The sequence below is a fragment of the Oryza glaberrima genome, chromosome 1 (genome assembly GCF_000147395.1).
Source record: "Oryza glaberrima chromosome 1, OglaRS2, whole genome shotgun sequence".
Lineage (NCBI taxonomy): Eukaryota > Viridiplantae > Streptophyta > Magnoliopsida > Poales > Poaceae > Oryza > Oryza glaberrima.
Window position 1 is genome coordinate 23,397,077 of NC_068326.1, and position 63,932 is coordinate 23,461,008.

General features: G+C 44.5%; 5 protein-coding genes across 5 annotated transcripts; 3 read left to right on the forward strand and 2 right to left on the reverse strand.

The window, feature by feature from the left end:
* Positions 1-5,513: 5,513 nt before the first annotated feature.
* On the forward strand, positions 5,514-7,357 carry LOC127768891 (scopoletin glucosyltransferase-like). The gene has a single exon (XM_052294561.1). The coding sequence runs from the start codon at positions 5,599-5,601 to the stop codon at positions 7,087-7,089; it is 1,491 nt and encodes a 496-aa protein (XP_052150521.1). The 5' UTR covers positions 5,514-5,598; the 3' UTR covers positions 7,090-7,357.
* Positions 7,358-8,998: 1,641 nt separating this feature from the next.
* On the reverse strand, positions 8,999-10,753 carry LOC127782081 (early nodulin-like protein 2). The gene is made up of 2 exons (XM_052309183.1): positions 10,591-10,753; positions 8,999-9,489 (listed from the first exon to the last, which is right to left on the reverse strand). The coding sequence occupies exons 1-2, from the start codon at positions 10,751-10,753 to the stop codon at positions 8,999-9,001; spliced, it is 654 nt and encodes a 217-aa protein (XP_052165143.1).
* A 24,942-nt stretch (positions 10,754-35,695) lies between these two features.
* On the forward strand, positions 35,696-36,316 carry LOC127761808 (uncharacterized). The gene has a single exon (XM_052286142.1). It carries the CDS (start codon positions 35,696-35,698, stop codon positions 36,314-36,316), a length of 621 nt encoding a protein of 206 aa, XP_052142102.1.
* A 1,334-nt stretch (positions 36,317-37,650) lies between these two features.
* LOC127777680 (eukaryotic initiation factor 4A-III homolog A) lies at positions 37,651-41,170 on the forward strand. The gene is made up of 8 exons (XM_052304292.1): positions 37,651-38,014; positions 38,299-38,539; positions 38,620-38,700; positions 39,100-39,207; positions 39,320-39,439; positions 39,797-39,964; positions 40,055-40,141; positions 40,794-41,170. The coding sequence occupies exons 1-8, from the start codon at positions 37,719-37,721 to the stop codon at positions 40,905-40,907; spliced, it is 1,215 nt and encodes a 404-aa protein (XP_052160252.1). The 5' UTR covers positions 37,651-37,718; the 3' UTR covers positions 40,908-41,170.
* A 180-nt stretch (positions 41,171-41,350) lies between these two features.
* LOC127777688 (cinnamoyl-CoA reductase-like SNL6) lies at positions 41,351-48,611 on the reverse strand. The gene is made up of 5 exons (XM_052304303.1): positions 47,997-48,611; positions 45,556-45,731; positions 42,387-42,587; positions 42,071-42,224; positions 41,351-41,966 (listed from the first exon to the last, which is right to left on the reverse strand). Exons 1-5 carry the CDS (start codon positions 48,274-48,276, stop codon positions 41,635-41,637), a joined length of 1,143 nt encoding a protein of 380 aa, XP_052160263.1. The 5' UTR covers positions 48,277-48,611; the 3' UTR covers positions 41,351-41,634.
* Between the last annotated feature and the right edge of the window lie 15,321 nt (positions 48,612-63,932).

Below are 63,932 nucleotides of genomic sequence, written 5' to 3' on the forward strand. Positions count from 1 at the left end.
TCGAATCAAAGTGTTCAGCTGTCAAGATCGAGTGAAGTTTGGAACCTATCTTAGCACCTATGCCACCAAAGTGACTTTGAAGAATAGTTAGTAGGGTAGAACGCCGTTGTTTGCTTTGTGCGTAGGTATTGTTGCATTCCCGTCATTGATGTAGTTCAGTGATGAGCGTGTAACTATACTAGGTTGTTTGCATAATCAACTAAAACAATATAATGAACTACACACACCAGATCAGTGGTAACAAGGTTAAGGTCTTAACTTTAGTGTAACCCCTCTCCTTCTATCTTTTCTAATCTGCAACAGATGGTGAACACTCGCGCCAGTGGAAGTGGAAACAATAACAATGAAGAGAACCCAACCCTTGCTCAAGTGCTGGCTCAACAGACCCAATTGATCAACATGTTAGTGCAACAAGTACAGAACCAGCAAGGGAACAACAATGTCAATCCTCCGCCGCCCCAGAACAAGTTAGCTTATTTTCTTCGTGTGAAGCCACCTACCTTCTCTAGCACTACCAACCCCGTGGAAGCAGGTGATTGGCTGCACACTGTTGAGAAGAAGTTGGAATTGCTCCAGTGCACGGATCAGGAGAAAGTTGTTTTCGCTTCACATCAGTTGCAAGGATCTGCTTTAGAATGGTGGGATCACTTCCGGATGAACAGAGCAGAAGGACAACCAATCACTTGGGCGGAGTTCACTGAAGGATTCAGGAAGACACACATACCTGCAGGGGTGGTTGCTTTGAAGAAGCGTGAGTTCCGAGCACTTAAGCAAAAGGATTGTACCGTGACAGAATATCTTCATGAGTTCAATCGTCTAGCTCGCTATGCTCCAGAAGATGTACGTACTGACGAGGAAAGGCAGGAGAAGTTTTTGGAAGGCTTAAAGGATGAGCTGTCAGTTATGTTGATCTCTCATGACTATGAGGATTTTCAGGAGTTAGTTGACAAAGCAATTCGACTAGAAGACAAGAAGAACAGGATGGACAATTGTAAGAGAGGAAGGATAGTTTTCCAGGAGGCACAGGGTAGTAGCCAGAGGCAGCGTATCAAGCCACTCCAAATTGGTGAATCTTCTTCTGCAGGTCAAGGACAGTCGCAACAGTCGAACATCGGTGGTGAGATCAATTCAGAGACTAATGCAAGCAATGAAGTTAACATCGAGCAAGCTACTCAATCAGTACCAGTTCAGCAGAACCAGTCTTAAGACGTTAACAGTAATTGAAGGGAGCAGCAGGTGTGTTTCAACTGTTATGAGCCAGGTCACTTTGTAAAAGAGTGTCCGAAGCCGAAGCGTTAACAGCCACAAGGTCAAGTCAATAACATCATCCTCACAGGAGCAAATGCAGTGCCGGTTACGTCTTCAAGGGATACAGCTCAGCCACCAGTTTCAAAGCAGCAGTAGTTTTCTTTAAAGCCTTAGAATAATTATCGGAGTGATGGAATAAGATAGACTGCAGTTTACCTATGCCCTATTCTTTCTAGCCGTTCCGAATCTCGGGACGAGATTCTTTGTAAGGGGGGTAGATTTGTCACATCCTGATTTTTGTTTTAGGATTTATAAATTATTTAATAAATTATTATTAGAATTTATATTAAATGTTTATTAATTTACAAGTGAAGTTAAATGTGGGAAATAAAATTTCCTAAATATAAAGCATGGATGGATTTAATTTTTATTAAATTCTCCATGGTTAATTATACTCTCTGGAATTTTCTTGGATTTTTCGGAGCTCAATTCCTAATTTTAATCATACAAAGAACATTTCAGTACTTACCCACATATTAAATTAATCATTAAATGGTCTAATTATAATTTTTTAAGTACTTTGAGTGTCCAAGTATTTTCAAGATTTTTCTTGAAATTATTTGAGCATTGGAAGTATTTTTAACAATTCAAAGATCATTTAAGTGATTATTTTAATTGGAAAAGTAATAAAGTTCTCCTCCCTTGTCTTAGGATGAATCGGCCCATTCCTTTCCTTCCTCTCTCTTCTGCCGGCCCAACCCGAGCCTGCATCCTCTCTTCTTCTCTCAGCCAAAGTCCGGTTTTGCTCCCTCTTCTAATCAGGCTGAGAAAAGAAAAGCCCAGCAAGAAGTCTACTTTACCTCCCTATCACTACATTGCGTCTTCAAGCTCCAGCCGCCAGCCGAGCCGAGTCGGCTGCCATGCCGAGCCGCCTTGCCGTGCCGAATCCGTCCCAATCTCTCCCCTTTTCTTCCGTTTTTTTTGAGGGGTTTTTATCCTCTTATCTTCCTCTATCTTTACCCCCAAAAATCGGAGCTAATCGTTTTTGATTTCCCGGATCGATTTCTTGCGGGAGGAGTCCGATCTCTTCAATCCAAGGCTATAAATAGGACCCCCTAGTCCTCCTCTTTCGTTTGCCCCCTCTCCCGTGATCTCCCATGCCTCGTAGCGCCGCCGCCACGTGCTCCACCCCGCCATCGTCGCCGGCCGAGCTCCATCCGTGTCGCGCCGCCGCCTCCGCCGTTGCCGCCGGTCGCCATCACCGCCGTAAGGTGCGCCGAGGTGTGGGCAAGCTCGGCCGCTCCCTCCCCGCTGTCGCCGGTCACCGGAGCCTCGTCGCCGCCGTCGATCGAAGTCGCGCCGCCGCTAGACCCAGTCGCCGGCCGTCGTCGTTCGTCGTTTGGTTCGAGGGTGAGTGCCGTTGGGTTCGTCTCGTCGTCCTCTACGTGTACATGTCCTCCACAGTCGCAGCCAACCATCCAATCTCCGGCGAGGTTGCCATCTGGGTCCGGCCATTGATGAGGTCATCATGACGTCATCATCGTTTTTCTTTTTCCTGTTTTTCTAATAGATTAAATCTTCGGAAATTCATAACTAAATCATCGTAACTCGGATTCGACTGGTTCAAGTTGCTAAATTCATCTAAAATCGAGATCTACATGTACTGTTCATGCTTGTTTTTGTACTGTTTATTTGGTTTTTATTAGTCTTTTTCTTCATTTTGCGTGTTAGCTTGTCGTTTCCGTCATTGCGAAGGTTCGTGCGTGCGTCGGAAGTGTTCAAGAAGATTAATTGAAGACCGATTATTGCAAGGCAAGTCACACAGATCCCAAACATAGTTCCTTTGAGCGTGTTGATCCTATATTTAAATTCTCTATTTATTTCAACTGTGCATTTATTTTCGAATGTCACCGGGTGGTGTGAACCTGTTCATTTGTTATGGCCTGTTTGCATTAATTACTCTATTCCTTGATACCTTGGGTAATAAATTGATTAGTTTGAACCTTATGTATTGGTTTGGTTTAGCTAAATGTTATATATATAATTGCTTAGCCATGCTTAGAAACATTAGCTCACTAATGGGATGAATCATATATACTACATTATTATTTATGGTTATATTTAATGGTAGCTCACGATGGTTAATCGTGTTATGATAATTAATTGGTAATTAAAATATGATTAATGGTGGGTTGTGAGCACATGGTTTTGAAGGTCGTGCTCATGGCAATTAAGGACCGGTTCACGAGCTACTGTTGTGAAACATTTACCGTGCCAACCACAAGCCAGCGTGGGCAACGGCTTTACCTTTTGTATAGCATGGTTCATTACGGGGTGCCAGACTGAGAAGCGGCGAGAAGTCCGTGGGGGTCGCTGGGGAGTCCATGCCTCTGGTTATATTTATAGAGGGGTGATTATGATCCAGGAATGGTGCACTGTGGTGAGTTGTGTTGTGCAGAGGGTATTGTTACAGCCTCTATTAGGGTACTTTCCAGTATCGCGACGCATGGTAGACATGATGTTGAGGCTGTGTCTTGTGGGTACAGTGGTACACCTCTGGCCAGAGTAAAACTATTCGAATAGCCGTGCCCGCGGTCATGGGCGGGTTGAGCAATGTTTTTCGTGATTAGTCTCACACCTCTCACAATAATTATTGATGCTATAACTGGTAATAATTTGCTTAGCTCCTGGTTTGGAGTTAGATCTGTACATCCGGGTATGGTTGTTCAGGATGGTATGGCCTGTGCAGCATGGGTGTGCTGTTCAGTGTTGATTAAATTTCTGATTAATTACTCCACTGTTTTACTTCTCTTAAATGTTTTGCTAAATGCTGCTTTTGCAAATGAGCCTATAGTATGCCATCCTTTGGTATCCTTGTGCACTTGCATGTTTGCTGTGTGGCTTGTTGAGTATGTCATATGCTCACCTTGCAATAATCAATCAACCTCAGTTGAAGAAAAAGGATCCAGAAGTAGAAGATGTTTGGCTTATACCCCAGTTGAGTTGCCTGTGGGAGTGGAGCTGAAGCCATCGCTAGACCGTTATTCCGCTACTGTTGTTTTTCTTTTCTTTTGTAAGTATGTAACGTTATTATTATGATGGATTTGTATATTAAATTGTCATTTTGTGTACCTCGGCTGATTCCTGGACGAGGATTTTATGCTCAAATTAGTTCAGAAATTATTAGTGAATTTCCGGGCGTGACACTATTTTTCATTTTTGAAGTAAAATCATGTGAATAAATAGATAATTTAGTGGTTGCTAGCTGCACAATTGCGCGGGCCACCTAGCTAGAAAGTAAAAAATGAATTCCAACAATAGTTATGTTCGATTTTTATAATCCCAATGATAATAAAGAGTAGGCGGCAGACGGGTCATAGAGGAGAATAGTGGCAGCGTTTGACGGGATTTATAAAAATTATAAAAAAACCCAATGAGACAATAAACTCTAAAAACTATAAAGTCCAATTTTTAAAGGTTCGGGCTTATAAAAAGTAAGAAAATAAACCCCAATGATGATCATGTTTGATTTTAAAATCTCAATGACAATAAAGAAGGCAGCAGCGGGCGAGCCGTAGAGAAGTATAGTGACAAAGTTGCTGACGTTTTGGCGGAACTTTTAGAAAATAAAAAAAATGAACCTAAATGATAATTATATTCGATTTTTAAAATATCAATGACTATAAAGAGAATATTCAGCGGATGGCCGTAGAGGAGTTTAATGGTAGCGTTTGACGAGACTTATAGAAATTATAAAAACAAAACCGAACAGGACAATAAACTCTAAAAGCTATAAGATCTAGTTTTTAAAGGTTTCAAGGAGAATGAATAGAAAAATGATAGATTGAGCAAGCAAATAAAGAAGGATATGACAGAAGTAATGGGCAGCAACTGGTGTGACTTTTAAAAACTATTAAATTAGAAATACGAGGATGGTAAGGTTTGGTCTTTGAAAGTCTTAAGACAACGAGATAACTATTTAATAAATTTTAAGTAAAACATATTATAAATATATAATTTTATATGGGTACTAGCCGTGCAATTGCGCGGGCCACCCCAGCTAGTTATAGATTAATTAGGCTTAAAAATTTTGTCTCACAAATTAGCTCTCATTTATACGATTAGTTTTATTATTAATCTATGTTTAATATTTCGAATTAGTGTCAAACATCCACATAAAATTTAATTTAGTCCTTCATCCAAACACCACCTGAGAGGCTTTATAGTCTCCAATGTGCAGTCCAATCCAACGTGTACCCCGCAGGGTCGCAGAGAACACAAGCTGCCGGTAGATCTAGTAATTCTATGTTGGCCAAAAGATCAGCAGCACGGGCACGCAGCTAGCCAACCATGGCTGTCGGCGAGGGGGAGCAGCAGCCGTTGCACATCCTCTTCTTCCCGTTTATCGCGCACGGCCACCTCATCCCGGTGGCCGACATGGCCGCGCTTTTCGCTGCCCGCGGCGTTCGGTGTACCATCCTCACCACCCCCGTCAACGCCGCCGTCATCCGTTCAGCCGTGGACCGTGCCAACGATGCCTCCCGTGGCACCGGCTCACCGGAGATCAGCATCACGCTCTTCCCCTTCCCCGACGTCGGGCTCCCGCCGGGCGTCGAGAGCGCTCCGGGCATCTCCTCCAAAGCCGAACAAGAGAAGATAGCCGAAGCGTTCCTGCGGTTTCGCGAGCCGTTCGACCGGTTCTTGGCCGAGCACCACACCGACGCCGTCGTGGTCGACAGCTTCTTCCACTGGTCCTCGGACGCCGCCGCGGACCACGGTGTCCCGCGCCTGGCGTTCCTCGGCAGCAGCCTGTTCGCGCGGGCCTGCAGCGACAGCATGCTGCGCCACAACCCGGTGGAGGCCTCCCCCGACGACCCCGACGCCGTCGTGTCCCTGCCGGACCTGCCGCACCGCGTCGAGCTGAGGCGGAGCCAGATGATGGACCCCACGGAGCGGGAGGGCGAGTGGGCCTTCCTCCAGCTCGTGAACGCCGCAGACCAGAGGAGCTTCGGCGAGCTGTTCAACAGCTTCCGCGAGATGGAGCCGGACTACGTCGAGCACTACCACACGAAGCTCGGTCGCCGCGCGTGGCTCCTCGGGCCGGTGGCGCTCGCCGCCGGCAAGGGCATGGCGGAGAGGCAGGACACGGACACCGACTCCGGCCGCCTCTCGCCCGACGAGGAACGCTGCCTGCGGTGGCTCAACGGGAAGGCGGCCGGCTCTGTCGTCTACATCTCCTTCGGCACTCTCGCCCGTCTATTGGCGGCGGAGCTGACGGAGATCGCCCGCGCCCTGCAACTCTCCGGCAAGAACTTCCTGTGGATCATCACCCGCGAGGACACCGACGCATCGGAGTGGATGCCCGACGGCTTCGCCGATCTGATGGCGCGCGGCGAGCGCGGCCTCATCGTCCGGGGCTGGGCGCCGCAGGTGCTCGTCCTGAACCACCCCGCCGTGGGCGGGTTCGTCACGCACTGCGGGTGGAACTCCGTGCTGGAAGCCGTGAGCGCCGGCGTGCCGATGGTGGCCTGGCCGCGTTTCACTGACCAGTTCTACAACGAGAAGCTCATCGTTGAGATACTTAAGGTCGGCGTCGGGGTCGGCGCCAGGGAGTTCGCGTCGTTCATTGACCATCGGAGCCAGGTGATTGCCGGCGAGGTGATCGCGGAAGCCATCGGGAGAGTGATGGGTGAAGGCGAGGAAGGCGAGGCGATGAGGAAAAAGGTGAAGGAGCTCAGCGAGAAGGCGAGGAGCGCGGTGAAGGAGGGCGGCTCTTCCTACGACGATGCTGGACGGCTGTTGGATGAGCTGATGGCTCGCCGGAGCTCCGGCACGTCGTGAGATTGCATCCGGGCGGTCGCCGGTCGATGTTAATAATAATGAATTAATGACCGGACAGCTCTGATGGTTAGTTGGTTACTGAGGCGATTTCATTGTCTTAGGCCTAACAGCATGTATTTTCTCCCGTACAGTACATTTGTCATTTGGTGATGGGCATGTTAATGATGGCTTATATTATACTATACTATACTACCTTAGTATGTACTGTACTATACTACCTCTGAAGCAAATTCTCTAGTACGTTGTGACTTTGAGGACCTCATCTTTTCAATCATGCTTATGTTTATTTGAAAATTTTTGAATTTTCAACTTTAAATTTAGAGCTGATTTTAAGGTTTTTTCATCGAAGTTTATTTTTCAGCCATTGCTTTTAGATCGCTAAGAACACGTATATAAAAGTTTTATTCACAAATTACTTTTCATTTGCAAATATGTTGTTTCGCTTATTCCGTGGCTCCGTGAGTTATTGAGATGTTGACCTACTTTATAGCGGATCCATGTATCACCGTCAGTAAGTAAATTAGAGAATCTCAATCCCACTTTATAATATATGAGAATTTTAATGTTAGACATGACATCTAATAATTTTTCATTGAAAAAACTTAATTTGTCAGCATCGTTTATTTTATTATGATATATTTTATCACTAGAGTTAATTTAAATTAGACTTGCAACTTTGCATATTTACACCAAATTTTCTAATGAGTGGTTAAACTTATATAGAAAAATCAACACATCAATTTTTTAAGAAAACATAATATATAACATTATGTGGACTTTGGATCACTATTTCGCTGTCATGCATCTCAAAATAAATATAACCCGTACTAGTTTGATGATGGACTAGATTATGACGCATCTCTTTAAAACCTTGGTGTTTTTAGTAGACTTCATACCACCTTTTGCTGTAAATTTTCTTTAAAAAAAACACTACCGAACACTTCGTCATACTCTGTACACTATATTTCTAGTAACGTTGTATCCGTAGTGATGGAAAAAATTCCTAAGAGTTTTATTTCAAACATATGACATCACACAAAAGTGGTATGATGTATCACAGTATCAGCTACGTCAAAACTGACAGGCTAGGCAAAAGTTAGGGCGTGTTTAGTTTGTGAAAAGAAAAGTTTTGGATGTCACATCGGATGTTTGACCGGATGTCGAAAAAAGTTTACGGACATGACTGTAGCACTTATGGCTAATCATAGAATAATTAGGCTCAAAAGATTCGTCTCGCAAATTGTATAATTAGTTTTTATTTTTATTTATATTTAATGCTCCATGCATGTGTCAAAAGATTCGATATGACGTCTTTGGGAAAAAAATTAGGAACTAAACCAGGCATTAATGAGCCTTGTGTCTAGGGGTGGACAGGAAGCTCGTGGCTCGTTAGCTCGCTCGGCTCGTGATAAGCTCGGCTCGTCTCGTCTAAATTTCGTAACGAGCCGAGCTGGCTCTAAAGCTCGTTAGAGATAACGAGCCAGCTCCAGCTAGCTCGCGAGCTGCTCGCGAGACTTAACGAGCTTTCATGGAATAAGTTCATCTCAGGCCCCTTAACTTGTCAACAAATCCGATTTTCGTCTTTCAACCAGAAAACCAGATACAACGCGTCCCTCAACTGTCAAAACCAGTGCAAATTAGGTCCCTCGGCGGTTTGAATGGCGGTTTTGGCTGACGTGGCGCTTACGTGGCTAATTTGACTCGGTCTTCATCTGACGTGGCATTGATATGGCGCTTACGTTGCAATTTGATCTGGAAAAAAATAAACCCCGTAGGACCCACATGCCAGTTTCACAGCTAAATTAATAAAAAATTGTAGGGGCCCACGTGGCCCCATGTGTCATTCCCACTCCTGTTCTTCCTCCTCTCTCCCCTTCTCCCCTCTCCTCTCTCCAGGCACGACGGAGAGTCAGCTCCGGGGGGAATCAGCACCACCACCACCATGTGAGAGCGAGAAGGCGGCGGTGGCGCTGGTATTCCCGTGCGGCGGCGTCAGCAGCAATCCCGACGAGTAGCCGGACCCCGGTGTGCGGTATGACCCGCCACTGTCGTCCTCGTCGTCGCTGGCGGGCGACGGCGCACCAGCCGGGGAGTCACGGACCGTCATCCTCTGGCCGGCTTTGCAGTGGCCAGGCGTGCCGCTGATGAAGTAGAAGTTGCCGTTCCGGTCGAGGCGGAACCTGACGTCGGCGCCGTTGTCGAACCGCTGCTCCGGCTTGTCGGCGTTGCAGAGCTTATAGTCGTCGCGCGACACCACCAGCACCGAGTCGTTCTTGGCATGGGGTTTGGGCGGAAGGCGAAGGACCCGGAGCCAGGGCGATGCCGGCGTACGAATGGCAAGAAGTGGCGGTGCTCGAAGGAGGCGTACCCGGACTCCAAGTGTTGGAATTAATAGATGGGCTAAGGCCCATTCGAAGATTAATTCTTTAGAAAATCACAAAAGCCCACCTCATGGGATGGCATGCATGTGGAGTTTAGTACCACCTTGCTTATTCTAGGAGAGGGGGACCTCCTTAAAAGGGAGGATGCCCTCCTAGCCACTTGAAGCATGTGTGGTGGAGAGAAGAGGGGGAACAGAGGAAAATTCGGATTTGTTTTGTTTTGGAAACATTCCGAAAAATCCGGTGTGTGAAAACGGCGTGGAGTCCGGATAAGTTACGCGCGACTTATCCGGTTCGGTTACGCGGAGTGGAGATCGTGCGGGCACCCTGATCAAGCGACCTATCTTTATATAAACCGAGCCGCCGCCTTCACGCAAAATACATGAAATCAATCTAGGGTTTGCCTCCTCCTCTGTGTTGCGCCGTCGCTCGTGGACTACTCCATCCTGCTCGCCAGCGTGCACCGGCGATCGGGAGAGTAGGTCTCCGGAACCGCTGCCTTCGACGTCCTGCACCGGGAGAAGGCGGCAATAAGGTTTTTGGGAAGTGCATCGTGCGACTGCTCCCTGTTCGTCCGCGACGGCTCGCCTTCCTCTCCGCTCGCGTGCTGCGCGCCTTCGTCGACGCTCGCAACCGCGAGTAGTTCCTGCCGAGCAACCGGTCTTTCCGCCACCTCGGTACGTGTTCGACATGTTGCGCACATTTGATCTGTTCTTGTTTTACTGCTTAGTTTACATGTGAAGATCTAATGATGCGTTAATGCTAGTATACATCTGTAATGTCATGATTTATTTATGGAATATATTAAATCATTATATGTCTATATTCTCAACACCAAGTACTGCGAGAAGCACATGCACCGTGGCAAGAACCGTTCAAGAAAGCCTGTGGAAATGTCCTTGGCCACGCCGCCGCCGCCGCCATCGTCGTCCGCCACCTCCGCCGCGTTGAACGCCTCCGCCGGACACGGCCAGTGGCAGTTCAAGCAGCTCGGCAGTCCAAGCAGAGCACCACGCCGTTCTTCCTGGGCCCGGTTATGGCAACACCTGATCTTTCCAAAGAAGACGATGATGAGAAAGAGAGGCGGCAACAGCAACACTGCTTCCTCCTGGGCGTCAACCTCTGGCTGGAGAACCTGGAGGGCCGCGAGTCCACGACCACGCAGCGGCGGTGCAGAAACGTCTCCGCCACTTCTTCGATGAGTGGCCGCATGAGAAGAGCAGCAAGGGCTCCTGGATGGGGCTCGAAGGCGAGATGCAGGTGTCCATGTCGTCCATCGCCATGGCCGCCAACGACCTCCCGATCACCACCACCTCCCGCTATCACAATGGTGTGTACTAACCTTCGTCTCCACTGATCAAAATCGTTTCTTGATTCTTATGGCAAGCCGTGCTGATGATCCAATTTGCTTCCTGTTTGGTCTTGTGCAATCTGCAGACGACAGCGGCAGGTCGTCGTCGACACCGCCGCACGGGAATACCAGCGCCACCGCCGCCACCGCCGCCTTCTCGCCGTCGCATGGTGGTGGTGCTGTTGATTCCCCACCGGAGCTGACTCTCCATCGTGCCTGGAGAGAGGAGAAGGGAGGAGGAGGAAGAAGAATAGTGGGAATGACATGTGGGGCCACATGGGCCCTACCATTTTTTTATTAATTTAGGTGTGAAACTGACATGTGGGTCCCATGTGGTTTATTATTTTTTTAGGATCGAGTTGCCATGTAAGCACCACGTCAATTCCACGTCAGATGAAGACCGAGTCAAATTAGCCACGTAAGCGCCACGTTAGTCAAAACCGCCATCCAAAGCGCCGAGGGACCTAATCTATACTGGTTTTGACAGTTGAGGGATGCGTTGTATCTGGTTTTCCGGTTGAAGGACGAAAATCGGATTCGTTGACAAGTTAAGGGACCTCAGATGAACTTATTCCAGCTTTCATTATAGCCAACAGCCCAACAACAGCAGGCCACAAAGCCCACAAAGCCCATAGACGAATGGCCCATCAGATAAGGACAACCCTAGCTGACCTACCACCACACGAGTCTCGCCCTCCTCTTCCTGTTCGCTCCGCCGCCACCAATCCACCGTCGCTCTGCTGCCGCCAATCCACCTCCGTGCCAGGCACCAGCGCTCTAGCAGTGAGCGTCATGTGCTCGCGCCGCCGCTCATCGCCCACGATTCCATGACGCCACCCCATGCCGCGCCACTCATCATGCACGTCCATGGTCCGCCGCTGGCTGTGTGGTTGCGCCGCCGGCTGCCATGGAGGATCAGGAGCTGCCTCAACCAGATCCCAGAGTAAATGCACGATTTGTTGTTGTTGATCTTGTATTCAGTACTTTAGTTCTTCAATTATTGGTCCAGTTTCAGCACCTCTTTGCACTTACCCTGTGTATCCATTGAAAAAATTGTTTGGTCGGTATTTCAGGGCATTAGCTCACGAGCCAAACGAGCCAGTTCGAGCTTTGCAACGAGCCGAGTCAAGCTAGGTTTTTAGCTCGTTAAGATAACGGGCTCGTTATCTTAATGAGCTCGACCGAGCTGAGCTGGCTCGCTATCCACCCCTACTTGTGTCCACCATTGTTCCAATGCACATTGTTTTCAACTATATATCTACTAATCTAAAGTGTATGGCTGATCCCTAAATTTGTTTATAGTTTCCCGTACTTTTAAAATGCACATTTAAGTCAATCTATTAAAGTGTATCATTCTGATCCAACATTGCCACAACCCATCTGGGATTTTACGTGACGCTAATATGGATACCATCTCCTCTCTCTAGCCATCTTCTTCCTCCTTCCTCCTCTCTCTCCCACTCGGCAAGGGCAACTCTTGCACGGTAGTGAGGATGCAACAGTAGCAAATGATGTCGAGCAGAGGAAGATGTTGGGATACGCGCAGGCTACGATAGCATAAAACAAAATTTTGTAGCGTATAAACCAGGAACCATGCAAGTATTAGATCATAGATCGTTACCCCTCGTGAAGTAGCGCGCGCCACACAACGGAAGAAAGTGCTAATTATATAAGAAGATGAAGGAACCCTCGTGAAGTAGCGCGCGTCGATGTAGAGGAAGTAGTCGATCGCATCGGCTCGACCTTCTCCTCCTCGTGTGTTCTCCTCACATACTCTCACGCCGATCAGCACCACAAAGCAGCAACGCCTCTCCGGTATCCACACGTACAGAGACAGAACGCCACGCGCAGATGTGCTAGCACCCGCGCGCGGCTAGGGTTTTGCTCGGGGAGGGGAGTGGCGGCTAGGGTTTCTCACGTGATGCAATACATCCACCGGTCACACCCCTCACGAATATATAGGATCCATGACTCGGGCCTCCAAGGCCCGTAGGACTCCTATTCAGATCCCTATCAGAATTAAGCTTATATTCGACCTCCATCCTTCCCCTTATTCCGGCCCATTAAGCGTGCGACCCAGTAGGTTCATATACACTCGGCTGTAACCCGAAAACTCCTTTTCGGTTCACGTGTCAATAGCGGTCCCTAGCAGAACGTATTGACCCACCGGGCATACACAAAGATCATATCGGCTGAACCTCTAGTGTATACTAGTATTAACCCCTTTGCCTCACGATATCGATTAAGCTCAAGGCTAGATATGTGCCATCCTCTAATATCTCAATCATTCGCTCGAACCTGTGATAGATTATATAACTTGTGATAGACTCCTCAATCCCCTTTGGCATGGCCATGCACTTCCATAATCTATAACATCGAGGGGCCCAGAGATATCTCTCCATAGGAGGGGCAAATCTCATATTGATTATTTATATCCCACTACATTTTTCATAGCATACTCGAAAACTAATTTTATAACTACCCAATTACGGAGTAGCGTTTAGCAGTCCCTAAGTAAACTACTACACATGTTGGGAACCATGATAATCTCAGATCTAAGGGATTGGGCCCATGTGCTAACGGCCCGGCCCAAGCACATCACGGCTCGACAGGGGTTGAGCCTATGCCGGCCCGGCCCGACTGCCGGGCCGTGCCTGGCCTCCCCCCACCGGCACGTTGGGCCGGCCTGGCACGACCGGGCCAGCATGGCATGATGGGCCGGCAGCCAGGCCCGTCCCACAAAGAAAAGGGAGTAAAAATAGATATATTATATGCCACGGTCCAAAGAATAGGGACGTAAAATAGACTTATTTTAGCTATATATATGTCAGCCCAAAGAGGAGGGAGAGAAAATAGACTTATTTTAGTTATATATTTGTCATAGTCCAAAGAGGAGGGAGGGAAAATAGACTTATTTAAAAAAAGCAGGATGGGCCACCTGAGCCTTCGGGCTAGGCCATGCCGGCCCGATCACTGGTGGGCCGTGCCTAGCTGTGCCTGGGCCGGGCCGTGCCGGGCGGGTCTTATGGCCATCTATAGTCTCCATTGTTTTAGCACGTGCTAATACTTAATATGGCATATTCATGGCCACTGATTTGTATATATGTCATAGTATATACTCCCTCCATTCCAAATTGATCTACATATTTCATATGTACACCAAGACCAAGAAAAACTAATAACTCTCTCATACTATATTTACTCTAGCAACAAACTCTATGCATGCACCATCACCACTATTTCCTAGCCAATAGCAAATCAAGATATTGCATGTGGGTTAGCTATTAGCTAGCTATAAACATATTTTAAAGAGATAAAAGATGATAGAGAAGAACAGCCGGCTACAGATCTGTAGCCAGCTGCAGCACGGACTTCAAGACGCAATGTGTGTATGACAGGTGGGACCATGTATTAATAGTATAGTAAGCAACTATTGTATGAATTGGCTATTAAATTGGCTATAGATGATTTAGAGCTAGTAGTTGGCTATATATTAAACTTGCTCTAACGGAAGCAGTTCCTATCGGTGCTGCTATAATTATGTCGACACATTTTCTTGGTAATCACAGTCAATTTTCAGTTCAATTGATCTCGCTTGAGATTTGTGCGATGATTGAAATACCAGTGCACTGAACATCGTCTTTGCGTGTTGCGTGTGCAGCGTGAAGCCAAAAAATTAAATTTCAATTTACAATGTAAATACATACTAACTATTTATTGTGAAAAATACGACGTCATAAATATAGCTACTCCCATTCCTCTAACATAAAGTTAGAGGACGTAGGTCAGTGATATACGAGGCCCATTCACATGTTAGAGCGACACGTCCCTTCTATATATACATGAGAGGCGTCTCATCGTGTGTGTAACTATTCTTTCTTACATTACATGTAATCGAAAATATTACATGTATTTTGAAACTGTATTAATATTACAAGGACATGTTTTCTAAACCTAAAGGATGAGCGCGGAATATATATTTATTAAGTAATAAGTATACTCAGACCGACAGAACATAACCCTATCCGTATCATTCTCCAGCCAAGCTTTAAACCCTTCTCCATTTCCAGTTTCCTCATGGCCTACTCGTCGTGCGGTACACCATTCTATTTTCTATCCCCTTGCGCCTAGCGACCAGCCATTGCCCATTAGTTCAAAGACATTTTGCTTGTATCTGTTGAATAGTCCCATATTGGTTGTGGAAGGGCAAATAACCTAAGATGTAAGTGAGGGAGCCCCTCACCTCAATGGCTAGCTTTTGGGGTGGGAAAGGCCCTTTACGATCCGACAATTGGTATCAGAGCCTGGCTAGGTTAACATCTCTGGCCTGATGGACACAGTGAAGACCCGATGAACCGTGGGTGCCTACGGGGCCCGTATACCTGATGGACCGTGAGCCGGTGGGGTCCGGATACGGTGAAGGGCAAATGACCTAAGATGTAAGTGGGGGAGTCCCTCACCTCAATTGCTAGCTTTTGGGGTGGGAAATGCCCTTTACGGTCCTACAGTATCTGCTCTTCCTCTCCTGCGAAAATCAAGCACCGAGGTGAGCGCCCTCCACTACATCGCTACGGAGAAAAGAAGGGCGTCATTTTTTTTGAAAGGAGGACAAAAGCTTTGCCTCATATATTAATACAAGGAAAAAATTATACAAAGTATGTACAGGGCCAGTCGGAGAAGACTAGCCCGCAAGAGAGAAGTTCTTTAGGTGATATCTCCCAAAATTCCAAACTCCTGCAGCCTAGCCGCTCCGGCTTAGACCCAAGCTCCGCCTTCCTCTTTGATCTTTGCAAGAATTGAGGCCGGTGTTGAGGCTGTGCTTCGAAAGATCCTTGCATTACGCTCCCCCCAGATCTCCCAGGTGACTAGCATCAGTAGTGTTCGCAGAGGAGCTCTTGGGGTGTTGGGGGATTCGACGACGAGGTTCCACCAATGTTCGATCGAGGGGCAGCCATTCCATTTGTCCATTTGTCCATTTGGAGGTCAGTATGCGTCCATCTCTGAATTTCTGCCCAAATCCTCTTAGTGACTCTACATTTGGCCAGAAGGTGAAGTACTGATTCGTCGATTGTGCGGCAGAGGGGGCAAACCTTTTGATTTCACCAGCCTCTTTTCCCCAATCTGTCAACCATCCATAGCCTATTCTGGGTAGGAAGCCAAGAGAAGAATTTGCATTTCGGCGGTGGCCACGCTTTCTAGATCGATTGGTAGAAAACAGATCTTGCTGCTCCCATGAACTGCAACCTATACGCCGATCTCGCCGAGTATTGCCCATTTGCCGTTAGATTCCATCGGATGGTATCTTGTTCTTCACTCAGGGATCCATTCTTCTAATCATGGACCATAGATGGACATACTGGCGTAGATGATCCGCATCTGTGATGCGGTGAATATCAATATCACGAATCCAGTTGTTATCTTGTATGGCGTCGTGCACAGATCTGGTTTTACTCTTTGAGGCTAAGAAAATGTTGGGGGCAATTTTCCGAGGAGTTTGATTTTCTAGTCATTTTGAATCCAAGAAGCGCGCCATTTTGCCATTCCCGATTGTTATGGTTGTTGCCGCCGAGAAGAGTTCCTTATCTTGTTGATTGCATGGCACTGACATCCCTACCAAATGGCTTGTCTGGTGCCGCCCATTCGTTCCAAAGCCACCTTAACCGCAGAGCGGACGCAAAACGCTGTAGGTCCATTACACCTAGTCCACCAAGGTCTTTTGGCCTACAGACCCTTTTCCAGTTTACTTTACACTTGCCACAAGAGATAGTTTCGCCCCCTGCCCAGAGGAATTTTCTCCTGATCTTGTCGATGTCCTCCAAGGTACCATCAGGAAGTTTTAGAGACGTTAAGTGGTAAATTGGTTGCGCCGTGAGGACCGATTTTGTTAGGCAAACCCTGGCAACTATTGACATTAACCTCCCTTGCCAAGGTGCTAGTCTCGAGCGACACTTGTCTATCAGAGGCTGTATGTGCACCTTTTTCAATCTTCCTACCACGAGGGGTAGTCCGAGGTATTTCATCGGGAAATTTGTTAGTCCTGCTGGGAAGATGCACGTAATACTGGCAAGATCCATGTGGTCACAACGAATGGGGGCAATCTGACTTTTGCTCATGTTTGTTTGAAGGCCCGAAACTCCACCAAAGGCTCGTAGAATTTCCGTTAGGTTCATCATGTCTTGGACACTCGGATTTACAAAGATGGCCGCGTTATCAGCATAAAGAGAGGTTCTAAACCTTGGTGCTCTGCCTCGTAGGGTGGTAAGAAGCCCGAGATCTGTTGCTTTCTCTAGAAGATGATGAAGAGGGTCGATAGCCAGAATATGAAGTAAGGGGGGTAGAGGATCTCCTTGCCTGAGACCTCTACCATGCTTTATGGGCACTCCTGGGCAACTGTTTAGTAGAACCCTTGTTGTTGAAGAGACTAGGAGATTTGTGATCCAATTGGTCCATTTAAAGGTGAACCCTTTCCTTTGTAGGAGGTCAATGAGGTAGTCCCACCTAACGGAATCGAAAGCCTTGGAAATGTCTAGCTTGAGCAAAAGAGTCGGCGTTCTTGTTTGGTGAAATTTCCTTGCTAGATTCCGAACATACATGAAGTTATCATGAATGCTTCTCCTCTTAATGAAAGCACTCTGGGCCTGACTGATTAGGGCTCCCATGTGGGGTTGCAAGCGGAGAGCAAGTACTTTGGAGATCAACTTTCCGATGCCATGAATGAGGCTGATTGGCCTGAAGTCGCCTATCCCTTCAGCCCCTTCCTTTTTTGGAATTAGCACCACGTTAGCAGTGTTCAGGATTTGCAGATTGTTGCTCCGTAACTGGTCAAAGGAGCGAATCACCTGCATGATATCTAAAAGAAGGGCGTCGTGAGTGGCAGGTTTCCGTATTATTTTCTACTTCTATTCTTCTATCATGGTGTACGTTTGCGCCTCCAGTTTTCTTCCAAATAGTGGGAGATCGGTATGCTTTCGTGCATGTCCCAGCCTTCCTTGGACAGAGTATTGCCGTAAGCCGCGGATGTATCATCGCTTCGATTTGATCTATTTGCTGCCCCGGCCTTTGTTTTGTCGCTGTTTGTTCTGAGGAGATGATGTGTCTTCCATGAAGATGAATGGGCCAACAACAGGACGTGCTTGCCATATTCATAGGATCAGATCATCCTAATGTAAACTAGCACTCTGTTTTTCTCTTTCCATCATCTATCTCTCTCCTGCGAGAAAATATCATGTGCTAAGAGTTCTTTGCCATGACAGTGTAAATTTGACACAAGTATACAGTGCCGAACATGCAGAGAATTTCGCTTGTTGAAAACGCAAAAGGTTGATTACACGTATGCTTTTCTTTTCGAAGTATCAACAATTTCAGATTCTGATGTAGGAAGGCGAAGACTATTTGTGATGTATATAGAAAAATGTAGAATGCTTGTTACATAACCAAGTTCAACACCATGCCCAGTCTATAAAAATAGAAAGGAATATCAAGGCTGATGTGATATTAACTATACTTAATCAAATTAACTGCTCCAGCTCATTGATAGTGAAATTTGAAGACCATGTTCAATGCTCATTCCTCTCTGACCTAACTCATACCATCTATTCCTTTTCAAAAATATAAATCTCGACCAAGTCTTTGGCATCAATCTACGTGTATTATCAGTGCAAAAAATATATATTAAGAAGGTAATGGAAGTGAAATACTGAAATATCAATATAATTCCATCTTAAATATGCTAAAAACAGAAGGAGATAATGGCCAGTGAGGACAATACTCCCTATGGTCATAAATATTTGAAATTTAGAATAAGATTACATCAAATGTCAAATGTTTATGACGAGGGGGAGTATGTTGACAGAAAACACGAGGCCTGGGAGATCTGCTTAACTCCAGTGCAGGTCCAAAGCTCACCTTCGGGTGTGCTAGCGTGCCAGTTGGTTTGATTCTGTAACCAACCAGAAGTAGAAGCAAAGAAATCGCGGTTAAATCTATAAATGATAGTCGATCGGCTAAGTGCCGATGACATATTATTTATCTTTGAGCCGATGTCATATGTGTATCGATCGGCAATCTTGAATAAGTAAGAAAGAACTAAATCTACTCGATCGGCTGTAGATGTTAACGATATATACTCCTTATATCGATATATACTCAGCTCAACCCGAAAGTAAGAACTCGTCGAAATAAAACTAAAGCAAAAAGGTGGCGATGCGCCGAAATTGTATTGAACGTGTGTTAAAAGTTACATAGGGCTCGGGTCTATTTATACCCGAGAATTACAAGATATGTCCATAACGGACACGACTACTATCTCTAACAAACTCTAAGATACTATAAGTTTTTGCGGCAGACTTTCGCCCAATCAAATTTCTAAGGAAATTACATAAAACATCCTAATTAATAGATACAATTGCCTCCTCAGGACTCTATCCATGTGCGGCAATCACCTCGAAGCACCTCAATCCAACCCGACATCACACATCAAGTTGTATTGCTAGGATCGGCTACATCGGCTTACCTAGTCCGACTCAGACTCAGCCGATCTTATCGTAGCCGATCTGGACTCCAGCCAATCCCTGCTCTGTTTCCGAACTCGATCTCCGCCTCCGACTTCGCTTCAATCTAATCTTCTTTCCCAATGCTGATATTACCAAATTTGGTTGTTAACACATGCCCCCCAAGTCCGGAACATTTGGTAATGTTTCGGATTTGCTGTAAATTGACTCCGAGCAAGTTTCGCACTTTGCCGTTTTCCGACCATTATTGCCGCGCTTTAAATACTAACCGTCACCCTCGAGAAATCTCACACCGTGACTTCCGTTTTCACCGCTCAAGCGAAACTTTATCCTCTCTCTCTCCGGCGATTCCTCCGACGCAAAAGCGACGCCCGGGCGACTTCATCTCCGGCGAGACCTCCGCCTGCAGCGATGTCGTCTTCCACCAATCCATCTAATGCGCCATCAGCCGAGTATGCTGAGGTAAGTCCCCATTGGCTAGATTCCCTTTCTTAGCAGCAGATCGATTTTCTCCTATCTTACATCGCTCTCTTTCTCTCGGTTGTCTTGGATTTGTAGCATCTCTCCAACCAGGTCGCGATTCCCAGCCTTTCGCACAAAAACCACTATTTTCTCGGCCCAATCGGCAATCTCGACCCCACTGATTTCATCATTGGCGAAACCAACCGGATCCCCTTCAGGCTAGCCAACCCTAACCTGGGTCACTGGAAGAATACCTTCAAGTCTTGGCCATCTCTCGAAAAACCTACACCTGATAAGAGCTGGACCACCTGGTACCAACGCGTATCGGCTAGTAAGAAAGTTCACTGGGATGAGATTGGAATCGGCCAAGCACTTGCTCTCACTATAGCCAATTCTGCTAAGGATGAACCTCTGATGGCTACCGCCACCTACTTCTGGTCGAATACCATCAATGCTTTCTTATTCAACCAAGGGCCAATGACTCCAACTTTAATCAACATCACCATGATTACTGGATTAGATGTGACTTCATCGGCTAACCCCATGAGTATGAAGACCAAGAACCAATTTGACTTCAAGACCAAAAGCATAGGTGGCTGGTCTGGCTATGTGGCGGCATATATAGGCCAAGGATCCGTTACCCCTCGAGAGCATGTAGCTTTCTTGCTTATGTGGCTGGAAAAGTTCCTCTTCTGTGGATCCAGCTGTGGCCCCACAACCAACTGGCAATTTGTAGCCGAAGCCCTAGAATCAAAGAAAGAATTCCCTTTGGGCAAAATCCTTCTCGGCTATCTATATCAAATGTTGAACAATGCATCGGCTAAAATAGCCGTCGGCTCAGTAGTTGGAGCAGGTGGACCATGGTGGCTGCTGCAAACTTGGTTAAACCTGATAGTCATGAAGGTTGTCAATTGTCACGACCGGGAATAACCCAACGGGCGTTCCTTACGTGCGTGTATTATTCCTTGTCCCAGGAGGCAAGGTACACCAGAAGTTGATACAATTCAGAGTTTAATAAGCGGAAGCGTAAATAGTTAATTATTACATGGGCAGCAACGGCCCAGCACACTCAAAGACAACGAAAAAAAAAACAGCGGAAGACTAAGGCGACGACCACAGGCGCTTGACGGCAGGCACGAGCTAGACACCAAAGCCTTCATCATCCAGGGGCTCCTCTTCTGGGTTTGGGAAAAATTGAGCAAGACTGAGTACAACCACCGTACTCAACAAGACACACCCACAAGTGCAGCATAAATGCAAAGGAGTACAATGGAGTTATAGTATAAGGGTTAGGTTTTGCAATAAACAGCATTTAAAAGACCCTTAGTTGCTCAAAGCTAAATTTAAAGCACGATCCTAGAACTATTTAATATTATTAAACAAGGCCGTGAACCCACACGAACCTGCCTTAACCCAAGGCCTACGATGATTCAGACCGAACTGGCAACCCGACCCTAGGTCCCAGCTCGTCCCAAGCCAACCCAGGCCAACCATTCCACATTTTAGTTATTAAGCCGGTTTTAAGAATTAAAAACACTAACTTGGGTACATTGCTAGGCTTGCCCATAACCGAGGGCGCGGCTATTCGAATAGGTTTTACTCTGATCAGAGGTGTACATCTTTACCCACAAGACACGTCTTCCTCACGTGCAACCACGTGCCACATACCACCACGGCATATGGACGGAAGACATGACATAGTTTCCAACCCATCCTAGCCATAGACAAGAGTACCGACCCAACCCACCTACGGCCGGAACCCCCGGGACAGGTAGGCAGGACTGAGCCCCTAGCAGCAGGACACCGGCCCTGTGCCATGACATCTCGACTACCGGGCCGCAGCTCGTGTAGCCTTCATTTGTCCTAGAGATATCCATCGACCCCCGACTTCGTCCATCTCCATCCGTGTACTTTTGTTTATAACCAGACTGAGCCACAAACTAAGCCTTACCCACTAGACATGTGGAAGTACGGTAGTGCTTTGCAACAGAGGCCCGAAGACCGGTCCTTATATGGCCGAGGTGCTACCATCAAAACCATGCACCCCGAGCCCAGCCTAAAACCATTTTGGGGGTTTTGAATAGAGGGGGAGGTGTGCATCCAATTCCACAATAATCCAACCATTCCATGGTGTCCAAGTGATATGAATATTCCCAAAGTCTAGAGTTATAAAACCACCCTATGTTGTCCTATTAAACAGCGAAGCATCTACCTAACTTCATACTGGTGGAACCATGAATAAAATGTCCACTAGTTGGGGTTTTGTTTATCCTAGGGTGAACAAGGTAATAATAATAACAATAACAATAATAAGTTCATAACAAAGGTAAATAGGCATGGCTAAATAAAACAGTGATAACGCGGGAATTTTGAATAAAGCGGTAATGCAATAATTTAAATCAAAATAACTTTATAAACTGGGATTCAATATGTTCAAGGATGATGTGACTTGCCTTGCTCGCTTTCCCAAACGTCGGCTTCAACCTCCACGAAGAGCGGATCTTCCGAAGCTGCAGCGTCTACACGACCAATGGAAAATAAAAGGGCTTTTACTCTAATAAACTTCATATAACAAGCAGGAACAAAGCACAAAAATGGGTTCTTGACTTCTTAAGGAAAAATTAGAGACTTGAACGGTCCAATTCCGAGTTCAAATGGCCAAGTTATGGCCATTTGAAGTTTATATGCTCTTTAAATGAATATTTACGAATTTCTTCATTTAAATTTTAATTTAAAAATATATTTATTGCGTCAGCCGGGAGAGAGGCGCGCGGACCGGGTCCACGGGAGTGGGACCCACGCGGCAGCCTCACGGTCCACGGTGGACCGGGTGCACCCGGCTCACACCGGCCGGCGCCGTGGGCCCCACGCGTCAGCCGCACCCGAGGGTGCGGGCGGCTGACGGCTGGGCCCCACGCGGCAGCCGCTAGGCGCGCCCGGAGGCGGCCACGTCGGCGCGGCCGGCGGGAGGCGGCGCGCCCGCGCCCCTATGGTCGCCGGCGGCGGCCATAGGCATGGCGGAGCGGCGGCCGAGAGAGGGGAGGGAAAGGGGGAAACGAAGCGGCGGTCCATGGCTCTCCCCGGGTCGACGGCGACGACGGAAACGGCAATCGGAGCGGAGGAAGGCGGCGGCGCGGCTCGGGTGGACGGGGTCGACGGCGCTCCGGCGGTCGGCGAGCGAAACGGAGGGGTGGACGAGGTCGGCGAGGATGCGGCGAGGCCGAAGGAGGCGGCGCCGAGGTGGGAGGTGGTCCGGGGCGACGACGGCGGCAGATCGGAGCTCGGCGGCGACGGCGGAGAGAGAGAGCGACGGCGCGAGCTCGATTCCGGCGAGGAGAGAGGGCGGTGAGTGGCGGAAACGGTGGTGGGGAGCTCGGGGAGGGTTTATATAGGGTTTGGAGTGAGAGAGGGCGGCCGGAGGGGAAGGAAACCGGCGCGGGAGGTCCGGCCGCCATCAATGGCGCCGGCGAGATTTGCGGGGGCAAATCCGCCCGTTTGAACGCGAGAGAGAGAGGGAAAAATGGGGGAAAGGGAGAGGGGATCACGGGGAGTGATTCCCCTCATTTTATTGCTTGTGGGGACGGCGGGAGGCGGCGGGATTTGCGGCGCGGCGGCGCTAGGGCGCGGGGAGGCGGCGGGAGCGGCGGGAGGAAGGGGATGACGGGTGGGCCCCACCCGTCAGCGAGGGTGGCGGGCGGGCCCGCCCGTCAGCGGCGCGTACGCGGGGAGGGCCGAGTGGGCCGCGGGGGAGAGTAGAGAGGGGAGGGAGATGGGCCGAATTCGGCCCATTAGAGGGGAGAGGGTGATTTTTAGGGTTTTCTTTTTATAAAACCTTTTTAACTTTGTTTATTTCTTAATAATTATTATTTGTGCTCTGAAAATTCCACTAAAATTTATTTACACATTTTAGGCTTTTAGGAAATATACAAAAATCCTCCAAGCCCTATTTAACTTTTAACTTTGCACATTTTAATTTTTGAAGGCTTTCACAAGCATTTTAATTATTCTAGGCATAATTTAGAGGATGTATTTTAGGGTCGATTTGGGACGCGACATCAATCGGCCCTCTGTAACAGAAGCTGAATTCCCACTGCCAGAGCCGATTGCGGAAGATGACAGAGAAGAGCGCACTCATCGCAGATGCATGTCATATGGAGAATATGCATCCACACCAACCGATGCTGGAGCAAAGCTGTCGGCCGAGCTGCTCAAGGACTAGTTCTGCAGCTTCTACGAAGGTTTTAAGAAAGATGCACGAATCTGGTTTCCTTATGAAGACTCAGCAGACCTTGAACTTCCATCAGACTTTAGATTTGATGATATTAATCATGAGAAATTCCAAAAATCCAGAGAAGTTCTTATAGCCGCAATCAGCCCATGCATCCTTCCTGTCGGCATTCATCAAGGGAGAAACATCCAAGTCTCCTACGAGTTCTATCACCCAATGAGCTCGGCCAGACAACTTGGATTGGGTCAACTCCCAATCGGCTTATTTTTTGCCGACAAGATTTAGTGCCGAGGACAAATCACATCCACTCTAATGATGGATCGGCTACTCAACCTACCAGGACCTCCTCTGGGCAGTATTGAAAATATCGAGTTGGCAAGATTTAGAAGCAAAAATTTTGACAGATGGTGGGGTGAATGGAAGCTGCATCTATTTCATCAATCAGCTACAATGTATATGACAGATCTATTCCCTGACGTCATACCCCAGGTAAACTTTGTCATTACTAGATTGCATAATCAGTTAGCTGATTCATTACTTGACCGATCTTTTGCTCCCTTCTTGCAGACAACAGAATCCTCCCCTCCTCATCAAAGTAACAGTGGCAAGAATATTGAATATGCTTCAGACCTAATTCCGAATGGAGGTGGACCATCTCCCCCTGTTATCGGCTACCATGCCCCCAAGACTTCAACTCTCCTTCACGGCCTAACCAGGGAACCAGCCGATGCAGGCAAGAAAAGGAAACCAGATCATCGGCCGTGAGTACCCGGGCCTTAGCTCTAAAGAAACAGTCCAAATTCAAGAAAGCCAAGCTAACTGATAAGCTGGCTAATGATCTACCCGCCTTGGATCCATCTATCGAACAAGCCTTAGATGAAGAGGAGATTGGTGAAGATGTTGACCAGGCCGTAGCTGAAATGAGTGACACAGAAAGAACTCCATCGACTTCACCCAAGCAAACACCTCAAACTCCTTCTGCCCCCGTTCATTTTACAAGAGTAAGTATCTCTCTTTGACTTCTTCTAAAATTACTTCCCTCTTCAGACTTTGTGGTTGCAGAAAAAGAAAACTGCTGTGAAGAAAAAGTCAGCAGCAACGATTGCCAAGTCGGCTCCAACAGTAACATGTCTCTAATTCTTTACTTAATCAAACTCAGCCGACTCTGTATAACACTTGTATATTCTACAGCCTCCTCTTGCTTCTCCTCCTGTACAGCAATCGTCAAGTGACCAGACTCCATCGGCTACGAGGAGTCATCACATCGAGGAGGAAGAACAACCAACTGCTCCTGCTATCCCAGTGAGTTTTCCTTTGTCTCAACAATATGATCGGCTACATTTTATCCGGCCCTTATTCTTCTCGAAATTGTCTCTGCAGGTTCTAGCCGATTTCTTCTCTTTTGACATCAGAGATTACCTTGACGAAGCAGAGGTAGATACTTGGAGCAAAGTTCTAGCTCCTCTATCCGATGATGTGAGAAAAACACTTGAAGACATCTCTTATCGGCTAGAAGCCTCTTCTTTAGATAGCTTGGTGGTTGACTGTGGATCAATTAGGTCACGGCTGCATGAAGTTCAGGCTCTGATTCCCGAAGATTTGGCCAATGTCCTGACTCTAGCCGCTTATCTCGAGCAACATCAATTCAAGCTGGAAAAAGCTAAGCTAAGACTAGCCGAACGCCGTGAGCGCAAAGAGATTGAGGCCGCAATCCAAGCTAATCGGCAGCTTGTGCATGAAGAAAAGACCAAACTAGATCAGCTATCTGAAGGTCCGATCAAATCCAATATTGATCAGCTCGAAGCTCGCAAGATTGAGCTTTTGGCGCAACTTGAAGAATGCAATGCCGAGCTAGATATTGAGCACAAAAAGCTAGCCGATCTCCCAAAATTAATTGAAGAACAAAAGGCAAGGCTCAAATCGGCTATCAAGAATGTTGCAGACCTGACCAAGTCCCTAAAAGTCATCTCTGGGACTGATGCTCAAGATGCCCAAGCTATTGAAGAAATAGAACAAATTAGGCAAAGGGCTATTTCGGTTATCCAGCGATACTTGTCTCAAACACTTGGCCTCAAAAAAATTGCATTCTGATATATATGTGCCCCCCTAATTTTACAATGTCAAAAACATTGATAAAATGAGAAAACAACTAAGGGCGATATAACAATATCGGCCATTGTACATCGGCAAACCACGACCGATCACATCATAAACAACTAAGGGCGATATAACCATATCGGCCATCTCAAGGCGATGTAAACACATCGGCTGTCATGCATCGGCAATACTAGCCGATCATGCGTTAACCCAAACACTTGGGTAATCTTTCTTCAGATACTTGCCATTGAGCGCTCACCCATAGACTTCACCATCAAGCCCTTGCAACATATACGCTCCCTTAGACACAGCCTTATAAATTTAGAACGGACCTTCCTAATTCGGCGACCGCTTGCCAAATTTACTATCACGAGTACCAATCAGCAAAATCAACTTCCATACAAGTTCTCCTTCCGAAAAATCTTTAGGCACCACTTTCTTATTATAGTGCCAAGCAACACGTTCCTTATCGTTGGTAACCTTTGCAAGGGCACGCAATCGTGACTGAACCAGATCCTCCCTCTCATCGGCCATAAGGTTGTAATACTCATCGGCCGTTAAATCATTTTGTAATTCCGTTCTTCGAGAGCTGATTCTAACCTCCCATGGCAAAACAGCCTCATGTCCATAAACAAGTTTGTAAGGAGGGACTTGGATCGATCCATGACAAGCCATCCTATAAGACCACAACGCTTCGGCCAGCCGAGTATGCCATTGCCGCGGATAATTAGAAATTTTCCGCTCAATCAATTTGATCAAACTTTTATTAGATGCCTCGGCTTGCCCGTTAGCTTGTGCATAATAAGGTGAAGAATTCAATAACTTGATACCCATGCTATCGGCAAACTGAACAAACTCATCAGACACGAAGATTGAACCCTGATCGGTAGTAATAGTTTGAGGAATACCAAATCGGTAGATTATATATTCCTGAACGAATTGAATGGCATCCCCAGAATAAACTTTCTTCAAAGGAATCACCTCCACCCACTTGGTGAAATAATCAGTTGCCACCAATATAAACTTATGTCCTTTACTCGATGGTGGGTTTATCATACCGATCATATCAATTCCCCATCCTCTGAACGGCCATGGCTTAATAATAGGATTCATAGCCGACGCCGGTGCTCGTTGAATTGCTCCAAACTTCTGACAATTTTGACACCCCTTATAATATCTGAAACAATCTTCCAGCATTGTCGGCCAAAAGTACCCTGCACGCCGAAGCAACCACTTCATCTTATGAGCCGATTGATGAGTACCACAAATTTCTTCATGAACTTCGCCAAATGTAACCTTAGCTTGATCGGCACTCAAGCACTTAAGTAATACTCCATCAATCATCCGATAATAAAGCTCATCATCCAACAGTGTATACTTTAATGCCTTATACCTTAATTTCTTAGAAGCCGATTGAGATGGATTACTCAAATATCGATGTACATCATACCTCCAATCATCAGCTTTAACATCTTTGATCATCGGCTTATATCCCGATGCCCCTTGGGTTAAATCATTAGCTTCAATATTTTGCTCTCGAGAAACATGCTTTAAAGTAACCAGCCGAAACTCTTTCATCAATTCTTGGCACTTCTCATTATAAACCATCAATGTATCATTCTTGCATTCATACTCTCCTACCAATTGACTGATTACTAACAGAGAATCCCCCATGATTTCAATGGTATCGGCTTCAACTTCCTTGAGTAGTTGCAACCCTTTGAGCACTGCCTCATACTCAGCTTGATTATTAGTCGCATACGGTTTAATAGTATAAGCAAACTCGAAATATGCCCCCCTAGGGGAGATTATGACTAAGCCGATACCACAGCCATGAGTACACATCTATCCATCAAAGAATAAAGTCCACGGTACTATTTCAACCGAGCCGATTGAATCATCACGATGTTCCACAATAAAATCGGCTATAGCTTGTCCCTTAATTGCCTTCAGCGACTCATTCCGAAGATCAAACTCGGTTAAGGAAAATATCCACTTCTCAACCCTTTCTTTCAATATTAGAGCCGATAGCATGTATTTGACTACTTCGGCTTTACATATAATAGTACACTCGTTAGATAGTAGATAATACCTCAACCTTGTACACGAAAAATACAGACACAAGCATAACTTCTCCACAGGGGAGTACCGAGTTTCAGCATCTAAGAGCCGACGACTAAGATAAAATACGACTCGTTCCTTCCCTTCCAACTCCTGAATTAAAACTGAGCCGATTGACTTCTCACCGGCCGATAAATATAATCTAAACGGTATTCCTTTTTGTGAAGGAATCAAAACAGGAGGAGAGCTAAGATATTCCTTAATATCATTCAAAGCCTTTTGCTGCTCTGCCCCCCAAGTAAATTGCTGATCGGCTTTCAATCTCAACAATGGTGTAAAAGGTTCTAACCTTCTAGACAAATTAGAAATAAACCTCCTAACAAAATTTATCTTGCCAATCATCTCCTGTAATTCTGTCTTATTCTCCGGAGGCTGAATCTTCTTGATCGCATTAACACTCCTTTGAGTTACCTCAATCCCCCTTTCATGAACAAGAAATCCCAAAAACTGGCCAGCCGACACACCAAAAGCACATTTTGTCGGATTCATCTTTAGGCCATATTTTCTGGTTCTCTCAAAAACCTTCCTCAAATCGGCTATGTGGTCCTCTATTTCTTTAGACTTAACAACCGCATCATCAATGTAGACTTCAACCAACCAGCCGATTAGATCATGATATATGTAATTCATGGCTCTTTGATATGTAGCTCCAGCACTCTTCAAGCCGAAAGTCATGACAACCCATTCAAATAAGCCGATTGCACCAGGACACCTAAAAGCTGTCTTATGAATGTCTTCTTCAGCCATAAAGATTTGATTATATACCGCGTTCCCATCCATAAAACTCAAAATTTTGTTCCCTGATGCAGCATCAACCAGCTAATCGGCTACTGGCATTGGGTATTCATCTTTCAGTGTGGCTTTATTCAGATCTCGGAAATCAATGCACACCCTGACCTTGCCATTCTTCTTGATAACTGGAACTATACTAGAAACCCATCCAGCGTATCGGCAAGGACGAATAAAACCAGCATCATACAATTGTTTAATCTCAGCTTTGACAGGTTCAAGCATATCGGCTTTACATCTCCTCGGAGGTTGCTAGCGTGGCCTAACCCCTAGTTTAATAGGTAGCCGATGTTCAACAATCGATCAGCTGAGTCCAGGCATCTCATAATACTCCCAAGCGAAGCAATCTCTAAACTCTTTTAAGAGCTCTATCAGCTTGGTTCTAAACTCTGGAGATAAGTTCTTACTAATAAATGTCGGCCTTGGCCGATCGCCTGGACCTATGTCTATTTCTTCCAAACCATCGGCCGACATGAAACCTTGACCTTGCTTATCATCGAGATCATCTACTGTATCCTTAGTGTAGACACTTGAACCCTCCACGACGCCCTCAAAATAATAGCTTGGGTTCCATCTACAATTGGCTGTATATCAGAATCGAATACTTTTAGAAAATCTCCATCCCAGACTTTTCCAGATAAACAATCAAGGCCATCCATCTCCCAAAGAGCTAAATCGGCACTGGCAACATTAACTGACCTGTCGGCTGGCACGATCTCTATCTTGTCGCCTTGCCATTAAATCAAACATTGATGCATAGTTGAAGGAATGCAACAATTAGCATGAATCCAATCCCTTCCAAGCAACAAGCTGTAAGAACCCTTCTCATCGATGACAAAAAACGTAGTAGGAATAGTTTTACTGCCGACTGTCAGCTCCACGTTCAGAACACCTTTGGTTTCCGATGGATTACCACCGAAGTCTTTGAGCACCATGTTTGTCTTGATGAGATCCTCGGCATTTCTACCCAACTTCCTGGATGTAGCATAAGGCATCAAATTTACCGCAGCCCCACCGTCAACCATCATTTTAGACATCGGCTTCCCATTGACGTAGCCATTTATATACAATGGTTTAAGATGCCGATTCTCTGTCCCCTCGGGTTTCTCAAACACTGCCTGTTCTGGTGACAGAACCAACTTAGCCGATTCCTCTTCCACCTCGTCGACATCGGCTTGATCAATCCCGAATTCAGCTGGCAAGGTAAAGACCATGTTAATCGGTGCCGTCACAACACTCTTCCCTTTTGCCAACCTCTTTGCCTCATCGGCTACAACATCATCGGCTACATGAACCTGATTCTTAACACGTCACTCCTGCCTTGGCTTTGCTTTCCTCAGCCGATGATTAATTTCTTGTTCAACCTCCTGAAGGCGTTCTCTGTTCCTCAATCTTTGAACCCTTCTCTTCTGATTCTTTGTGAAAATACTAGAAAGACACCATTAATTCTTCCTGACCACACTGTCTTCTTGGCCATGATCTTGATTCATAGGACCCAATCTTTGATGAACAGAAACTCTTGTCTGCCTTAGCCGATTACCCCTACTATATGATCGGCTTGAGCTCTCGACAATATCACTGCACCCAGGGCAGTTTTCAATAGATGGCAACCTCATACCTTCATTCCAGTAGAATCTAAAGAACTCACAACACCAATGAGGATCAAAACCATCATCGTATTCTTCATAATGCTTCTCCTGCTGCTTGTCATACTTCCTCTGATATTTGTTGATAATCTTAGCCGAATTCACCTGAAAACCCCTTGCGCGGGCCCTATCGGTTGTTTGGCCAGCTGTATGCACCATATTAACAGGAAAAGGATTACCATCGACCTTCATTGGCTTTTTGGAATCATCAAACCTAATCTTGCCCCCCTCAATGGCCACCTGAATCTGCTGTCTAAAAACCTTGCAATCATTAGTAGAATGAGACCCAGAATTATGCCATTTGCAATACCTCTTTTTGCCTAACTCCTCAGCCAATGGGATTTTATGACCAGCAGGAAGTTGAATTTGCTTCTCTCGGAGTAGCAGATCAAAGATCTTGTCGGCTTTAGTAATATCAAAATCATACTTCTCCTCTTTTCCAGAACTTTTCACCCATTGGCATGGTATGACATTTTTACTCCTTACCCGTTCGGCTGCAGCTATTTCAGGATCATCCTCATCATCATCCGATCCATACATGTATGGACAAACATGATTAACTCTCTTAGAGCTCTTCCTAACTTCCGCAGACCTATGCTCATGCAGGGTTACTTTCTGTATCAGATGTGACAAGCTATCAAAGTCTTCACACGAGAACTTCTCCCTAATCGGAGCAATCATACCCTGAAAGACCAGATCGGCTAATTGGGCAACAGTTAAACTCAAGCTGAAGCATTTTTTCCTCATCTCCCTGAATCTCTGAATATACTCGTGCACAGGTTCATCATGCTGCTGTTTAATCGCTGTCAAGTTAGATAATTTCATCTCATGAACCCCACTGTAGAAATAGCTGTGGAATTGCTTCTCCAAATCGGCCCAACTGTTGATCGAACCATATGGCAAAGAGGAAAACCAAGTAAAAGCCGATCCAGACAGAGATAACCGGAATAACCTAACTTTCAGAATGTCTACCGCCGATGCTTCACCACACTGAGCCAAGAATCGGCTAATGTGCTCATAAGTCGACACACCATCTTGTCCCGAAAATTTAGAGAAGTCCGGAACTTTGAACCGACTGGGAAGAGAAACTCTTTCAAACCACTCACGGTAAGGCTGTCAATACAAGCTTCCAGTCTTTTTTGGTTTAAGCCCAAACTGTTCCCTCATTACGTCGGCAATTACATCAGCCCACGGTCGTTGCTGAGCTGCGCCTTGTGACTATTGCTGCATGGGCTCGAACTGACCGTATTGGGATGCAAACTGAGGTTGAGCCAATCCCCCTGGCTGATATTGGGCTTGCGGGGAAGGAGGTGGATATTGATAACTCAGGTTACTCCCTTGGTAATTGTGAAGGTTCGGCTGGATATTGCGCAGCAAGTGCTCAGGAACAACCTGAGGCATTACTGTGCCATCCGGCTGTACGTGGTAAACCAAATGTTCTGGGACAAGTTGGTTTAAAAGTTGTTGCACAGGCTGACCACCAGGCGTTGCAAACCCAGCCGATGCGCTCACTGAACCTTGGTGCTGGATCGGCTGGACGATCTGCTGTCTCAACGGCGTTTGCTGAATCGGCTGCAGAGGCTGCTGCCTTGGTGGTGTTTGCTGAACTGGTTGCATGACCTGTTGCTGGATTGGTTGTGCTGGTTGCATGACCTGTTGCTGGATTGGTTGCACAACCTGCTGAATTTAGGGTATCTGCTGAATCGGCTGTTGCTGAATCAGCTGCTGTTGTATTGGATCAACCGCATGTTGAGGCGGCAAAAACATAGCAGCAACCTGATCTTGGGTTGGCCAATTCGCAACCTGCCCACTATGCTGTGGATGCTCTCTCATTAACAGCCGAGGGTTCATCGGCTGGCCTGGCGCCATAGCTGATGTAGCAGGTAGGGGAGTTGATACCGGTGCTGTCGGCGGAGTTGTGGGTGTAACGGAGGGAACTGGCTGAGTAGATGACTGAACGTCGGTAATCAAAGACCGATAATTTGAAAAAACACCTCCTTGCAAATAAACCGGGCCTGCAGCCTGATGTTCAGCTATTGAACCATCGGCTATTGACTTCATTATGTTTGATAGGGTATTGACTAACACCCCAGACAGATTGATCAAGGCATGATGTACAGCGTAATCAACCCGATCTTGGAAGTTATTGAAAAAGTCCTGTGCCACATCACTATTAAGATTTCCTCCCTGCGGCCCCTGAGCACCGTCACCTTGAACTCCATGCACCCCATCACCTTGTACTCCATGGACTCCTTGAGAATTGTCGCCTTGATTTCCTAGAGAGCCATCGGTAGTGCCTTTGATACTCGGCTGAGCCGAGCCGTCTGGAGCTTGTTTCCCATCTCCATCCTTAGAAGAACTGGTTCCAGGATCATCAGCAACCACTTTTATTTTATACTTCTGAACAAGTGTCCCCTTGCGGGTCTGTATGAATGAGTTCAAGAACTGATCCCGTGCTTGCTGCAACATTGCTTCAAACTCTTTCTTCTACTTAGGTGTGAATTTTTCTGGATCGACCGACACGACGTTTCCTTCATTGACGTTAGTCAATCCCAACTTCAGCATCTTTTCCTTAGCAGAGCCTGGGCTAGATGGTGGTTGTTGTTGTTTTCCGGCCATGAGGAAGGATTGTTGGCTGACTTCTTAGTGGTCCCACAAGGCGTGCCAAAAGCGTGTTGACAGAAAACACGAGGCCTGGGAGATCTGCTTAACTCTAGTGCAGGTCCAAAGCTCGCCTTCGGGTGTGCTAGCGTGCCAGTTGGTTTGATCCTGTAACCAACAAGAAGTAGAAGCAAAGAAATCGCGGTTAAATCTATAAATGATAGCCGATCGGCTAAGTGCCGATGACATATCATTTATCTTTGAGCCGATGTCATATGTGTATCGATCGGCAATCTTGAATAAGTAAGAAAGAACTAAATCTACTCGATCGGCTGTAGATGTTAACGATATATACTCCTTATATCGATATATACTTAAATCAAGTGATTGGGATAGATCGGTCGCCATGCCGAGACAGTATAAATCACTTAGACCGAAATATATATTAATAACAGGACTATATATGTTTACAGCATAGCCGATCAGATAGATCTAGCATGTATCGGCTAATACTCCGATACTACTTTATATCAGGATATTAAAACAGGTATAGAATATCAAGCAAAAGCCTAATATATTCAAATACAGCAATATCTTGGCATAAAGGGCAGATTTAACATGTCAATAAAGCATATAGAGCAAATATAGTTAAATCAGATAAGATTGGCTGAAACTCCGATGCTACCCTAATCGGCAACCAGAAGGCAAGCTAGAGATTGATATTCTAAGCACGACTCAATAGATCAAACTCAACTGATGCAGCATTAAGTATGAAAAGAAGAACAATATCTAGACAATCAAACCGCTGGAAGTTTCATAGAGTGGTAGATATCTTATATAATCTGAGTCAACGTCAAAATCTAACCTAATCGGCTGCCCTCTTCGACAGATGTTAGCCAATTGTAGATTAGATAGCGGTATTGCCAGAGATTATATAAAATATATGATAACTCGACGAATTACATAAACAAGATTAGAGTGTCATAAAGATGGAAGCACTAATCCCGAGAATGCAAGCCGTCATAACAAGTTTTACCTCTTGTTGAAGATCGAAACCGATGCAGCTCAACCCGAAAGCAAGAACTCGTCGAAATAAAACTAAAGCAAAAAGGTGGTGATGCGCCGAAATTATATTGAACATGTGTTAAAAGTTACATAGGGCTCGGGTCTATTTATACCCGAGAATTACAAGATATGTCCATAACGGACACGACTACTATCTCTAACAAACTCTAAGATACTATAAGTCTTTGCGGCAGACTTTCGTCCAATCATATCTCTAAGGAAATTACATAAAACATCCTAACTAATAGATACAATTGCCTCCTTAGGACTCTATCCATGTGCGGCAATCACCTCGAAGCACCTTAATCCAACCCGACATCACACATCAAGTTGTATTGCTAGGATCGGCTACATCGACTTACCTAGTCTGACTCAAACTCAGCCGATCTTATCGTAGCCGATTTGGACTCCAGCCGATCCCTGCTCTGTTTCCGAACTCGATCTCCGCCTCCGACTTCGCTTCAATCTAATCTTCTTTCCCAATGCTGATATTACCAAATTTGGTTGTTAATAGAGTAATATTTAGTTTGAAGTATGAAAATGAGACATAAATTTATGCTGCTAATAAACTACTATAGAATATCGGTTTATCAGAACTGTGATATTTTTATGAAAAATGTGCGTTGGAATTTGCATTTTAGAGGTGTCTCAATTGACCGGTGATAATCCCTCCAGTTTTCAAATATTTGTCTGTGTTAATTATTATTGTTTGAACTTTTATTATGATCAATTTTTGATTGGATAGATTATGATGAATATGGTTAAATTTAGGATGCAATCCGCTTTGAAAATATAAGTATATATTTAAGTTATATACTCCATCCATTTCATATTAAAAGATGATTTGACTATTTCTCTAATCAAACTTCTTTAAGTTTGATCAAATATATAGAAAAATTTAGCAACATATACAACTCCAAATTAGCTTCATTAAATCTAGCATTGAATATATTTTGGTAGTATGTTTGTTTTGTGTTAAAAATATTGCCATGTTTTTTTATAAATTGGATCAAATTTAAAGAAGTTTGATTAAGAAAAAATAAAAGTGTAAATATGAAACAATTTTAGAAAATAAGAATGGACAAATTTTAAAGACGAAAGTATCTAGTGATTTTTATTTGGACTTTGCAAACAGATGCAGCAGTACCGGTTTGTGGCATGCATTATGATTGTTTCCTCCTGGGCGTCCTTATCTTAGAAAGAAATTAAACCATTAATTTTGGTCTCATCCTGTTACATTACACGCTCTGGCTTATTCTTGGTTGCAGACAAGCTATAGCTCTGCGCCCATCGGTCAATTGCCCGTGGAGCCTATATCGCGACATTCCGCACTCTCGGGCGTGCACAAGGTGTCGATGGCGTCGGCGCGGCCATACCGGTTTCCCGTGCCGGCGGAGGGCGGCGAGCCGACGCGACGCCGCTCCGCCGCCCAGTCGTGCGGGACGTGCGGCGCGTCGGCGGTGGCGAGCTGCGTGGCGCTGTGCTGCTGCCCGTGCGCCGTGGTGGGCTGCCTCACGCTGGCCCTCGTCAAGGCGCCGTACGCGGCGGGCCGGCGGTGCGTGGCCAGGCTCGCCGCCGGCAAGCGGCGGCGGATGATCAAGCCAAGCGCCCGCCCAGTCGCGACGCCGCGGAAGACGAACCGCGTCTGGGACCTGGACGACGGCCAGCTGCAGGAGTGGCGCCCCGCCGGCGCCGATGGCGCGGTGCGGGCAGAGCGCAAGCAGGATCGGCGCGAGCCTGGCCGCACCGGTGGTGCGGCCTCGGCAGCGCCGCCGGGCGATGCCAGCGTCGACGCGATCAGTGCCGTCGGCGAGGGCAGCGGCAGGGGGAGGCCGCGGGTGGACGCGGCGGAGAAGACGTGGGTGGAGATCTACCAGCTCGGGCACTGGGGGTTCGGCCGGCTGTCCTTCTCACAGCCCCAGGTGATCAGAGGCGACGCCGGCGGCAACGACGGCGTCGCTGCTTCCCGGCAGTGATCCGGCCATGGCAGTGTTCATTGGTCTGCATTTGCCAAGATTGAGAACGAGTTGACTTTGCGGGTTTGTGGCACACACGACTAGGTTCACCTGACGGCTGACGTGTGCGCACGTATTTGTGCATGCATGGTTCGTCCAATGTGCGGCCAGGCAAGGCCAGGTGTAAATTTGAACATTTTTGTTTCTGTGATTGTCAGGCCTCAATTTTGGTATCCGAGATATCCGAACTGTGGAGGCGATCGCCCTTGCATACTTGCATTGTTGATGATGTTCTTTCTTTCTTTGATATATATATGTCTCGTGTAAATTGCTCTCTGTAGAGTCGCCCATTTGAAGATGGCTGTGTTTAGTTCAGCACAAAGTTTGAATTTTAGTTGAAATTAGAGATGATGTGACTGAAAAGTTATGTGTATGACATGTTAATGTGATGGAAAAGGACTGAAGTTTGGATCCAAACTTTGGATCTAAACACAGCCGATGTTTATGCCGTGTACACTTTCTAAATGGTATCGAACTAGTAAGAAAACTGTGTCGATTTAAAAACCAGGGGTGTTTTCACTAAAATGGAACTTTGACCATGGATTTGTGACGATAGAAGCAATTGTTGACATAAATCTGCACACACAATCTTGACATAACCATTCTAAACATTTAAATATATAGGCCCTATTTGTTTAGGCTTATAAGCCAACTTATAAGCCAAAAAGTCTAAACCTAAACAAACAAGCAGCTTATTTGTTTGGCTTTTTTGAAGCCATAAGCCACTCTAACACTATTAAGCCCAAAGCTAGATTGGATAAGCTTTTTTGGCTTATGTGAGGTTGATGTATGACTCCACCACTAAACTTAGGACATTAAATCTACCGGCTTATAAATCATATAAGCCAATAAGCTGACTTAAAAGTATAAGCCAATAAGCCTAAGCCTAAACAAAGAGGGCCATAATATGACCAACATTTGAAAATTTTAACTTATGTATATCCGTATGACATTATCCACACGAAAGGACTAGCACCATTCAGAGTGACAACCATGGCACATTCAAAAAAAATCAAGCGTCACGAGAGAGTCCCAGGCCTAGGCCCAAGTGGCAAAGGCATGGGCCGGCCCATCCCATGTCAGCAATGAGGTTGCAAGCCACGCAGAGAAGTCCTCTCCCACGACGACGGCGACCACCCCTGGCGTAGCGAAGGAGACGTTGCCACGTTGAACGTGTGCAAAGGAAAGCAGCAGATGTCATATGATAAGAAGAGAACCGTTGGATGGCAGTGGACGGTGGATATTACGTATTGAAACGGCCCGGCCGTGACTTCAGTCAAAAGATCCTCTTCCGACCCCCCGTCCACCCCTCACCTCCTTCCCCCATCTCTTCTTTTCTCTTTCTAGGGTTTCGTCTCCCCCAATGGCGGCGGCCACCACGTCGCGGCGCGGCCCGGGCGCCATGGACGACGAGAACCTCACCTTCGAGACCTCCCCGGGGGTCGAGGTCATCAGCAGCTTCGACCAGATGGGGATCCGCGACGACCTCCTCCGCGGCATCTACGCCTACGGCTTCGAGAAGCCCTCCGCCATCCAGCAGCGCGCCGTCCTCCCCATCATCAGCGGCCGCGACGTCATCGCCCAGGCCCAGTCCGGGACCGGCAAGACCTCCATGATCTCGCTCTCCGTCTGCCAGATCGTAGACACCGCCGTCCGTGAGTACGCCTCTTACCCACCAATCTGACATTTTACTTCAGTATTTCCACTTTTTCCCCCTACTGTGCGATCTATTTTGCTCTAGATTAACTTGCATTGCAGCATCGTGCTGGTACTGTGCGATCTATTTTACTAGGGTTTAGCATAATGTTATAGGTGATGGCTTCCAAATTTATTAGAGCTGTACTGCTGTACACAAATTCTTTCCATGCCTGTTTTGGTACTGATTATTGTTCCCTGTTGTTGTCTATGTTCCCGTAATCCTAATATTGTTTCTCATTATGTAGGGTGCAGGCTTTAATACTGTCACCAACTAGAGAACTTGCTGCACAAACAGAAAGAGTTATGCTGGCTATCGGTGACTTCATCAATATCCAAGTGCATGCTTGTATTGGTGGCAAAAGTATTGGTGAGGATATTAGAAAGCTTGAGCACGGAGTGCATGTGGTGTCAGGAACACCTGGCAGAGTCTGTGATATGATCAAGAGAAGGACCTTGCGTACAAGAGCCATTAAGCTCCTAATTCTGGTTGGTTTACTTTTCATGTTGTTTTTGAAACCACCTTTGGTTTGATCAAATGGTATGAGAATAACATTCTTCCATGACAGGATGAAGCTGATGAGATGTTGGGCAGAGGCTTTAAGGATCAGATATATGATGTGTACAGATACCTCCCTCCAGAACTCCAGGTCAATCTCATATTAAACCTGTCATAAACTTATAGTTTGTCTTGTGTTTCAGTGTTCTATCAGCTAGTTGATTATTTTAATAAGAATTCAGCTCCTGAAGTGTATTGTAATCTATTTTTCATCTCTGGTGCATTTTTCCTTACACTGTTCCATCCATGTTTTGATCCTTGTAACATATCATCATACCAACAGACTAGCTATCTTGTCTCTGTTTGGATTCAGTAATGCATGCTTTATTATATGCTGATATGCATATGCAGATTTGCTTATTGTAATGACACCTCTGGCTTCACATGAGTGCAATGCATGAACTTGATGACAATAAATGATGGCAATCTTGGGCAGTGAGGTCCCGAATCCCAATGCTAATGTGCAAGCATATCTTTTTTGTCTGCACAGGTTTGCTTGATCTCCGCAACTCTGCCTCACGAGATCTTGGAAATGACCAGCAAATTCATGACTGATCCAGTTCGGATCCTTGTGAAGCGTGATGAATTGACTCTAGAGGTAAATATCATCACTTGTTTTTCTTATCAGTTTGATGATCTTCAATATGTATTTTACTTTGTTGGTTCTATTGATCTTTAAATATATTCGTTTTTCCATATCATGTTTGTAGGGCATCAAGCAATTCTTTGTTGCTGTTGAGAAAGAAGAATGGAAGTTTGACACGCTTTGTGATCTTTATGATACACTGACAATCACCCAAGCTGTCATTTTCTGCAACACAAAGAGAAAGGTGATATATAGTTCTCTTTTTTGTTATGGTCGTTTCACTGGTACTCTAATATTGTTTTATAAAGTCTGCTCCCTCTGTTATTTGTCTACACCAAATTATTTTGCTATCCTATGGTCATAGCTTCTTTGTAGCTTTTTCAAACACCTCTTTTTTGTGCCATCTAGGCAGTGGGCATTACTCCTTGTCCTCGTCTTTCTGAACTTGTTGATTATGGTTAGAATACTTGTTCATGCAAGCACATGAGTTGATATTTTCTGTTTGCTATTTCCTTACTATGTTGAATTGCAATGTTTTCTAACTATGCTGACTTGTCATTACTGATGTTTTGCTCGATATCCTGGGGTTTACTTTGGTCAGGTTGATTGGCTTACGGAAAGAATGCGCAGCAATAACTTCACAGTATCAGCTATGCATGGCGACATGCCTCAAAAGGAAAGGGATGCCATTATGGGTGAATTCAGGTCTGGTGCAACCCGTGTTCTAATCACGACAGATGTGTGGGCTCGAGGCCTCGATGTTCAGCAGGCAAGTTTATTGTAATGTTTTGTTTGAAGACTATTGATTTTATCGTGTGTGGAGTACTGATTAAGTGATTATTATTTCATTTATTTTCAGGTCTCTCTTGTCATAAATTATGATCTCCCAAATAATCGTGAACTTTACATCCATCGCATTGGTCGCTCTGGACGTTTTGGTCGCAAGGTAATGCTGCACAACTTGCAACTCTTTATTCTAACTACATCTATCCTCTACTTTGTTTGCGAGTTATTCATAACAAGGGAATTTTGGTTCAAGTTTTGTTGGTACTAACACATATGTACCATGGTTTTGCTCAACACAATTGCACATTCACCAATAATCATGTTGATAATAATGAATCAAATGCTTGCACATTTTGTTTTGGCAGTATATGACAAATCAGAGAACAAGAATTCTGATTTCATACTGTTCACACAGAATGAAATATTGAGGAGCCGCAACACTTTTTTTTTTTGCTAAAGAATGGCACGTGGTTAAAAAATTGTTGGCCTATGACATGTGATGCATTATGTTAGTTTTTTGTGGCAAGCCAATCGTGTGATAACAAGCCAAACACTAGGCTAAGTTGGTAAACCTCCTTGCCAAAGATGTGGTAAAGTGTGGCTACCAACCAAACACCTGTGTACTCCAGTAAACCGAACAGCTGACCACATTTATCTAGATTATAGAAACAACTAAACAATATTTACTCTGAATTCCAAATGTTCCGTGAGATTGAGGAAAATGATTTCGAGACAGATCTATGTCCTGGCATTAGAAATCATTTGATTGGGCTGATGCTAAAGACCAAAAACATTTTCCTTGCATGATGTAGGGTGTGGCCATCAATTTTGTCAAAAAGGAAGACATCCGTATCCTGAGAGATATTGAGCAGTACTACAGCACGCAGATTGATGAAATGCCAATGAATGTTGCTGATCTAATTTAAGTGCTGGAGTGGCGCTACCATGTTTGATCATCTGGTCTGGCAACAACTGAGCTTGTTTGTTGTGATTTTGGTTGACATGCTTTGCCGTGACTGTATTGCTATGGACATTAAAGGGTTGCGAGTCTAATACTAGTGATTGGTTTCGTTCCCCTCTCTTGTGACATGATCTGTATATAATTTTAGTGCCAGCTCATGTGACACTATGATTGCTGCTCAGAACATGAGACTTGTTCGTTATATTTATTGCCACAATGATTTGATGATGATTTTCTCGTTGAAGGTGTGGTGGTATTTAGATCTTCTGTGTGTTGTGATCTCAAATGTTTTTGTCAAAGTGTTTCATTTGCTCCAGTTCTTGAAAGCTTTGTAATGTCATGCTCGATGTTGCGATTACACTGGTAAATGGGTTTATTGCACATTTGCACCCGTAGGTAGGTAGGTAGGTATTCGTTGAAGTAAGTAAACATTATTATGCGTTTTTACGAGCTTTTGTTTGAATCATTAGATAGCCAAAAAATGGGCCTCGATCAAGCTTTATTGATGTATCAAACAGCCTACAAGATCGCACTATGTACATGATGTCACACACTCTTCTTCCATCCATCCACGACGACTTCGTCCTCCTGCACCCTTCAGGCAAAACCCAACCCAGATGATCCATCATTGGTGCAGTGCTGCAAGCCATTGCACGGTGGTGTTCGCCAGTTTGCCTAGCCTAGCTAGATATCTAGTCGAATGCGACGGAGTAGTAGTCGTCGTACGTGCACCGCCTTCGGGTGGACATGAGCCTCGCCAGCTTCTGCCTGCACAGCTCGAACCTCGCCGGCCGGTCGCCCGAGTCCTGCGCGGCCGCGGCCGCCGCCGCCGCTCTGCGCGGGATCCCCAGCTGGCGCTCCAGCTCCGCGAACTCCTCGGGCCTCTGCACCACGTGGTCGTAGCAGATGTACCTCCCGCCGGCCGTGTTGTCGCCCATCGCCTCGTACACCCGGACGTGCGCCTCCGCCACCGTCTCCACGCTCGCCGTCGCGAGCAGGCCGTCGGCGAGCATGGCGCGAGCCCCTGTTGACACGCGAGCCATGTCAGTGTACTGCACAAGCGGACAAGCCACCATGTTTCTTTCTCCGATCATAGTTTACATGCTCGTATCAAAGTCTGTAGTGTACCTTTGAGGTAGGCGATGGAGGCGGTGGAGTTGCGGCGGCGGAATCCCGGACCGGTGACCAGCGCCGGGCAGACGGTGACCAGCTTCAGGTCCCTCCCCCTGGCTGCCCTCCACGCCGCCTTCTCCGCTGCCGTCTTGCCCAGTGCAAACCACAGCTGAAAAGTTTATCCAGAAAGTCATTAGATTGCACAAATTTTCCACAGGAAAAAAAGATTCAGTTTGTGGGTGATAAAATATGCTTATGCATCCACCATTGCAAGTGCGCTTCCGTGTCACTGAACAAACCCTCCTCTTTTTTAATACAGTAACAAACTCACCTTGTTGTCACGGCAGAAGCTCTCGTCGCTCCAGCAGTTCTCGTTGATGATGGTAGGAAACCGTCGGTCATGAGGGTAATTTTGCCTCCATACGCATGCTAGTAACGACGATGTGAAGACGCATTTTCTGACGGACTCTGTCCTCACGCACGCCGCGATCACCTGCTCTGCTGCTTTCGCCTCCAAGCTTGCCATATGTTTCTGTTCGAGAGTTGGACATTAACAGGGAAAAAGTTAATTGCACCGCCTCAATCGTACGCCCAATCGCTACTAAACAACAAATTACCATGACTACACAAGAATTGACTACCAGGAATGATGGGTGAGAGCGAACGGTCCACTAGCGAAAATCAGGCCCATTCACTTTGATGCTATTTTCAACCATACCATTTTTTTAATGTAAAATTGTTAAAAAATATCTATGTTTAGTTTGTTGCCAAATTAAGTAAATATATAAGATATTCTACCAAAATTTTTGCAATATTGTCATCTTGCCAAAATTTTGGCAATACCAAAATTTGGTAAGGTTTATTTTGGCTACAATAGGCTCTTACTGCAGATAAATGACAAACACTAGTGTGATTGAGATACCAAACGTAGGGGGGACTACCTATACATTTGTTGACAAATTTTCTCCTAAAAATTTGACAGATGTAATTATAGTACAATCGTAGTATAATTACACTGTAACTTATATGTAATTACACTGTAACTTACATGTAACTATAGTGTAACTTATATGTAAGTTTCACATAATTTTGAATTGTTAGATCTATTACAAGATTTGTTTTGGTGAGGAAGAAAACAAATCATAGCACACACATATGTGAAAGAATTTGTTCCCACGACCTCCATTTTACCGAAATAACATATACGGAGAGATTTTTGAAAGTTACATACAAGTTACAGTATAGTTACAGTGTAATTACATGCAAGTTATAGTGTAATTACACTACGATTGTACTGTAATTACATCTGTCAAATTTTTAGGGGAAAATTTGTCGACAAATATATAGCAAAATCGAACGTAGGGCTACTTTGAAACGCATAAATTTTACAGGATTTTCATTGAACCAGTTCATTTCCTCCAAATTGCAGCAAATTTCTTCCATTAAAAAGAGGTTATATTGTGTGGAACAAGAATGGTAAAAAAAAAATAAAGGTATTCAAGAACAGTAAAATAAAGCCTATTACTAGCATACTCCCTCTATTGTGCATTTCACAATATAAGATTTTATAACATTGTCTACATTCATATATATGTTAATGAATCTAAACAATACTAGAAAGTCTTACATCGTAAAAGAGAGGGAGTATATATTATTGCAGAGTAGGACGCAACTGGATGGCATCTCTGTTCTTTAATCGCCTTGGTTACACTAAGGTCGTCATGATTCTGACGGCTGCTTGGAAGTACCCAACCGAAGTGGATTCGGTGGTTGTATTGTCCAACTCTTGCTGCAATGCGGACTCTCATCACACTCAGATACTAATCCTACCTGATTACCCGTTCTTATCAGATAATAAACCCGGTCCCCTGCTATGGACAAGCGATTTTCTGTCAATGAATTAGGTGACGGAGTTGACAGGCGTGCGCCCACCAATGCTGTGCTCCGGAAGCTCTACTTCATGGATCAGATAGGTGCAAGACCATCTGCATAGGCAGGACTACCAGTTACCACCTGCTCCCATCAGGAGGACTTCAGGTTTGGCAAAATGTCAACGAAAGGGCGACAAGGAGGACTATCCAGCCTCAAGATCCTCTCCCACCCTGCCTTTGGCAACAAACAAGACATTGGCTCGTAAACAAAATAATCCTTGAAGGTACGAGTTGGTGATTGAGCCTTTTTCTATAAACCCTTTTTTTTATTAAGTCTGCTCGAAATAAGGCTAGTTGGGCAGCCACAATGTGGCCATAAGAAGAGGCCATAAGGTTTTATAGTGACCATATACATTGTGAAACAAAGCCATAAGACATTAAATACAAAAGAAAGCTTTAAGCTTATGGCTTGACCACAAGCAATAAAATAATAGGATAAAATGAATGTGAGAATGAAAAATTGGTATGGCTGATAAAAGAAGTATTAGAATAGTACATTGTAGGACCCATCTTAAAGTTTACTCTTGCTTCAAACATTGTGGTAATAACCATAAGAATAGTGGGACCCATCTTAATGCTACTCATGGTCTTAAACATTGGAGATGCCCAATAGTACTGGCTTGTCATTTTTGAAATCTTGATACTACTGTACGACCAATGGAATCGACAATCAGCAAGGTCTCAGTTTTTAAGTAACCATGGAAGGTATAACCGTTAACATCTGTGATGGACACCGCAGCCCCCAACGTTTCTAGATAACGGGTACCATAAACTATTTGGTGCCTCTTGGGAGGAGAAGCCAAGAATGAGCAGAATCTTCCCCGTGTGGTACACGAACTACAGAGTCTCGTCACTCGGTCTTACAAAATCTTTCTAAATTCTGAGGCATGAGTGCCTCCACGTGCAGTACCAAAGGCCATGTACATGTAGATGCAAACTCTACAGCTCAACTGTACAAATTTCTCTGGGCCAGATGTCTGATGCTCTGTGATGTGCATGCCATTAATTACGAAAATGATCTATGTCCATTGGCTTCAAAAATTCCCGAACGCCGTTATGTGTCAATTAATTGCTTGATTTCCAGAAGTTCAGACTGTTACTGGGTCCCCACCACATCACCACAAAGAAAATCGCAATGTTCCTTTTACGAGTTATTTTATGGTGTATCAGGAGGTATCTTTTTTTAATTGTAAAATTTAGTGTCTTCTAGTAAAATTGTAGTACTTCTTGATACCTTCTTAACGACCATAAATAATATTGCTCTTTTTATAGTACACCAAACATTCAACATCAATCTTTGATGTTCAGTTGCGCCTTGAGTTAGAATGTTAGATGGAGCATATATACTCTGTTTTCCGCCATTCTCTTCAAGTTCACTCTGTTTTGTTTGCATGATTTTTTCTATATTTTACTAACCTAACTTATTTAGTGACTTCTATATGACAGCATTAGGGAACACATAACTAACTTACTTAGTGACTTCTGTGACAGCATTAGGGAACACATAACATAGGTAGGTGTAGTAGTTGCGAGGATCTTAAGGTTAGGGACCGAGTTTGGTGCACTCACCGTGTAGCCGGACATGCCCCCCGGATCCACGAACGCCGAGGTGTGAAACACGCCGGCGCATCCGTCGAACGCCCGGTGCAGGCTCTCGGGGTCCGTCACGTTCGCCATCACCGTCCACACGCCGTCCCGGCCGTCCTCGCCGAACATCTCCATCTCCCTCAGCTTGTCCAGGTCCTCTGCGATGTAGCAAATAGCAATAAGCCAAATTATTACACGTCAAGATTACGATGGTTGCATGAATACTCACCAAAAAAAAAGAAGCCATGTTGCTTTAATAAAATAATAGCGATGATGCCGTGTGATTTTACTTTCTGTTATCTATCATTGATAATTGTCCGATAAGGATAAGAACGTTTTTGGAACGGTACTTTACCAATAATCTCGTTCCATCCTTCTCACCTGACTCCATTTGAAAACCAGAAATATGAATCATGTTCCACTATTATAAGCATAGCCAAGCAGCAGGTGTGTTTCCAACTATTCGTAGCTGGCTGGGAAACCGGAGAGAGGATTTTATCTTTTTGATATTCTGAAAATTTTCTTGCCCATGGTTTCTTATCCGCGATGACTTAGAGAATGGTAGTGATAGCATAAAGATAAAGGCATGACTTCTACAGGATTTTCACAAGAATTAGTTCAACTCCCGTGATATTCCTCTATTCCAGTGGAGGCCTAATGGACCAGACATGTTGTTCCAGATTAAGATTGGAGCTAAGCTATCATCAGATAAATTTTCCTAATGGCCCTTGGGTGTAGACTGTTGAAACGAAGCTATCAGAAGTCCAGCACCCACTTATAATTAGTACCAACACTATTTGTTTGTCGAAAGGTTCTCTGCTTTCTTGCTAGGGAATTGAAGGGAGCAGTACTGAAAGATTTTGGTTCAGGGGAAGGATTGGATTTGTTAGCTGATGTGAAGGATCAGAACGCGTAAAGTATGGCTCAACTAAGCAACACAAAGCTGACTAATTAGTGGCGCAATGTTAAAATGGGTATCCGAATTGGAGCACTGGTTAGTTGAAATCTAATCATGATGTGGTAGACCTGAAGATTTCTACCTCGGGTCAAAGAAAAATGGTGCTGCCAGTGGAAAAAAAAAATTCTGCGTACGTCTCTGCTAGTGTTTGATTTGTAGATTGTTTCATCCCCAACTGGACGAGTCGTATAGGAGACTTTGAAACTACGATCAATTTCCTCTTTCCAAGAAACCGGCTGACCACCAGAACAAGAATAAAAACCGGCGAAAAGTTTAATGGAACGCCATAAGCATGAGCCCATTGGTATATGGAGAAAGTCACAATCAGAATGTTTTGAATGCATCCAAAGATTGTGCATATAGCACGAGGAAAAAACGAATGCGAGAATAACTAACTACTACACGAGGAAATCATACGCCCGGTAGCTTTATATATACGAGTAGTCAAATGTTCAACGCTGATCGATCATAGAGATGGTTGCGTACGTCTTAAACTAATTCAGTCTAGCTACCACCTCCCATCAATCCTACTCCTTGTTAGCATTTGTTTTTTTCTTCCGTTTTTCCTTGTGTGTGGCGAATTAGACATAAACGTATATGTTCCTCTCTTTAGCTTTCGCACGTTTCTTTCGGTCTGTCATTTCCAAGTAGGTAATTAAGTTGGTTATATTCACCAAAGCATAAAAGCAATCATCATTAGGTAGACTCTCACGGCTACATGCACACTGTGCATAGGAAAGTGGCTGCCATACCACCCACCAGCCCGAGCAGAGCATTATGCCAATATTTTTTTTTTTAGTTTGGTCTCTATTCGCAAATGGATATACACCGTCAAAGAGCGTTACGCCATTATCCAACGAAAGCAAATTCTACTCGACGGGAAGATGCAGCGTAGTAGTTCCTAGCTACTCCAAGCTAGCAACCGGTCTACGGCGATGTGACGAAATGGTGACCGGACTGCAGGTAGCACACCAAACCCGCAGTGCAGCGGTAGGTGGCAAGGTTCCATCCCCAACAACACTTCGGGAGGAGACGCAGAGTATCTGCTAATCCGGCTTGAACAGCAACTAAGCTTGGTTTATGCTGGGAAGTCGCTTGCCTTTTGTCCAAAAACGAGTGGTAATTAAGATGGATTGGAAGACTGATCGGCTCAATAAGCTGGTAGAAGTAAAATCTACTGCTGCGAGATAAAGTCCAGAAATTGGATACAGCGAACTAGCGAAGGGGTACGTCATGCTAGGCACGAGCGTTTTTGTTTTTTCATGTTTGTTTTTTTTGCCGAGGTATATAAAATAATAAAAATACGTGGAATGTATTGGCACAAGTGGCCGGGGCTTTGAGATACATGTGGCGACCGGGGCCCACATGTCGGTGACACAGAAGCGAAACAGCCAAACAAGGCAAAGGAGGTAATCGAACAGGTAAACGGTAAAAGATGTGGGGGTGAGCTGGATTTGGAGCTGACCTTGGGTCTCGAGGGCGAGGCGCACGGTGTAGCCGTGCCGGAGCAGGCGGTCGACGACGGCGAACCCGACGAAGGAGATGCCGCCCGTGACGCAGACGGTGCGCGGCCCCGCCGCGCCCCCGTCGCCGCCCGCGGCGCGCTTGACGTCCGCGTCGCCGGCCGAGGGGCGCCACCCGGCCGCCGCCGCCGCCGCCGCCCCGCCCCCATGGCCGTGCAGCAGCGCCGCCCGCATCTCCTCCACCTCCGCCTGCATGCTCTGCGTGCTCCTCAGGACGCCCATGACGCCGCCACCGCCGCTGCAGCCGCCACCGATCCCTATCAACCAATATGATCTCTCTCTCTCTCTTTCTCTCTCCCACGGAATCCCCAATCCGCGCCCGCGTGTGCGTGATCGAGTGAGAGCGCGCGCGCGCCCTGCCTGCCTCTCCCCTTCGGTAGGGTGGGTGCGCGCGGGGAGACGTGGATATATAGGATAGGTGGGGGGGACGGACGCGCGCGGCTGCGCTAGCTAGCAAATCGGTTGGCGTCGCGCGCGGTCAGCGATGCAGCGAAGTGACGGGTGGAGGCGTGGCCATGTATGTGGTCGCGCGCAGTCACGGTGCTTGGCTCGGGCGACGGATTTGGGGGGTTTTTTGCGTGTATCTACTGGTCAAGCGGGGCCGCGAAGCTGGGGCTCGCGCGAGTCGCGAGGGCGAGGCCGCCGCGCGGTAGTAGGTAAGCTGCGCGGCAGGGATCGCGTGGCCGTCCCGATCCGATGGAAAGACCTCCACCCATCAAACGGAGCGATAGATTAATACATAATTAATTAAATTTTAGCAATAGAAAACTTAGAATTTGGATTAATATGATTTTTAAAGCAACTTTTCTACATAAACTTTTTGCAAAACACGTACCGTTTAGCAGTTTGAAAATTGTGCGCGTGGAAAATGAAAGAAGATGAGTTAGGAACTTAGATAAAAGAACATAACCTAGGGAAGTCAAGTGAAGGGAAGTCAACCAAATCACTGATCTCCTCTCCCGACCAATTCCTTTCTTCTGTTGTACTCCCCTCGTGGCCCTGTATACGCGACTGGTAAGCCTGGATCGTTGCGGCGCGCCTCCTCGGTTGTTGGCTCTGGGCATAGCCGCAAGGACGCATTGTAGCGGATAGGAGGCGATCACTGGTACTCACCGATCCAGCAGTAGTTGGAGTACTGACTTTCGAGTCACCGCGATCGGCAAACAGAATGCGCACTCCCGAACAGCGACAGAGAGCTAAGCTCTCGCGGGGCAAGGGGACCGTTCTATCGTTGTCGGAGCAGATCAACGAATCGTGGCAGTGCGGTCTCATCGGCTCTGTGACTGTGCACGCCGGATCACGCTATGCATGTGGGTCCTAGCTTTTGGGGGGTAAAAAACGACCTACCACGATGCACCACCGCGGGGCGCTGTGTCGGTGGCACGCACGCATCGGTCGGACGACGGGAGTGGTTTCGCGAACGAGGCCACGGAGCTCTCCACGACCCAACTGCGCCGGTGTACCGTATCGGTGCACGTCTGCACGGTGAAACCCGGGCGGAGGAGTGGAAAGATGGGATATGTCGGTCAGTCCAGCAATTTAATCGCGTAGTACAAACCTTAATCCGGAGAACTTTTATAATGTGCACGATCCCAAACTGACAGTACAACTGGTGTGGTTACCCTTTCCAGTAGTACCATTTAAAATTTCCGCTAATTTCAACTGCTTTCTCAATTCAATTTTCTTTATAGAAAAAAGGGTTACCAAAAGTTCATTGGTCATATTAACATCAAAATTTGGTATGATTCAGTTAAGAAAAAAAACCGTTTGATAGATAAAAGTTTATTAGATAAGGTTGAGTTCAAGGAGGAATTGTGAGACCACGGCAAAAAACAGTTTTGTAATTTCTTAGTATATACTTCCTCCGTTTCACAATGTAAGTCATTCTAGCATTTCCCACATTCATATAGATTCATTAACATCGATATGAATGTGGGAAATGCTAGAATGACTTACATTGTGAAACGAAGGGTGTATCTCTTAAATTTGTAGGATTAGTTATTTTTCTTTTTTTAAGGAAACTAGCATGGTGGCCCGCGCAGATTGCGCGGCTAGCATCATTATATTTTCTCTCATATGATAGCATTTATGTTTTCTCATTATATTATTCAAATATATTAAAATGACAACATAATTTTAAATTTTGCAATAACTTTACAAAACTACTAATGTGTAATATTCATATTATATTTTATACACGTGTTAGTTATTAATTATTTTTAATATCAAATTTTAGTTATTTGTAAATTATATATATTTCTATATGGACTCTAGACTCGTCTTTTAATATTTCTTTTTTTTAATTCCGAATTTTCTATAAATTGTATTTCTATATAGACTCTATGTTCTTCTTCTAATATTATTTATTTTTATTTCTGAATTTTCATATTATATTTTATATACGTGTTAGTTATTAATTATTTTTAATATCAAAATTTTAGTTATTTGTAAATTATATATATTCCTATATGAACTCTAGACTCATCTTTTAATATTTTTTTAATTCCGAATGTTCTGTAAATTGTATTTCTATATAGACTCTATGCTCTTCTTCTAATATTATTTAATTTTTATTTCTGAAATTTTATTATTTCTAATTGTATTTCTATGTGGACTCTAAACTCATCTTTCAATATTCTTTAATTTTTAATTTCGAATTTCAGCTACTTCTAAATTGTATTCCTATATTGACCTTAAACTCTTCTTCCCATGTTTTTTTTTAATTTTGAATTTTAGTTATTTGTAAATTGTATTTTATACGGAGTCTAAACTGTACTTTTAATTTTATTATGTTTATTCCAAATTTTAGTTAGTTTTAAATTCCTATATGGACTCTATACTCTACTTCTAATATTCCTTATTTTTTAATTTCGAATTTCTATTTTTTTTAATTGTATTTCTATATGGACTCTATACTCTACTTCTATTTTCAATTCCAAATTTCAGTTATTTTCTAATTGTATTTCTATATTCAATTCCAAATTTCAGTTATTTTCTAATTGTATTTCTATATGGACTCTATACTCTACTTCTAATATTCCTTATTTTTAATTCCGAATTTCAGTTATTTCCTAATTATATTTCTATATGGACTCTAGTCTCCTCTTCTAATATTCCTTATTTTTTAATTCCGAATTTTAGCTATTTCTAAATTGTATTTCTATATGGACTCTGTTTTTTCTTTTTCAGTTATTTCCTAATTGTATTTCTATATGGACTCTAGTCTCCTCTTCTAATATTCCTTATTTTTAATTCCGAATTTCAGTTATTTCCTAATTGTATTTCTATATGGACTCTAGTCTCCTCTTCTAATATTCCTTATTTTTTAATTCCGAATTTTAGCTATTTCTAAATTGTATTTCTATATGGACTTTGTTTTTTCTTTTTTTCCGATTAATGTGAGAATTTCTAGGCCATAAGAGCGAACATGGAGGCTCCTTTTTCTATGGACTCTATTCTCCTCTTCTAATATTCCTTATTTTTTAATTCCGAATGTCAGTTATTTCCTAATTGTATTTCTATATGGACTCTAGTCTCCTCTTCTAATATTCCTTATTTTTAATTCCGAATTTCAGTTATTTCCTAATTGTATTTCTATATGAACTCTAGTCTCCTCTTCTAATATTCCTTTTTTTTAATTCCGATTTTAGCTATTTCTAAATTGTATTTCTATATGGACTCTGTTTTTTCTTTTTCAGTTATTTCCTAATTGTATTTCTATATGGACTCTAGTCTCCTCTTCTAATATTCCTTATCTTTTAATTCCGAATTTTAGCTATTTCTAAATTGTATTTCTATATGGACTCTGTTTTTTCTTTTTCTCCGATTAATGTGAGAATTTCTAGGCTATGAGAGCGAACGTGGAGGCTCCTTTTTCTATTTCTTTAATAATATAATAGATTATCTCATGTCTGATTTGGACTTGTACGAACCTGAGGATATAAATATGAACACCCAGAGTCTTAGTCGTGAGATGAATACAATCATATTTCGGCGCATCGTCACCCTAGCCATAGTTTCGATGGGTTCTTACCCTCGAGCAGGGCTGCATCGGTTAAGTTTGATCTCCAGCGAAGGGATAAGCCCTGTCATCCTGGTAATCGTATCGGTACAATTAAAATTTTCCCGTATTTCGCTTGATATTCTGACTAGTCTTTATAGTCGTCAGTTTATCTTGATATACCAGCTTTTGCTAAGGCTGTATCGCTTCGATCTCTTGGTCCGATATGGTATATCCATCACGTTTATATAGATCTATCTATTACATTGTTGCTAATAAGTTTAATTCTACTAAATCAATAAGTTTAATGTACTGTTCATTGGAGTTTTAACCGATGAGTTATCATTATTCAAAGCTTCAATTATCAGACATATCGGCTTAGTTAGCCGATATACATTTAAATCTACATGTATTAGACATTAAGCCAATGTATGTTTTAACCATTGGACCTGCATCTATCATATTACACTATATCAGTATTGGTTGATTTATTCATTGGTTCAATTATTCATATCATCCTGGTTAGTTGCATGATAAAATTAACTAACACGCTTTGAGCCTAACTTTTATGACCTATATTAGAGTTAAGCAAATCTCTTACACCTTTGTGAGTTGGACAAAATTTGTGGCAACAAAAAAAATTGAATTCCCATTGAAATTCTTAGCGATAATTAAATCGGAAAGATTGAAACTGCACAGGTAGACTTCCTAAAAATTGTAATTTGATTTTCTATCTTTCAGATGCACAACTTCCTAAAAATTGTAATTTGATTTTCTATCTTTCAGATGCACAACTTATTTTTCATTTATGTACAATTTTGAAATTTTCAACTACAACCATTTTCAAATTTTTGCACCGATGGGCGACATCTTTCTCGAGGTCAGCAATGAAAAAAAAAGTGGAATTTGTGTGGTGCCAAGCACGAGGGTACCAGTTATGCTTTGGTCAGCAACAGGAAATTAGTAACACTCTAAAAGTCATAGGAGCACTGGTGCATGCCAAACTTTGATATGGAGATTAGAAAGCAACTGATTTGTAACAATAGTCTGGAACTAATGAAGTGTGTAGAGAGAAGAGGACAAGAGGATGGTGCAAAAGGGTCAAAATGAATTGAGTAAGCCTTCACCCAATTCCAAAGGTGAGCGTGAATAACCCTAGTACAAAAGTGATTTTCGCATACGGTCAAAAGCGATTTTCGTGTGTAGATCTTCCAACCGTCTGTAAGGAAGTGTCTGTAAAAATTACGTGGAAATCAGATTTTTCGCGTGCGGGGTGGTTATGTCGACCGCACGCAAATATAAAAAACCTAAAAAGAAAACTAACCCTAAAGCTGCCACTGCCGCCCTCCTTGCGGTCGCCGTCTCCGTCGTCGTAGCCGGATTCGCCGCCTCCCCACCGTCCGAGCCGGCCAGCCGGCCGCCGCCACCGCCAGATCCAAGCGAGGGGCTGCCGCCTCCGCCGGATCCGGGCGGGGGCGGTTGTCCGCCGCCACGCGCACGCCGCCGAGCCACGTGGTGCCGCCTGCTGCGCCCGCCGCCGAGCCGCGCGCGGGAGTGAGAGAGAGGTGAGAGAGGATAGAGAGGTGAAAGAGTGAGATAGAATAGAAAGGATAAGTATGAGGATGGGTGGATAAGGATAAAATTTTGAAGTATCGAGGAGGGAAAGAGGAGGAAGAATAGACTTGTAGGCATGTCTTTAAGAGGTCCGCACGTGAAAATAAGCTTTCGCGTGCGGCCCTTTTAAGAGTCAGCACGTGAAAATGGAATGCCGATTTTTGCGTGCGGACGTGAAAATGGTCTGTCTATGATCGAAATAGCTCATTATCCAGAAAAATCGTTTCTTTACTGGTGGCAGTACGCAGCTCCAAGCCTCCAACGTCCAAATGTATAGGTAATTGATCGATCTCCTTCCCTTAAAAAAAAATAATCGATCGATCTCCCAAGACCAAGCATGGTCGGCGTGAGCTTAGCGCTGGTATACGTGAAACACTGAACTCCTACATCGTAAGCTAGAATGACTAACACGTCGGCCGGGTTACTCTGCTTCATCTCTACCACACATACGTGGCATGCGACCATGCTCCATTTTTGTGTGCAACCCGTTTTATTTGGCTCGACGTACTTCTGGTGTTGGACGGACCACGCGCGCGGCCGAATTATCTACAACGGTGTCGCAGGGTCGTAGCCCTGGGAACGGCCGTCCACCCTCTGCTACCTTTTCAGCCGCACCCGTTCCCTCAGCTAGACGCGCGGTTCTTCGCTGGGACACATTCCTCACCATCTTTTTGCTGAGGCACCGAGCCGGGAGACGCATTGCGAGGGTGAGTGTCCCTTGGCCACCACTCCTACACCTAGAGTTCCTCTTCCACCCCTCGCCTCATCGTCGTCCTCACGACTCGCGAGAGGGCAGCGGCGCTAGGACCGGCGGTGGAGGTGACGCCGGGGTTGGCGGCGTGCCAGATCTGGGATAGAGAGGCAGTGAAGAGGAGGTTCGTCGGCGACGGCGACGATGAGCTCTGTCGGCGACGGCTGGAGGAAGAGAGGGGAGCGGGAGGAGGGCAACTGGGTGCTGCCCTCGCCGGCGAGCCGCCGCCGTCATTCGTTGCGCCGCTCAACGCCGCGCGCCGTCCGCCGCCGCGCCCTGCGACCACCCCGTGCGCCACTCGCTGTGTGGAGGGAGAGAGAGAGAGGCAACGACGGGTGGAAGGAGAGTTGCGGAGTCGGTGGCGGGCGCGACGGAGGTGGCGACGGGTAGAGGGAGAGGGGTGGAGTCGGCAGAGAGGGAGAGAGCGGCGGGAGAGAGAAAGAGAGAGGGGCGAGCGGCGATCTGGACGACGCGGCTGGGGTGGATGATTTTCTCGAGGGCGTCGGTGGGCTGGTGGGAGGGGTACGGGAGTAATTTATCGTCTATGGCCATTTTAGGCTGGGACACCTGCCTTGGACCCTAGATTTTAAAGAGTCTATCCAAAAACACTCTCTATTGGAAGATAATTATTGTAGAGAGTGCTCTCAGATAGTGAGAGTATTTAGAAATAACTTACATTACATTATTGATGCCCTTAATATTCCGAACAAACGTACAAACGTTACTACGTACGTACACTGCTTTCATACCCTCAACGGCCACACGTCACGACCTGAGAATGGATCGATCTGGCAGTAAAAGTACGAAACCGACGGATGAAATTGTCAACGCGAAGGCTAGCACTGTCAATGCACAGCCGCACACAACAACAACATATCGACACCGGGTGTGTTTAGGGTGTCTTTAGTTCACACCAAAATTAAAAGTTTAGTTGAAATTGAAATAATGTGACGGAAAAGTTTAAAGTTTGTGTGTGTAGAAAAGTTTTGATGTGATGGAAAAGTTAGAAGTTTGAAGAATTATTTTGGAACTAAACACGGCGTTAGTTCCATGCTAAAATTGAAAGTTTGACTAAAATTGAAAGTTTGAAGAAAAAAGTTGGAAGTTTATGGCTGTGTTTAGTTCCTGAAATTGTGGAGAAGTTTGGGGAAAGTTGGTAGTTTGGAAAAAAAGTTGGGAGCTTATGTGAGGGAAAGTTTTGGATGTAACGTGATTTGATGAAAAGTTAGGAGTTTGGGGGAAATTTGGTGTGAACTAAACAGGGCCTATGTATGTAGGAAAGTTTTGATGTGATGAAAAAGTTAGAAGTTTGAAGAAAAAGTTAGTAACTAAACACGGCGATTGTTCGAAGCCACATAAACATAGTAGTACTAGTACATACTCTCTCTGTCCCAAAATATAAGTATTTTTTAGACTTCGACACAGTCTTCGAAATGTTAGTTTGACCAACAATATCTATAAAAATAAAATGTTTTAAATAAAAATGATTATATAGTATGATATTTTTTAATTGATAAATCTAGTAACATCAATTTTATATTATTGATCTCTTTTACTTTTTTAAAGTTAAAAATATTTGACTTTACATTATACTAAAAATGTTTATATTTTGGAAGAGAGGGAGTACCAAACTTATAGAGGAAAAAAATGTTTCCCAAATTAAAGCCTCGGTATATATCGATTCTGCCCCCGTCTTTACATACACGCATGCTTGTTACGACAACAAATTGGCAACTGCCTATTTTGACTCTAAAACAGCCTCACTGGCAACTAGCAACCATGGCCGTTATTAGGAGCAGGCCGGAATGACTCCGGTAATAGGTTATAGGTAGGCCGGTGGAGTAGTGGTGTTTTGTACTCCCTCCGTCAAAAAAAAAAATGAATGATGATATATTTTAGTACGATAAATCTAAATAATATATGTGTAGATTCGTTGTAATAAAATATATCACATCTAGTATAGATTAGTTTTTTATGGGATAAAGGGAGTACACATGTTGTCACTAACGGAATAAAAACAGTGGTCGTGGGGCTGTCGCACAGTCGCAGGAGAGGACTGTACTAGTGCTCGCGAGCAGATTGAGCGGGGAGGGAGGCCGCAAAGGTGGGCACCGTGTAGGCGGCGGCGGCGGAGTAACGGCTGGGCTTATGTCAGAAAAGCCCAGCCCAGCCAGGAAGCAAATTTGCAAAAGGAATAAGTCTATTTTATCTTCCTCATCTGTTGCTCTTGGTTGAACTTGAATTCCATCTCTAAACCATAAAACCGGGTATAACACCTCCTCTAATTTCAAAAACCGGTCCAAATTGACTTCTTGAGTGGTTTCGAAAGCGGTTTTGGTGATGTAGTAAGTTGACTTGGTCTAACTGTGTTGACGTGGCAGCCCATTATCCAAGGAGTTAAATATAGAAGTGGGTGGCCCCATATTTCAGCGACACGCATGTCTGATGTTTCTCCTCCCTTCTCTTTATTTCCCCTGCATTTTCTGATTCCAATGGCGATGGTGAGCTCTTCCATCAATTTGCCCCTATCCCATGTCTCCAAAAACGACAATTCGCTGGAGTGAAGCTTGCCCAGCGGAAGGCAATACACGGAAGGAGGAGGACTTGCCCCATACTACGCTTCCATCCGGGAGCTCATGACCAATCTGATAAGAGCACCAAAAAAAAGTCATGAACATCACATGAATATGGCAAATTAGGATAGTTGCTGAGAAGTGAGAAGCTTAATGCATGTTCTGTTAGTGTTCTTACTCCCTATTCGGCCAGAAGAAGAGTGGTCGAGCCAAAAGACACCGCCGGGGCGAAGCACCAGGTAGACGCCGTAATGGTGGGGCTCTGCGCCGCCGCCTGCTTCGGTTTGTACCCGTCGAAAAACTGCGTGGTGTAGTCGTTACCGTCGAAATCGCTGAGGACGAACGACGACTTGGACAGGTATGACTTGCACGGGAAGGAAATATAATGTTTAGTGAGGTGGTCGGAGTTAATGGAGGCTCGGCGCCGGCAGCGAGGTGGGAAGTGGTGGTAGAGTTACATGAGACGCAGATGGAGGGCATGAGCTGCTGGAACTACTGGATGCGGGTGTTGAGGGGCCCGTTGTTCCCGATCTTGTCGCCGATGCCAAGGGACTAGAAAATCCATGGTGGTGACGCCGATGATCGCCATGGTCGCGCCTCGCCAGAAGTCGAAGCCGCCCCTGGGCAGAAGCGGCAGCCTAAACTTCTCCGCAAGGTCGTCCTCGGCGCCGAGAGAAGAGAGGAGAGAGAGAGGCGAGGAAGAAGAAGAGATGAGATAGAGGTCGCTGACACGTAGGTCCCATTTGCTGACTCAGCGAGTCAAGTCAACTGTGGTCAACCTATCACATTAGCAAAAACTGCTTTCCAAACCACTAAAGGAGGCGATTTGCACTGGTTTTTAATGATGGAGGAGGCGTTGTATCTGGTTTTACTGTTGAGGGAGGCGATTCAACTATGGGCAAGAGATGAGGGAGGCAAAATGGACTTATTCCTTTGCGAAACACAACTAAGCCAAGAGTAAATCTAGAAAGGAATAAGTCTACTTTGACTCCCTCAATTACAGCACCCATCTTATTTGTATCCTCAATTGAAATACCATATATCTTGACCTCTTACTATGAAAAGTGGTGAAGATTGACTTCCTGAGTGATTTTGAGGGTGCTTTTTTCGCTGACTCAACATGTTAGACCCACTTCAGCGTCGACTTCTGTCTTTTCTTTCCTCCCTCTCCCTGTCCCTACAAAATCACACGGCGACTTTAGGCGAAGCGGTGGCGGCGTGGCCTCGAGGTGGAGCGCGGCCAAATACTAAGCGGTGTAGCTTAGGAGATCAAAATCATCACCCACTTCACCAGGTCGGCGACACCGGCACCAAATTGAACGGAGAGCAGAGGGAGCCATAACCCAGGCCTGCGTCGTCGACCGTGCCGTGCAACAGCCCTGCGACGATGACAACAAGGCCCGCGCCGACCTCCGCAAGCAGTGCCACTGCCATCGTCTCCATGCAGTACGTGCTGCATGTAAGGGTCACCACTCGCGTGCAATCTGAAGAAACCAAATGCCAAAGACAAGCAGCTCGGTCGCTTCAACATCTCAAAAGCTAACGCATAGACAAAACGAAGGAAGCAAGAGGATGGGACAAAGTCGAACATATCTGCCCGTGGTGAGCCGCCTTGGTGGCATTGAAGGCCCTCCTCACGAACTCGTCGATATAGTGTTAGAATATAAAGTGAATTTTTCATCTTTTCCTATCAGATTAAGCTCTTGGGTTAAATTGGTTAGTGCATGCAACTTAATATGGTATCAAAGCAAGAAAACTTGAGTTCGAATCCTGGCTGGCATGCAATTAAACAAAAATTACAGCTCACTTCTATTCCACACTAGAGGCTTAAGGGAGCCTCGTGTAAGGGGGAGTGTTAGAATATAAAGTGAATTGTCCGTCTTTCCCCATTAGCTTGAGCTTTTTATTTGAACTATTTAGTGCATGCAACTCGATACATCGCGTGCCTCGACTATGCCCCAGAGAGAAGCACGATTGCGTTTGCCGTTCGGGAGGGGCATGGCGTCCTTCCTCTGACGGGGCCCACAGCATTTGATCACGTAGGATATCATCGGCGCCGACGCCATCGCCTACCCGCTGGAGAGGAAGGGGTGATGATGGAAAGAAGAGGATGACATATGGGCCCACACGCCAACTCACTCGGTTAAACTAGGTTAATGATTCACGTCAGCGAAAAACCACCACCAAAACCACTAAGAGAGCTATTTTACAGGTTTTAAAAGTTGGATAACCTATTTGGTATTTTGGTTCAAGGAAATAAATCAGATTGCATCTGTATTGAGGGACTTAATGTGGACTTATTCCATTCGGAAATCATGTAAAGAGGTCATCATTAGGGGAAGCCCATATGTAAAAGTTATGCTGGGCTGTTACTCAGACACGTAACCCAAGAATTCAGACTTGCAATTTCAATAATTTATTCATGTCAAAATTGCTTTTCGGTGAAAAATGCTTTTATGGATAGAGATATTCTCCAAAATACAAATTGATCCCATTGTCATATAATAAAAAAAATGAAAAAAATATAAATACTTTAAAATTAGAGTGAAAATACACTGTTGATAACTGATACTCCCTTCATCCCAAAATATAAGAACCTAGTACCAGATAGGACATTTCCTAGTACTATGAATCTGGACAGTCTGTTTGTCTAGATTCATAGTACTACAAAATATCACATCTAGTTTTAGATTCTTATATTGTGGGACAGAGGGAGTACCAAAACTTGCAACTTGGTGTAATTTATTCAATTCGTTTTGCAAATTACTTAAACGAGTCACCTGTTTAATTTGTCGTCTTTTTATTACTTCTCTAGAAACACTGAAGTTTGCCATGCCCATCAGAACTTTCAGACTTGCAATCTCAATAATTTCAGGTAACAATTGCTACCGTCATAAATATGTTACTCTCTCCATCTTATATTTTTCTAAATTTAGTAACATTTAAAATATAAAATTAGTTTCATTAAACTTAGCATTGAATATATTTTAACAACATGTTTGTTTTGTGTTGGAAAAGCTACTATATTTTTCTATAAGTTTGATTAAATTTAAGTAAGTTTAACTAGAGAAAAAAATAAAAACAACTTATAATATGACATAGAGAAAGAATATATTTTATTAAGAAAAAACCACACAATATTCATGTATCCAATCTAATCTTCTTCTCTCTTTTTTTTGAAAAAAAATATATAATTGATGAATGTAATCTCGAAAATTTGACCTGATGTATGCCTAAAGATATTTTTACGATCACTGGTACATATATACCCAAATTTATTTATCTTTTTGTTCGAATTTCGTGTCGATGTGTTTCGCCTTTATACATGCATTAATTTGAAAGGGACTACAATAAATCATTTTCAGAAAAAAAATAACGATTGCCCAATAATTGTGTTTCTACTGGAAAAAATAGTACGGCCTTCTCTTATTCATTATACATGACTCTACTGAAAAAAAAAATTAGAAAGCGCAGTTCATCCCAAAATTGCTATCTGTATATCCTCCGTTCATATTTCTGTGGATCCTGATGAAAGAGAGTTCTGAATATCCGGTTCTTAGAAAATTCTAAAAAAAAGGGCATATAATCAGCTCCAACTGATCAACCACGCCATGGTGTTTCAATTGCTTCTGGATGACACATCTTTCCATAATTCCATCGATCATATTCGCGCGTGTTCTTACTCCTCTGCTTTTCGCTTCGCCTTGCTAGAACTAGAAGGGAACGCTAGCTATCTAGAACAACTAGAACTAGATCGGTCAAAAAAAAAAAAAGGAGATAAACCCAACCAAGAGAGATCGACTAGAAGGTCTAATAACCCGTTTACTTTAGAACGAAGCAGTGCGAGCACCGATCAGCAAGAAAAACCCCCATGAGCCATTGTTTACTCAGTTGACACTGGCTAGCTGGCGTCCACCAGCTGAACTAGAAGCCGCAGTGCTACGGAATGTGAAGCAACTTCCTCCTGCCGGCTGCCGCTGCAGTGCGCTTCTTGATCCGCAAGGCGCTCGGTCTAGGTCTTCGTCTACGTCTAGAAGGAAAACTACTTGCGTGACATGAAACACATCCCCGGAATATACTATTACTCCATTGACAAAATAAGAACGGGTAATATAATTAAAAGATTGTGGTGTAGTCTTCAGAGAAGGAAAAGAAAATTAAAGATTGTGATGTGTTTCCCGTATTTCTACTGGTAGGAGTACGACCCATGGAAGGTTCTGCTCTAGTATGGTGAGGTGGGACCCTCGCCGTTTTGTCAAAGCTCGCCTACTACTTTATCCACTCAGTTGAGCCAGCTGCTCCTATAGAATATTTCAGTTTGTCGGATTTGCCGGAGTTTTGCTGGCTAAACGGGTCAATTCGAAAAATTCTAGCGTCAGTCCTGGCGCAACAACGATCCATGCTCCTCGTCTTTGGCTGTTTGGCACGGACTGGTAGGTAGAATGGTAGATGGATGCAACTCGCACAGATCAAATGGGAGGCAAAACACCAAGTGCATCAATTCTAATCAATTACTCCATATTTTTTTTAATGTATGACGCCATTGATTTTTTAATCAACGTTTGATCATTCGTCTTATTTAAAATTTTTATGCAAATATTAAAAAATATATGCCATGTTTAAAAAACATTTGATAATAAATCAAGTCATGATAAAATAAATGATAGTAACATAAATCTTTTAAATAAGACGAATGGTAAAATATTGATAAAAAGTTAATGGCGTCATATGTTAAAATACGAAGTATATATCAACCAGTAGTTAGTTTGGCCGCACGCGGTAGGCTAGTTTCTCCCCCCATAAAACATTACTACCACTTCTAGTTCACTAATTGCTGTATCTAATCACGTGGGCAGGGGAATTTGTCTCGATTTTAGTCTCATTTTTTAAAACCAAATTCGTTTTCTTAGTTTCAACTACTAGTAACATGTCTATCCTTGCTAGGTCTCCACTGACCAATTGGGTGTACTCGCCCATCCGCAAAAACACACAACCACCAACGCTTCTGGATTGCTGCCCTTTTTTTCTTCCTGAGACGATCGTGACATTATTGCCTGGTCGGGTCTAGAATTCCAACTTCCTAGTTATTACTAGTCGGGTAGTCAAATGCATTGCATCTGAGACGAACTGGCGCAAGACATTCCATGCACGCTCGCACGCGTGACAGGTTTATCGGAGCATCAGTCACCTGATAAACGGAATCGGCGAGAAAAGCAGGGAATTATCCACCACCTCCGCCGCCGCGACAGACCGGCGCCGGAGGGGTGAGTGGTGGGTGCGAGTGGGGTGGTGTAACCGTGCAAGCGACTATCCGGCGGCGATATGATGGCCTAATCCCCCTACTAAACCCATGTGGACTGATGGCGATCGATTGATCTGTGACAAGAGATACATGCCGAATCCATTAATCAGGTTTGTGTGATCGGTTTGGACTGGTGCCTCAGAATCGCTTGGTTTGGTTGGACAAACAGAAGCGACAACGGGGTACTTTTTGTGCAATTTGGTGCTGCGCTTCCTTTCTGAATTGATGCTATAGTGGGTGACGAATTTCTATTGTACAGTATTGTTTGAACAAGTTATGCGTGTAAAACGGTTTGGAGAGGAAGGGGAGGTCACATGTCTCGATTATCTATATTACTCTAGAAGATTAAATTGGTAGTGAAAATTAATGAGTAGCGGATCTGTTAATTACTACTCACTAATTAACATGGGGATCACGAAGTTGGTGAATGTGTGCTACCACCTATTCCTACCATGAGTTGACATTTTTTTTAATTGCACACAAGATATAAGAGCAAAAGGACCACCACCACACAAGCACGTCACACTCACACATCTGCTAACATATGCTCAAAAGACGAAAAACAACGGCATATCCTTAATCACACTAAATTCTTATAAAAAAACGTACTCACCTGTGTGTAATGTTTATAAACATCAAGATTTAAACTCTAATAGATGGAGTCAATGTACCCATAATCCCACCTTCCGGTGCTTCCCCTATGAGTTGACATTTAGGATCCACTAAATAATGCACCATCCATTTCCAAAGCTGTGGAGGATGGGTGGAATCATATTCAACCTGCTCCTTAAACACATGGGTATTTAGTTAGTAGGATTGTAGGAACATAAGAAAACAATAATCAGCATTGTGTTAGAGTTATTGATTGGCTATAGATGAAGTTAAAGAAATTTATGCTTATATTAAATTTGTTGTTCCAAACTTGTAATAGTGTTTCGGAGAGTCCCTTGTTGATATGGACAAATTGTAGAGAGAATAGTTGACTCTGTTTTTATATGTGCCCTCATATATTCAATGTTATTGCTAAAAGAAACTTTCCACCCACATATTGACCACATTTGTTTTAACTAGAGAAGGGATTTACATTATATATATATAACTAGTTGACTATGCTTTTATATATGCCCTTGTATATTCAATGTTATTGTTAATAAAAATCTTTCCACCCACATATTATAAAAATAGATCGTGAGCCAATTATTCAATATATAGCTCACAAAAATAAGCTAGGTTGTCCAATCTATATAGAATAAGTGATAATTTTTAAGATTTTTTATTTAAGTACATCTTTTAAAAATTGAAAATAGTTTCATTCTTAATTAAACCTCAATGCCATGTCACTCAAAAACTGCTTCGAATTTGGTCAAACATTGAAATTGAATGGCGTAATGCTTAGGGGCCTAGGGCTGAATACTGTCCGGTCTTTCAAGTTTATGGATGAATTTAACTTAGGACTTTCATTGAAGTTTAGAGATGTCAAATATTGTTTTTTTTCCTTTTCATTACTAGAATTGTAGTCCTGGGACAAAGTTTTTTACACATTTCTGATATCTACAAACCATTTTGTTTTCATAACAGCATTGAGATTTTGTATGTTGTCTCCCCGCAAAAAAAAAGAAGAAGAGATTTTGTATGTTG

Coding starts and splice junctions, on each gene's coding strand:
- LOC127768891 (XM_052294561.1), top strand. CDS start 5,599: ATGGCTGTCGGCGAGGGGGAGCAGCAGCCGTTGCACATCCTCTTCTTC.
- LOC127782081 (XM_052309183.1), bottom strand. CDS start 10,753: ATGGCGATGGACGACATGGACACCTGCATCTCGCCTTCGAGCCCCATC. Junction 9,490..10,590: donor TCCAGGTTCTCCAGCCAGAG/GTTGACGCCCAG, acceptor AATGGGCCTTAG/CCCATCTATTAATTCCAACA.
- LOC127761808 (XM_052286142.1), top strand. CDS start 35,696: ATGGCGTCGGCGCGGCCATACCGGTTTCCCGTGCCGGCGGAGGGCGGC.
- LOC127777680 (XM_052304292.1), top strand. CDS start 37,719: ATGGCGGCGGCCACCACGTCGCGGCGCGGCCCGGGCGCCATGGACGAC. Junction 38,015..38,298: donor GTAGACACCGCCGTCCGTGA/GTACGCCTCTTA, acceptor CTCATTATGTAG/GGTGCAGGCTTTAATACTGT. Junction 39,440..39,796: donor TCTGCAACACAAAGAGAAAG/GTGATATATAGT, acceptor TACTTTGGTCAG/GTTGATTGGCTTACGGAAAG.
- LOC127777688 (XM_052304303.1), bottom strand. CDS start 48,276: ATGGGCGTCCTGAGGAGCACGCAGAGCATGCAGGCGGAGGTGGAGGAG. Junction 42,225..42,386: donor GCTTCTGCCGTGACAACAAG/GTGAGTTTGTTA, acceptor TAAACTTTTCAG/CTGTGGTTTGCACTGGGCAA. Junction 41,967..42,070: donor CTCCATCGCCTACCTCAAAG/GTACACTACAGA, acceptor GCGTGTCAACAG/GGGCTCGCGCCATGCTCGCC.